The sequence below is a fragment of the Sorex fumeus genome, unplaced genomic scaffold (assembly GCF_029834395.1).
Source record: "Sorex fumeus unplaced genomic scaffold, SorFum_2.1 ptg000044l, whole genome shotgun sequence".
NCBI lineage: Eukaryota > Metazoa > Chordata > Mammalia > Eulipotyphla > Soricidae > Sorex > Sorex fumeus.
The window spans coordinates 72,531,850-72,600,000 of NW_026606101.1; the positions used below are offsets into that span (position 1 = coordinate 72,531,850).

Below are 68,151 nucleotides of genomic sequence, written 5' to 3' on the forward strand. Positions count from 1 at the left end.
TTTTGAACATCACCAGGGAACCCTCTCCAGCAAACAAGATGAGGGCCATAGAGGAGAAATAGCACTGGGCGTAGGTGCTTTCTCACCTTGTGATGGAGGTTAGAATCCCACAGCATGCACAGTTCCCCAAGCACTGCCAAGATTGATCCCTGAGTATAGAAACCAGGTACTGCTTCTGACCACCACCGAACAGAAACAATAACAAAAAGTAAAACAAAAAGTCAGTGTATGTCGGAGCTCTTCCTTTATTGAAAAGTGAAAACGACAGGCTGTCAGGGATCATCTTAGCTAAGAGGACTCCATCTCCTCCCTGTCGTCTCTCTGTTACTGAGAAAGAGGCAAGCTGTTCAGGCCAGGCTCATTGAGGAGGTTAGTGAAATAAGAAATAAGAAACAAGAAATAAGTTGGAGAAGATGTGGAGAGAAGAGAACTTTTGTACAATGTTGGAGCTAAAAACCGGGGCAACTAATACAGAAGCAGAATGAAGATTCCTCAAAAAAATTAGAATTTATGTATAACCCAGTCATTCCACTTCAGATATCACTTAATCACTTAATCACTTAACTTCCCGTTAGTCGTCGATTTGCTCGAGCGGGCGCCAGGAATGTCTCCTTTTGTCCCTGTTGCGTGCTAGTGTAGCCCAATGGCATCTGTTCGCTCTGGGAACATGAAGAGCCTCAAACCGATCATTCATGATCTTGATGAAGAAGTCTGACCATCTGGAAGGTGGGCGGCCACGCGGTCTTTTGACATCCCGTGGAATCCAGTCCGTAACAGCTCTAGTCCAACGGTCGTCTTTAAATCTCATTACGTGACCAGCCCATCTGATTTTCGACGCCTTGGCAAATGAGACAGCGTCCCTGATTCTTGATCGTCGACAGATGTCGGAACTCCGGATTCTTTCTCTCATTTGAGTGAAACGTGATATTCCAAGCATAGCTCTTTCTATTCTTCTTTGGGAGACCTGAATAGCGTTCTCATCCTGTTTGCGTAGGGCCCAGGTCTCTGAGGCATATGTTAATGCAGGAAGAACAGTGAAAAAATTTAAACAAAAATTTAAACAATGAATTCACTTGATCACTTGACATTCCATTACTCATCGATTTGCGTGAGCAGGTGCCAGTAACATCACCATTCGTCCCTGTCACATGCTAGTGTAGCCCAATGGCGTCTGCTCGTTCTAGGAACATGAAAAGCCTCAAACTGATCTATCAGGGTCTTGACGAAGAAGTCTTACCATCTCTTAGGTCCTTTGACATCCCGTGGAATCCAGTTGGTAATGGCTCTAGTCCAGCGGTCACCTCCAAATCTCATTACGTGTCCAGCCCATCTGATTTTCGATGCCTTGACAGACGAGACAGCGTCCCTGATTCTTGATCGTTGATGGAGGTTCGAACTCCGAATTCTTTCTCTCATTTGAGTGAAGCATGATACTCCAAGCATAGCTCTTTCGATTCCTCTTTGGGAGACCCGAATAGCGTTCTCATCCTGTTTGCGTAGGGCCCAGGTCTCTGAGGTGTATGTTAATGCAGGAGGAACAGTGGAATTGAAGAGATGTGACTGGAGCCAGAGGTTCTTCCTCTTAGCTTTTTCTTCAACACTCTTGAAGGTGTTTCAAGCCGCTCTCTTCCTCCTGCGCAACTCAGATGCCAGGTCATTTGTCATGTTGACTTCTCAACCTAGATACACATAATTGTTGCATTCGGAGATGCTCGTTCTGTCGAGAGCGAATGGAACGTCAGAAATGAGACCCTTTCTCATAAACGTCTTCGTGAGATTCAGCTGTAGTCCAACCTTTCCACACTTACGGTCGAAGTTGGCCAGCATTTGTACAACTTGGCTAATATTTGGTGTTATTAGAACAATGTCATCAGAGAAGCAGAGGTGGTGTAGTTGCCGACTGTCTATCTTCACTCCTATTCCTTCCCATTCCATTTGTTGCATGATGTTCTCGAGGGCGGCACTGAAGAGTTTTGGTGAAATGGTATCACCCTGCCAAATTAAAAGAAATATATATAGTTCCATATGTATTGCCACATTATTTACAATGGTCAAGAACTGGAAATAACCCAAGCGAAAAAAGAAAGAAAGAAAGAAAGAAAGAAAGAAAGAAAGAAAGAAGAGAAAGAAAGAGAGAAAGAGAAAGAAAGAAAAGGAAGGAAGGAAGGAAGGAAGGAAGAAGAAAGAATGAATGAAAGAAAGAGAAAGTGAGAAAAGAAAAAAGGAGAAAGAAAGAGAGAGAGAAAGAAAGAAAGAAAGAAAGAAAGAAAGAAAGAAAGAAAGAAAGAAAAAGCAAGCAAGCAAGCAGGCTAGCTTACAGTAGCATGTAAGCCCTTGGGATATGTGCATAAAGAGAGGGTCTAGGCAAAGGTGAGAGAGAGTGAGGCCCTTTGGTGCTGGGGTTTGGGAGAGTTTGGGGGCCGGGTGGGTGGGAGGACTTGTGTGGGAGTAATGCTGGTGCCAGTTTGGGGGCACCTCTACAAGGACAGGTACCAACCCTTCCCAAGAATAGTGCTACTCTTGCCACTCAGATTTGGGTTTGACTCTGGGTGCACAGAAATGGAAAAAGTGGCATTTCTAGGGGGCCTCCCTGGGGAATCCTGGGCAGATCTGAGAGCTGAGGGAGGGTCCTGTGGTCTCCCAAGACCCCCTGGGGTGCCCCCTGCTGTAACTGGCATCCTGAAGGCTCCTTCCCCTGGAGCTCAGTGCTGGTCGTCAACAGTGCCACTACGTGGTCGAGAGAAATCAAGACAACTCTGATCTCATAGGCACCTCCCTCCCCAGCCAGCCTCCTGGTTGACCAGATGCAGCGCCCATGGCCAGCCAGGGATGCACTTCAGGAGGGAGAGGCTGGCTCTCTTGCTCTGTGGCTGGATAGAACTGCAGTGACCTTATCCCATTGCTGGAGCATTTTCTACTGGCTAACCACGTTATCACTGTCACTGCCCTCCCATTGTTCATCGATTTGCTCGAGCAGGCCCAGTAACGTCTCCATTTTGAGACTTGTTGTTACTGTGTTTGGCATATTGAATATGTCATGGGGAGCTTGCCAGTCTTTGCCATGCAGGCGACATACTCTCGGTAGCTTGCCGGGCTCTCCGAGAGGGGTAGAAGAATCGAACCCGGCTCAGCCGGGCGCTGGCTGTGCACAAGGCAAACGCCCTACTGCTGTGCTATCACTCCAGCCCAACCACATTATAAATGTTAAAAATCGACTTGGCTTACATTTCTGGGCATCCATAATATCACTTGGACATTCACAGGTCTTCCTGAGCTCTAAACTATAAACCACTGTAAATCACTAAGTTCAAGTCCCGTTTTTTCCTCATCTGCTGCTTCCCGTGCTGGCCTGTAATTTTGTGAGGGAAGAAGAGGAGCAGGCTGCAGGGAAGATCCAGGTTTTGAAATATAAATGGAAAGACCCCAGGTTCGTTACATTTTGTCTCTAATGCACCTTTCTGCGAAATGCCTGTAATTGTACATATGAAATTGGTTGATGTTTTCAAGAATCATTCAGGCCAAAGTGTTGAGCCTCATGTAGGGCTGCTTCACTGATCTGATAATTAGACATTGGGGCATTAAGACAGGTTGGAGAGGATGATTGGGTTGAAGGTGCTTACAAAAATACAAACGAAAACAAGGGGAAAAAAAGAAAAAGAAAATCCAATCTCTTTGGAAAAGTTGTTCGTGTTACTTGATATGAATTTCTGATTGATGTTTTCTTTTCTAGGTAGATCCCACTATATCGATTTCTCAGAGCATTTATTAGTTTATCAGAAATATAACTAGATAAAATTTGAAGTGGGAGTGGTCCACACAGCCTAGCATGTAACCCAGAAAAAAAGAATGGAGTGGCAAATAGCTGAACAGTCTCTCCCTCAAGGGACCTGCTCAGTCAGAGAGACATTAAGGACATTAGAAGAACAAGAAAAAGAAGAAGCTGAGACCAACTGCCTTTGAGAAGTGTGTGTTCACAAAATGTATGTGCTGGTTGAGGGGAGGGGCACTGTGATGACTCGTGTGATCGGTGGCCCAGAGCCATCTTCCCACCTCCCCAGGCCTTCCTAGCAATGAGACCGAGAGACAGAGAGACCAGGACCACAGCCTGATGGTGAAAATGGCCCGTCTAATCAGAGCTGCTGGCATACTTATTGACCATCTGTAGAGGGGTTGAGGTAACGATATAGGTATGATCGATCACTTAGATAGGTAAGACACCTGGAAATTTACATAGATCTTTTACATAATAAAACATAAGAAATTCTCCTTTGGGGAGATTAAAGCAAGGAGACACCTTGTCTCCCAGGGACATCTACATTGTTTTTATCTTTTCTTCTAGTTCCATAAGTTATCAATACTTGTTTGGATAAACACAGTAAGAGAAAAAGATCCCAACACTTAGTTCTCTGGGCTGAGAGCAAGCAGGGCTTTTACTGTAAATTCCAGACTAAGTCCTCAGGCCAGTTCAGCCTGTCCTTCCCCATGGGGCTTCTGCCTTTTAATTCATAACAGCTTGCACCAGGATCATGTATTTATGCTTTCTAGAATGTCCCATTTTGATGCCAGGGTAGTATTGCCACTCACCCTGGGTCCATCCCAGTCCCATGGCAGGACCTCCCTTTTGGGATGTTTGAAACTATAGCAAATGAAGTAAATCAAGTAATTATGACTTAGTAATTACTAAATTACTAATCACTAATTACTGGCAGTAGATATATTTCAGAGTCAATCCCAAATATTAGGAGCTAGCATTAATGCTCTTTCCTTGTTTAACCACAAGATCACAAACATCCTGTTGATCATCGATTTTCTCTAGCAGGCACCAGTAACGTCTCCTTCTTCCTAGCCCTGAGATTTTAAAAGAGCCATTTCAATGCTCTTTCAGGATTAGGAGAATGAGACCCATCATTGTTACTGGTATTTGGCATATTGAGTATGACACGAGAAGTTTGCCCAGACTCTGCTATGCGGGCAGGATACTTTTGGTAGCCTACCAGGTTCTCCAAAGGAAAAAATAAGATAATAAGATGTCGCGCGGCCGTGCACTTCCGGGAGCTGGATTTTATAGTCTCTGCATCTTGGCCGTTGATGAGACCAACCTGGCGTTGGCAGCAGCTCGTGGGTATGACGCCTACCTACTGGAAGATGGGGGGTCTGTTTGGAGAAGGCCCAGTCCCAATCCGAGTAGGCTTGGAGACCTCAGCCCCGGGACCTGCATGCCTGGGTTCCTCTGCCAGTTCTTTCATGCATGAGGCCCGTCCGGACGTGTGGAGAGTGGTCCCAGCATGGCCGTGGCTGGTTCCGGAGGTCATCAGCTGCTGGGGCTCTAGTTGGGGGGGGGAGAGAAACTCAACCCTCCCCCCTCCAAGGGGCCCGGGTGAGGACAGCCAGGCGCGGGGGCAGGAAACTCTTGTTTAGCCAAAGAACATAAAAAGGCTGTAGGTGAAATAGAAAAGCAGGTACAAATACACAGCACTTCAAATACAAAGCAGTATAAATATGAAGTTCAGAATTACCAGAAAGTTTTGGCTTCTAAGAAATCAAGACTGACTTGGGGAGCTGTGATAATGAGAGGTAAACTACAAAGGAAGGGTTAAAGAGAAACTTTAACTATATTGGGAAGCTAGCAAGGGCATGATAAGCCTCTATGGGAGGTGGAAGAGGGAAAATTCACAGATGAAGACTAAAGCACTTAGGCTTAATATCCAACAAGAAGCACAGGCAGAAGCAAATGCCAGGGGTCTTGTAGGGAGCAGCCAGAGGGTGCCAGAACAGCTCTGGGTGAAAGGTGCATCCAGGGATGACTGACATCGGTAGTAAAATACAAATGTAGGCCCATAAGGCCACCCGACCCATCTTATTTTGATATCTGTCATGAGAATGTCCTTCCTGCATACTCCAAAGAGCAATTCTTTTTTTTTTTTAATTGAATCACCATGAGAACAGTTACAAAGCTTTCAGGTTTAAGTCTTGGTCATACAATGATCAAACACCCATCCCTTCACCAGTACTCACTTTCCACCACCAAGAACCCCAGTATATCCCCCGATCCCACCCCTTCCCCTGCCAGTGTGGCAGATGATTTCCACTTTGCTCTCTTTCTACTTTGATTACATTTCATTTTTCAACAGAAGACCTACCATTATTATTTGGAATTTCCCCAACATTCAGACCTGATGAGAAGGCATCATTAGATAATTTGTTTTCTATTACTGATAATGAAGAACATATTGGATTTTTGATATTTTAGTAATTAAGTTAGGAGGGATTTCTGCCAGAAGCCTCTGGGTTCTGAGATTGGTTTGTGTGCCTCTGGGATCATGGCCGTTCAGGAGCCGGAGGAGCTGTTCGTGGGCAGCAGCTCGGGGTCTCGTTGGGGAGGGGAGAAGGGCCAGTTCCAGCCCCCATCCCATGAGGCCCCGGGTGTCTCATCATTGCAGGCATGTACCACCACAGAGCAATTCTTGAGTTAATGAGATTCTGCTGGCAAATCCCACTTTGTCAACCGTAAAATTCTATATAGCATGAGATAAAATGCTTACTATAGAGTAGACACTGTTTGTTGAGACTAAAAGACCTGTCTTATAAATTATATATTTTATTATAAATGTATGACTTTTTTACAAATTGTAATACAGAGATAAATTTTCAATCATCACAGAGATGCCAATGAGTCTTAAATATCAAAAGGATGTTGAAACTTACTCATAATTAGATAAAGGCAAATTAAAACTACACAAAGCTTTCAGGTTTCACATCGTTTATCATCTATCAGATTGGCAATAATTTCAGAGCTTGGCAGTGCACCGTTGTCAAGGGCTTAGGGAGAGAAGCTCTGTCACACAATGCTGGTAGGAATGCAGAATGGTCCACTTCTGGGGGAGGGTGTTGGGCCATGTCTAATGCTGATAATCATCATTTACCCAGGAAATATTCCTAGAAAACTTCTTTGTAACTGAACTTCCAATACAAAAGGATGTATGTACATGCTCTTCATTATAATATTATTTACAATAGGAAAATACTAGAAACCAACCACAAGCTCCACTACTGTAGAGATCCATGACAGAGTGTTAAAACAAAAAATATGGCACTTCCAAAAACACATGATTTCCAGGGCATTTCATGAAATTCAAGAAAAAAGAGGCGTAGGTACCGTTTATCATGTAAAATCAACAGTATATCTTTGTCTCGTCTTTTTAATCTTTTTAAATTTTTTATCGGGGGCTGGGGTTAGGGATAGAAACATCCGAAATATGGGGGTGGGAAGGTGCAGTGGTGGTGGGGCTGGTGTTTGAATATTAAACGTGATCAGATATTGTGAACTACTTTCTAAAATAAAGTCGTTTCAATAAATTAAGTGAATAAATAAAGAGAAGCCAAAGAGATGGCTCAGCGTGTTACACGCATGCTTTGCATGCTGAAGGCCCATATGTAATTTGTGGCGCCTCGTGGTGATCTAACTACCACCACAAGCAAACCTGAGCACAGAGCTATGAGCACTCCCTGAGCACCCCAAACCAAAAATCGAACCAAAGCAAAGCAAAAATGCTCAAGAAAAAAATATCTTGAAAGGGCTGGACAGATAGTACAGTGAGAAAGGCAATTTGTCTTGCATGTAACCAACACAGGGTCCATCCCCAGCACTCTATATGGTCCCCCAATCTCTGCCAGGAGTGATACCTGAGCAGACCCAGGAGTAAGCATTGAACAAAGTTGTGTGTTCCCCCCAAAAAGCAAACAGAAACATTCTAGAATATGTAATATGTCTGACTTGACATTTTCAGAAGCATGTGTTTTGCTATTTAATTCTCTTCAGGAACACATTGTCCACTCCATTTTTTAAAGGATAGATTAAATTTTAGCAAGAATTTAGCATAGCAAGGACTTAGAAATCAATATTTATTTATTGTACTTATTATCTACCTGGGCTGGAGTGATAGCACAACAGGTAGGGCGTTTGTCTTGCACGCAGCCAACCCAGGTTCAATTCCTCCGTCCCTCTCAGAGAGCCTGAAAAGCTACCAAGAGTATCCTGCCCGCACAGCAGAGCCTGGCAAGCTCCTCATGGTGTATTAGGTGTGCCGGAAACAGTAAAATCTCACAATGGAGATGTTCCTGGTGCCCGCTTGAGCAAATTGATGAACAACGGGAAGACAGTGCTACACTGCAGTGCTATTATCTACCTGCTATGCAGAGTCTGTGCATGAGGAGAGAACTATCTCCTGATGGTCACATGCTCATTTGGGAATAGTGCACACAACTCAGCAAAGCCTTGTGACCCAGCTCCCACATTTGACGTCAGAAATGGGGAAGGATCCACTGAGCAGTATTTAATGACAGTCACCTGGCTCATTCTACTTCAGACCTCAGTAAAGAGTAATGATTGTGTAAGGTAATGAAGTGTGGTGTTGTACAGCACTGCACTTCTCTAACTGGATTAGAAATTATCAAGCCCAAGCACTTGCTGCTGAATCTTACTCAAGTTTCTTAATCTTTGTGTGTCTGTTTCTTTCAGTGCAAAAAGTGGGCCCTTGTAGTCAATGGTTGGGGAAAGATGAGGCAGTAAAAGGAAAGCTTTTAAAATAACAGATAATACCACTATCACCAACAGCACCACTGTGTTTATGTAGCATGATAATGCAGTTGGAGACACAGACAGAATTTATCCATGCCCCACCCTCAAATCAAGCAAGGACACTGAAAAGTATATTCTTTCTCATCGAAGTGTCATCAAACTCCTTTTCCCCCCAGAAGTCGCAACCCCAGTTACCTGCTCCGTCATTCACAATCTTCCTTCCTTTCCAATCCCAACCCCCTTTCATTTTCCCTTTAGACACCTCATTAAGGGTTTGTAGAAGATCCCACGGGAGCTCTAGGACAAAAATGGGCTCCTCTTCCTGGTTTTGGTGGGTTTTCTCTTCTTGCTGCTGCAATTCTGAGTCAAATCGAGGAAGGCAGCCTATCGGTGGATCCCACCATCCATGTCTATTGGTGCCCCTTCAGGTTTTCCAGTATTGACTCCGGAGCACCCCTGTAAGGAGCTTCCAGGCAGCTCTCCAATTCAGACGTCTGTTCAAATGGGGTCCACAGTCTCAGGGGGAGTTTTCTGGTAACTTCATCCGAGTGACATCCCCTTCACCCTCACCCTCTCCCAGCAAATAGCTTCCGTCAGGCCAGCCTCATCCCAGTGGTTCCATCATGGGATTTTGGCTAGATCTCTAGCTTGTCAGTGCTGGAGCAGCTCCAACCAGGGAATCTCCCACAGCCTGAGGAGCAATGCCTTCCCAGGACACTTTCCTGCATGCTTTTCCTCAGGTATTCTCCAGAGTTCTCCAATTCATTCTTAGTACCAATAAACGTGTTCATATTAAATGTTCCCTATGCAGTGTCTGGGTGCTTTCTGTCCCCTGAATAAACCTGGATAGAGACAACAGATTCTTGTCATCCGCTTTCTGGGATAAACTATGTTTACATTGCACTGTGTGTGTCCCAGATGTCACATAAAGCATGGATGTCACAGCTCTTTCCTTATGTAAATAGTAATATTCTGTATGATTTTTCTAACTCAGCCATCATTACCTTTGAACACATATAATTGTCACCTGGATTATACACACATAATTTAATGTCAATAATTACATAGTAGTCTATTAAAAAGATGTGCCATCATTTACTTAAACAGTTTCCTATTAATGAGAGTTAGCTATCTTTAGTCTTTTCTTTTCACAAATGCCATAGTAGTATTCTTATTAAATAGGCCCATATCAGAGAAAGCAAAAAGTAAATGAAGACATTAATCTTCTGAAAATGTTCAGGCAAAGGTTCTGTTTGGGAGGGGAATGGTTTGGGCCACACTCAGCAATTTCAGGACTTACTTCTAGATCTGTGCTCAGAGATCACTCCTGGAAGATTTGGAGGACCATAAGGAGTACTAGAATTGAACCCAGTTTGGCTTCATGCAAGTCAAGTGCCCTACCCACTGTTATATCGCTTTATCATCCCCCCAAAAGTGTGTGTGTGTGTTCATGGTATGCCCATCTCAAAGTATCTGATGGTACTATTCATGGAGATAAGTTCTTTGTAAAATGTTTTGGTGGTGGAGTGGTAGTAAGAGGTTTGAGTCATACCTGGTGGTGTTAAGATTGTACCCTGACTGTGTGCTCAGGGGTCACTTTGGGCTGTTGTTTTTCAGAAATGTTGCATGCTTTGAAACGGTTATAGTGTATGTGAATGTATTCTTAATTCTAATAGATAAAAATACAAAGAATATCTATCTACCAAATATCCATTCTTAGTAAAAATTTTATATGATAATATGGTGATTTATCAAACTGTTCATAATATAGTTCTTTCAGGCAATCAGCATTCCAACACCAATCTCCAGTGGTGCTCCAGACATTTATAGATCTTTGCAGAGGAATACACACACACACACACACACACACACACACACTCCTTCCACCCCAGTCCCATTTCCGTGTACACAGCTGTTGGGCAGCTTCCTGGTGTGTCTGAGGAAACCGCTTCTCCCAGTGGGTCGCTGGCCTGAACTCAGACCATCTCTTCCATCCAGGCCCAGCCTGGCCTTCCTCGTCCCCCATGTGGGGTCCCTGACCCTTTCAGCCTTCTAGGTTGCGGCACCCCTTTTATTTGTGGGTCCCCCTTTTCTCTTCGGTGAGCCCTCAGAAGCTTCCTGCATTTCTGCTGTCCCTTGCCTGGGCCATCATTCTAGAATCATCTATGAACTCTGACTCCATCTGACTCAGAGACTGTGATCAAGACTACTTTAGGTGGGGTGCTTCCTCCGGAGTCACCTAGTCCCCCCCGGCGGGTGGCAGGCATCCTGCGGATTTCCTCCTCAGAGGCTGTCAGGACGGGAAGCACAGACAGACCAGCCGGGGAGCCCCCACAGCGCAGGGCTGTGTCCCCGTTCTTGAAGACTAACAAGAAAATGCTGATTCCCTCGACTCCCTGCTGGAGACAAATGACTTTGGGAATATTTCTTTAAGAATGCTCCCCTCCCCCTCGCACCACACACACACACACACACACACACACACACACACACACACACACTAGATTCCCAAAGAATCGTTTTAGGATTGAAATTAAATTCCAGATTTAGTTGTCCTGTGGATTTCGTTAGATATTTTCCTTAAACAAGACAATGGCTGGCATCTTTTCACAATTTCGTTAGGTTTGTGAGGTCATCAGATCCTCTGCCATCACTTGTGAGTGACATTCTGACTCAACTTTTAAGTGATAGTTGGTCTTGTCACTTCCTGCAAAGCTTCATGACTCTCTGTAACACAATGCCTCACTTTAGTCATTTGGGGGAAAACTTGATTAAGACGGGGGACTCCTGAGTCTATGTGTGAAGCCCTCCTGCCCCATCTCCACAGCAGACAGCAAGAATCTCTCTAGGGTAGCTCTCTGGTGGCTGCATCTCCCCGCACTGAAATCTTGTGTCTTCAAACTGCCTTGCGCTTAGCCACCAGGAGTTAGCATCAAAATAGAAAACGGGTAGAGAGTGAAGAAGGAATTGTTCAGTGACCACCATGAGCCTGGTGGAAGCGTCCAAAGAAGATGCCTTCCTGGCCTATTATAACTGCTAGTTTATGGGCAAGCTTAAAATGTTTCCTTAGTATGCGAGATGCATGCTGAAAGTAGACTAGAGACCGAACACGATGGCTACTCAATACCTCTATTGCAAACTACAATACCCTACCGGAAAGAACGAGCAAAAGGGAATGCCCTGCCACGGAGGTGGGGTGGGGTCGGGGAGATGGGGTGTGTGGGTGGGAGAGCTACTAGGATCATTGGTGGTAGAGAATGGGCACTGGTGGAGGGATGGGTACTCGATCATTGTGTAACTGAAACCCAAGCACTAAAGTTTGTAAGTCTACAACCGTACCTCATGGTGTTTCACTAATTTAAAAAAAATGTTCCTTAGAGGGACTCCTTAGAGGGGCTGGAGCGATAGCACAGCGGGTAGGGCGTTCGCCTTACACGCGGCCAACATGGCCGACCCGAGTTCGATTCCTCCGCCCCTCTCGGAGAGCCCGGCAAGCTACCGAGAGTATTCGATATGCCAGACACAGTAACAACAAAGTCTCCAATGGAGACGTTACTGGGCCCGCTCGAATAAATCGACGATCAACGGGAGGGCCTTTACCTTTTACCTTTACCTTAGAGGGACTGGAGACATGGCTCAAGTGGGAGAGCGATACCTCGTGTGGTTCTGAATTAGAGTCCAAGAATTCCTGGGAATAGCCCTGGCGGAACCCAGCACTGCCCACTGAGTTCTCCTCTGTCCCCCTCAACCACTGAGCCATTAAGCAGTGCAGGACACAGCCCTAGGCATGACCCCATCTCCAGCACCCTCCAGAGGGTGTAGCCCCATAACATACTTCCTTTTTCCTTAGATCCATTTTCTTTCCCATGTAAAATGGAGTAATAATGCCTACATTAAAAAATAATAATAATTACAAAAATAATGCCTGCAATCGGTGTCATCAGATTTTTTGACTTATTTTATTTTATTTTTAATTTTTATTAGTGAAACACTATAAGTACAGTTGTAGACTTACAAATTTTGGTGCTTGGGTTTCAGTTATACAATGATCAAATACCCATCCCTCCACCAGTGCCCATTCTCCACTACCATGGGTCCCAGTATTCCTCCCACTCTCCCATCACCCCCATCCCACCCTGCCTCTGTGGCAGGGCATTCCCCTCTGTTCTCTCTCTCCTTTTGGGTCCTGTGGTTTGCAAGAGAGGCACTGAGTGGCAATCATGTTCGGTCTATAGTCTACTTTCAGCATGCATCCCCATCCTGGGAGGATCCTCCCAACACCCTTTATTTGGTGCTCCCTTCTCTATCTGATCTCCCTTATCCCCTAGCATCCCCTTGTGGCTGGCCTCCAAGCCATGGAGCAGACTTTTTTATTTTTTCAATAGAACTTTTTGGGTCCTGGGAGGTGGGGACATACATAATTTGCTCAGGGGCTACTCCTAACTCCACGCATGCACAGGTGTGTTGTTCAGGGAAGACGATGGCCCTGGGAATTGGACTGTGCCTCCCTTCATGCAGAACATGTTCTCTAGCCCGTTAAGTAGATCTCTGGTCCTCAGTTGTTTATTTCAAAGTATGTGAGGGTTCCTAGCAGAGTGCCCAGCCCAGTTCAGTTTATCATGGTGAGTTTGAGAGAAGCCCCCGTGAGGAATAAACATTTTCAGCAGTGCTGAAAATTCGCCAGCATCACCAGACTGAAGCAAGGTGGGACACGTTTAAGGATTCTACTCTCAGAGCAATGCTAACACAAGTTATTCTCAGAGGCTCCTCTCTGACACCTCAAATGTTAGTGAAAATTCGAGTGAATTTCTGCTTCTCAGAACATGACAAAGGAGTTCGGGCTTACACAAGTTGTATTTCTCTGTGTTTCAAGTGCCCTTGTCAGAAATTCTCCTGGTCTTCCTCTTTCTCCAGATTTCAACATCTGCAAGAATCCATGATAAGAAGCTGCCAGAAGAGAAAAACTGAAAGCCAGACCAAACATTTTCAGCTTCTTAAGAATTTCTGCTTTAAACTCCTGGGAATATATCCCAGAGAGGCAAAAATGTATAGTCGAAGTGACATCTGCACTTGTTTGTTCATTCCAGCACTCTTTACAATAGCCAGAAACTGGAAGAAACCTGAATGCCCAAGAACAGATGACCTGTTAAAGAAACTTTGGTACATCTACACAATGGAGTACTATGTAGCTGTTAGAAAAGATGAAGTCATGAAATTTATGTACAAGTGGTACAACATGGAAAGTATCATGCTAAGCGAAATGAGTCAGAGAGGGATAGACATAGAAAGATTGCATTCATCTGGGGGATATAAAGTAACAAAATATGAGATTAATACCCAAGAATAGCTGAGATCAGCACCAGGAGGATTACTCCATAGCCTAGAGGCCAGCCGGGCATTCTAGGAGGAAAGGGCAGCTCAGATAGAGAAGGGAGCACCAAATAAAGGGTGTTTGGAGGATCCTCCCAGGAGGGGAGATGCATGTTGAAAGTAGGCTATGGACTGAACATGTTTGCCACTCAATGCCTCTTTTGCAGACCACAACACCCAAAAGGAGAGAGAGAACAAAAGGGAATGCCCTGCCACAGAGACAGGGTGGGATGGGGGTGGGGTGGGGGTGGGAGGGATATTATCCATGGTGGTGGAAAGTGGGCACTGATGGAGGGATGGGTATTTGATCATTGTATAATCGAAACCCAAGCACAAAAATTGTAAATCTACAACTGTACTTCATGGTGTTTCACTAATAAAAAGGGGAAAAAAAGAATTTCTGCTTTAAAGTTGATGGAGCACAGAGGTGAGGGGAGACAGGAGAGAGTTGACTGGAGGGGTTGTAAATCTCAACACTGAGTGACGTTGCATCATCTCCAGATGCTGCCCATGTTACTTCTTTTAAGATATTCAGCTCTCACTCTCTTAATAAATGTTCAGTTAAGACTATTATTGCTCTCATGTCATCCCATATAGTAAAGATGATTTTAGGTTGCTTCTGTGTCCCTGAGGGGGTATAAAATATACCATAGCTCAGACTTCGTTGATGCACTTTGATTAAAAAACAACAAAACAACAACAATAGAGAAGCACAAGATGTCCAGAAACTTCTTTGGGACTCCATCATAGCAGAGGAAACAGCTACTTTTTGGATTTGTTGTTTGAATCTAAAAGTGGCTTCATATACCTCAATTTTAAAACGAAACCAGTAAAAGTGCCACTTTTTTAACATTTTATCACCTTGAGATACAGAGTTACAAAGCTGTGCATGGTAGGGTTTCAGTCAGTCATACGGTGTTCCAGTACCCATCCCTCTACCATTGGACATTTCCCAGCACCAATGTCCTCAGTTTCCCTCCTGCAACCGTCCCACCCCCATCCCGTATTATGGGAAACACATTCCTTCTCTCTCTCTCTGCCTCTCTGTCTCTGTCTCTCTGTGTCTCTATCTCCCCCACTACCCCTACCCCCACTTTTGAACACTATGATTTGCAATACAGGTACTGAAAGGTTATCCTGTTTTTCCATCATTTCTAACTAACTATCTTTGTCATGGTGGTCCCTTCTCTATGCCAACTGCCCACTCCCACAGCACCTGAGGCAGGAATGCCACTCTTTCATGTACCTTAGTAAGCTGCTATACACTTTATAAGAGGTCACATCTGAAATTTTTCTAAAACAAATTAATACAAGCTCCCAGGAGCAAACAAATAGTATAATACAATTAAAATGATCAGATATGATCAATTCTTCTCTTAATTGAAAATATGAACATATATATTATAGAGAATTAGTATGAGAAATAGTGGCACATTAATTATCAATAGTCTGGGATGAAGAATTTTTAAGAGTTTGAGCTCTGGGTTCGATCTCTACATTACTGTGATAATTACAGTCCTGTATCTTGTCTTTTTCTCTCTAACAATGCGTTGATTATTTCCTTGTATCTTTACATAACATTGGTGCGCACACGCAATCTCATTAGATCTTCACACTGTCCTTCTCTGAAGGGGACTGTTTTGCATTCCTACTTCAGAGCTGAGGAAGCTGAGACTTAGGAAGCAGGGCCCCAAGGTTGCAAGTAGAAAAAAAAGTGGGAGACGTGGTAAGAAGCACCACTAGTGGAAATCAAAAGTATCACTCGTATGCCCAGAGGATAATAGAGGGGCTTGAGATCCCAAGCTAGACAACACTGGGCTTACCAATTTTCTGATAAAAAGAGGAAAAAGAAACCCCCAAAGCCGTAAGTTAAAAAAAATCCTTATAATCAGCTTGGTAAATGTGACCTCTGTGTATCCATGCTGGGGTCACCTGAATTCCCACCTGGAGTGTCTAATGTCTTCCTTCTAACTCTTGGGGTGCTCGGATCTGGAATGGCTCACGCCTCTCTATTCTGGTATACAACTTTGCTATTTTACTTGTCACCTTCCACACCGGGGTTGCTGCATTCCAACTTCAGGCTGTGTTACTTCTTTCTTTTTCTTTCCACTACCCTCATATAGGTATGGAATTCTTTTACTTTTTTTTTTTATTAGTGAGACATCATGAGGTAGAGTTGTAGTCTTACAAATTTTTGTGCTTGGGTTTCAATTATACAATGATCAAACACCCATCCCTCCACCAGTGCCCATTTCCCACCACCACAGGTCCCAGTATCCCTCCCACCCCCCCCATCCCCCCCTGCCTCTGTGGCAGGGCATTCCCTTTTGTTCTCTCTCTCTCCTTTTGGGTGCTGTGGTTCGCAAAAGAGGCAATGGGTGACAATCATGAATTCTTTTACTTTTAATCTCCCTCTCTCTCTATCTCCCCACACTCTCCTTAGTACAGTCCTAAGGAAAAATAACTTCACATCATTGTGTGTCTGCTCCAGAAAATTTTCCCCATGACTTCAAGACCAAGAGCTTGACCCCGGATGGATCTCAGAGCTGCCTCAGAGCATCACCACACCTCAGCCCAAGAACCACAGCTCCTGCCAACTTGGGAGTAGCTCCCAGCTCCCACACTGTTGAACTTTAGTACTGGTCTTGAAACAAATGCTCCAATTTGTTCTTTTTTCCTCCCTGTGCCCCTGTATTGTCTTTTTTTTAATTTATTTATTTATTTTAGGTTTTTGGTCACACTGGGCGATACTCGGGGGTTGCTACTGCTCTGCACTCAGGAATTACTCCTGTGAAGCTGCAGAGCCACATGAAACGCCAAGGATCGAACCCCGGTTGACCACAGGCAAGGAGAACACCCCACCCACTGTGCTATCGCTCAGACTCAACATTCTCTCTATTTTAATTCTCTGCACAATATTACTTTCTAGGTCTGTTTTGTTTGAGTGCAAAAGTGCCTCCAGACTCAATTTTACAAGAAGGGGTAAGACTGGTGTTAGATAGTTGAATCAAAAGAACACACTTGGCACCTTAAATCCACACACTGTTCTATGCCAAACTGTAAGCAGAACATTGAATCAAAGATAGAGTTATGAGGCATGGTATTTGAACGGCCTCCCATATAAGTTCCTTGGGCTGTGGGGTTTTTTTTCTCTCCCTTAAATGAAATTTCCCAGACTCAATTCCACTCCCCACCCCAACTTCCTTCATAAAATACGCTCAGGGTCAAGCCTTTGGAGCTCTCCTCTGGAGGAAAGGGACTTATTTTAAAAAGCAGCGAAAACACCGCATTCCTTTGGCACGGGCTGAAGACTGGCTGGGCTCTTGGGCTGCGTATCAGAGGGTCATTGTCTATTGTTCTCCAAACAGGGATCCAGTTTTTCACACCAAGAGATTTGCACTGCATTTTCTGTCCTGGGCTCTTCCCAAATATCGAGTGAAGTGGTTGGTGATCTCACACAAAGGGAGAACAAGACAGGAGCAGGACCATTATTCTACACCCTTGCTCTTATTCTCCACCCTTGTCTCCTGTTGGGTCGGAGCTGGGTGTGATGGGGACTCGGAAATGCGGAGGCTGCCTGAGTGGGCTGCTCGTCCCTCTGGCCCTGTGGAGCATAATCGTGAATATTTTGTTGTATTTCCCCAATGGGCAAACTTCCTACGTGACCAGCAGTAAAATCACCAACTACGTGTGGTATTTTGAAGGAATCTGTTTCTCGGGCATCCTGGTAAGTGGATTTGGGGACTTGGGATCTGAGAAGGGGTGTTTTTCGTGAAGAATGGCTTTGTTCCTGGCAAAAATCATGAAGAGCAGAAAAAACAAGACTCATTCGACTCATCCTGGGTTTGGTTTCTGGATGGGAAGACTCGGTGGGCTGGGTTGGGGCAAGGCTGGGGGTGCAGGGTTCGTAGTGGTAGGATCCGGAGAACAGCTGGGTGGGGGAGACTGCTAGTTTCTGCAGCTTGAGCAACGCTCTCTGGGGTTTGTGCAACACTGACCTGGAGAAATATGTGCCCTCAAGAGCCCTGCATGTCAAGCTCGGAGATTTCGCTTCCAGCACTGTTCATCTTTCCCTGAGCAGTCTGCCCTCCACACTCATGGTTTTTCCTGAGTAGTTGTAAGACAGAGGAGCAAAGGCAGAGACTTAGAAATTCAGACACACATGCTTTGGAGGGGATGAGAAGGGGAGGGGGCTCTCCAAGCAGTTCTTAGAAGACCCAGAGACACCACCAGCGATTTTTTGTCAAACTGACGGGTGGTTTTCAGTGCAAGAGACCAAGGATGCGATTCTGCTAAGGCCCTGGGGTGCCATGGATTATTTGGTCACCTTCGTGGTGTTAGGACCCACAAGTGCTATAGCTGACAGTGCTTTGGGGGGCCGGATGGTGCTGGGGATCAAATCTAGTCTGTACCATCTAATAGTTCTTTTATCTCCTGGTCCCAGACAAACTTGCTTTAAAATAGAAGCTCTTTCCTCTCTGTCCTGTTTGATCTCAAATCACCTACTGAACGTCTTAGGGGCACCACTCCCCACCGAAACTTTGGGGTTCAAGGTCCTTGTTTGAAATAACGATCTTTACTCTCAGGGTAATCGAGGGCAGTAAATTAAATCTCGTAGATGAGGTATCCAGGACAAAGACTACTCAAATAGGTAACCAGTGTAATCATTATTATAAACATTGGCCAAAGGGCAAGGCAGAGCATCATTAAATCCTTTGGTCCTAGAGCCTGAAATTAGAGGGTGTTTTTGGAAACTAAACCCTATGATCCCCGCCAAGAATCCACAGATGTTTTCCTGACCACTTTGCGGTCTTTAAAAACAAAATGATAGTCAATCATGCTGGCAACTCAGAGGAAGAAACACTTTTCCTGATTGCATCGTTTCTAAAAATAATATTTTGCATGCTGTGTGTTTGCCGTGCCTCCAGCAATGCAGGAGAAAAGCCATGAAATCTTTATCTTGTTTTTTTGTGGGCATTTATAATATTGGACCAGTTATCAGAAGGCAACTTTCATTTAGCCCTACATGCATGCTAAACTACTAAACTTTAAAATAGTAATACGGCTATTAAAATGAGATAAGAATACAGAATGAAGTCACTTTATTTTATAAATAAAAGTAAGGTGCTTTTGCTTTATATATGTATACTATAGCCCCTAATAATTCATGGTGTTGAAGGTAGGTGTCATGTGTAGCAGTAGGATCCAGAGAACAGCTTATATTTCTGGATTTTGGGGTTTTTTTTGTTTGTTTGTTTGTTTGTTTGTTTTGCTTTTTGGGTTGACCTGGCAATGCTCAGGAGTTACTACTGACTCTACACTCAAGAATTACCTTTGGCGGTGCTCAGGGGGCCAAATGGGATTCCGGGAATCGAACCCAGGTCAGATGCATGCAAGGCAAACACCCTACCCACTCTACTATCCCTCCAGCCCCCCATGGCACATATTTCATGTAAATTTTACAACTGAGAAAAATATCTAGTCTCTATTTTTTCACACCTAAGATTTATTCAAGCTTATAGTTACTGCCTCAAGAATTTTTAGGAGAAAGTGGGAAATACTTAAAAACCAAGCAGGCAAATTCATGATGGTTGAAGGAAAGTGGAAATGGGAATTGTTGATCACAAATAGTAAAAAGTAAAAGTAAAGTAAAGTAAAGGCCCTCCCGTTGATCATCGATTTGCTCGAGCGGGCCCAGTAACGTCTCCATTGGAGACTTTGTTGTTACTGTGTCTGGCATATCGAATACTCTCGGTAGCTTGCCGGGCTCTCCGAGAGGGGCGGAGGAATCGAACTCGGGTCGGCCATGTTGGCTGTGTGCAAGGCAGACGCCCTACCCGCTGCGCTAAAAACTGAACTTGAGACATTGTGTTGCCAGAGAGAATGAAGACTAGGGAGAGGACACATTGGAAGCAATTCACGGCCCATGACTACCCAAGCCAGAAGCTAGGAAAGAGCTAGCAAAGAACTCCAGGTTCATTACAGAACATACCAGGAAAGAGAAGTAGAATTAATTAAATTCTCTCAGTTCATTAACAAACTACATTATAAATAAAATTTGGGCCAAGGAGGGTTGGACTCTTAGGGAAATGGAACTTATGTGGGAGAGAGGTGGAATGGAGAGATGCAGTTACAGATGAACTGTGCCTCGCACCAGGATACCCAGAACGCAGTGAAATGGAGGGAAGCAACAAAGGCTGCTGAAATATTTTCCTTTGTCCTTCCAACTGAGTTGGTGAAGAGTGCTGATTTACTATGATTCCTCCATATCCTCTCCATATCCTCTTCTCCACCTTCACCATCCTCTCCTGATGCCTCCTATTCATGGTAGTGTAAGATAACACTAATCAATCCCCTACCATGAATCAAGCACTATATTCAATATTTTGCAGACATTACCTCATAACCCAGTGAGTTATATTCTCAGCACATTTGATTAATTTATTGATTTTTGGTATATGTTTTCTAATACATTTTATATTGTGATTTGATTGAGATAGCATTTTTGCTAGCATGTTTGCACATATGCAAATATCTCTTTGAGTTCATGCTTTTCTATCCTTGGGGTAGATGCTGAGAAATAGAAACACACACTGGGTCACGTGGAAGCTTTATTGTTACTTTTTTTTACTCCTTTTCGAAGTTTCCATGTCGTTTTCCACTCAGGCTGAACCAGACAATCTTCTCACCAACCGTGAGTGAAGGGTTCTTTTCACCACATCCCTGCCAACTTGTTGTTTCCTGCACACTCTCAATGGTGTGATGATATTTCATTGTCATTTTGATTTGTATTTCCCTGATAATAAGTGATGATGAACACATATTTGTATGCACCTACTGGCCGTCTACATGTCTAATTCAGAGATATGCCTGCTTATCTTTACTTTCCATTTTAAAATGTGTTTTGTTAAGCTTTGTAAACATGTTATCTTTCTTGGATATTAGTCCTTTAACTGGTACATGGTGTGAAAGTTTCCAGTTCAACAAAATGTCTTTTTATTTTAGCCCATTTCTTTTGCCATGTAACAAACTTTTAAAGCTTGATGCCCCGAATAAAGTTTTTTTCTCTTCTTTGCTAATAGAGTGGAATCATGGACAACACCTCTGAGGTCTGTGTTCTGGAGAGTTTCACCTATGTTTTCCTCAATGCATTGCTTTCTGCTTGTTCATTTTTTTGTGGGGGAGACATCATCCACTAGTACTTATGGGTTGTTTCTTAGATTTGTGCTTAGAGGTCCCTTTTTCAGTGCTCAGGAGACCATGTTGGTGCCAGGAATTAAACCTGGGCATCTTGTAGACAAAGCTTATTCACTTGTCCGTTGAGCTCTGACTCCAGCTTTCCTCAATATAGTTTATGAATTCTGGTCTAATCTTGTGGTCCTGAATCCACTTCTGATTACATTTTGTGAATGGTATGGTAAAGAGAATCTTTCTTTTGCGGTCTTTCTTCCTTCCTTCCTTCCTTCCTTCCTTCCTTTCTTTCTTTCTTTCTTTCTTTCTTTCTTTCTTTCTTTCCCTTCCTTCCTTCCTTCCTTCCTTCCTTCCTTCCTTCCTTCCTTCCTTCCTTCCTTCCTTCCTTCCATTTCTTCTTTTTTTCAACACTATTTGTTGAAGAAGCTTTTCTTGTTCCATTTCATGCATTGAGCTCATTTGCCGCAGGTTAACTAACAATACCTCTGAGTGTTTAATCTGTTCTTGAATTCACAAAGCTGAAAAGTGGCAAATTGGCGTTGTAACCCAGATCTACTAGACCCCAGAGTCCAGGTTCCAAACACCTTTGCTCTGATTATGGGCACGAATGCAAATCAGTTCTCCTTTCTGATCTTCTCTTTATTCCCCACTTCAGATGCTCATTGTAGCCACAGTTCTTCTTCTACTGGAGAAAGAGAACAACTACAAATGTTGCCAGAGTGAAAACTGCAGCAAAAGATACATGGTAAGAGCAATTGGACGTTGAGGCTGTTGAGTGGGCCCAGTTTCCTTTCCTCTTGCTCAGGAACAAAACCTATTGGCACTCTGTGATCATTTTAGGTCAGAGACTAAGCATTCAACTCCAAATATTATGTTTATTTTTCTTTATAATATTCCCTCTTTGTTCTGACAATATTTTTCTGGAAATTAAGGGTATAAATATACGTGCAATAATAAATGAATACTACCTTTTCCTAACTGGGTTTCTACATATATATTTTCCCTCTTATCAACTTTATGGAGGATTCATATACATTTAATAGATGTTGTTTATAAAATATGTCTAATTCTGTGAAGTTTGACAGATGAACACAATACTGAAGTCACAATTGCACAATTGCAGCAAAGACAAATCATCTTTCTATTAACCCCCAAGATTAATCCTAGATCTGCTTGTTTTTGTTATAGATTATTTTGTATTCTTGTGGAACCATAAGGTACTTGGTTTTGCATCTAGTTTTACTTATCATAATGATTAGATTTATCTGTGTAGTGAGTGTCTGTAATGCACATTTTATAATAAAAGTAGAATTAAGAGAAAATGCAAACAATTTGGTGGAGCCTAGGTTCAACAGTTGGACTCTGTGCATCTCCATTTCTCCAGTTATTATATCTCCCCCACCATGATCGTCATCTTTAGAATAATTTGATGACACTTTGCAGTTCCTTCACACTTGTTCAGGGATTTAGATCACACTGTTACTCCCCTTTTATAGGTAAGTCATGTCCGGCTCAGGGAGAATCATGTATTAATGACAAGGAGCTTTGTCGAGTGTCCGGGCGGGGGTAGGAGGGCATTCTTTGCTGCTATGGTTCCATACGTTGTCTGCACTTTGTCATTGTCTAGTAGCCAGACATTAGCATTATCACCACCATCTCCTCAAGCCCTAGTTGGCAGCAACCAGTCGTATTTTAATGTGCTGCTAGGATCACGTGGCCAAACTTCTCCAGGAGATTCCTTTGGAAATTTAAACTGGTTGCTTATTTAGCAGCTTCCCTAATGGTAAAGCATCAAAATTTAGAACTATACTCCATGCGAATATGTGTATATTCTTATTCAGTTGTCTTAGACATCCTCCAGGAGCTGCTGATATCATACTTATGGAAAAAAAGTGTTCAAAACTGCCATGTTGAGCCAGAGAGCTAATATAGGGGTTAAGGTACTTGTCTTGTATGCAGCTAAGTCTGGTTTGGTCCTCAGCACTGTCTATGGTTCCCGCGTACCACCAGGAGTGATCCCAGAGTCAGAGACAGGAGTAAGACCCGAGCCACACCAGGTGTGGCCCCCAAAACAAAACGAAGTACCATGTTAAAGCAATGGGTTCAAGTAAATGTTTCCTGAGGATACTAAGGAAATTCTACTAGAGCAAATGCATGTGCCACGGACTGAAAATCAATGTGTTCAACTTGCCGACTCACTATTAGCATCTCCAGCATCGATGGGTGCTGAAACATGTCAGGTTTGGGCAGAGTCTCCCAAGCCAAACGCAGTAAGATGGCTGGCATCACAAAGGGAAGAGCGGGACAGAGAAAGGCTCCCTGGAGTCTCTGACTGACTCCTTAAAAGGACGCTGGAGACTAGATGTTCCAGAGCATGAGTCCTCAGGAGCCAAATGCCCAAGGATGGAAATAAGTATGGCTGGTAGTCATTAGAGGGGAATTTCTATTTCAGGGGAAAAGGGAAGTGTTCTTGGAGTGCAGCCCAATGTCGGCAGGACATACTGGGGCAAGAATTCTGTTTTCGGTGGTAACACTGCACTGCAGCAGTGTCCTCCCATTGCTCATGGGTTTGCTCAAGTGGGCACCAGTAACTTCTCCATTGTAAGATTTGTTGCTACTATTTTTGGCATATCGAATATGCCACGGGGAGCTTGCCAGGCTCTGCTGTGCAGGCGGGATACTCTCGGTAGCTTGCTGGGCTCTCTGAGAGTGATGGAGGAATCAAACCCGGGTTGGCCATGTGCAAGGCACACGCCCTACCCGCTGTGCTATCGCTCCAGCCCTGCTATCGCTCCAGGCCTCCCTTTAAGTGGTAGAAAGAAGAAATATGGAATTTTATGGAAAACTTCTCAGTCATGATTCTTGAATTCTCATTTAAACTCAGCAGAACAACAATAACACACAAACACACAAACACACACACACACACACACACATCTCTCGCAGGTCAAATTTGAATCTGCATTCATTGATAACTTCTGAAGTCCTGGAATAGACCTTAAAGTCACTCAAAAGTCACTCTCTAGAGAAGGAAAATTTCTCCCATCCTCTCAGGTTGGGCCTGAAAATCAAAAAGACCAATGCGGGGGATTGGGGGTGGGGGTGGGGGAAGGACCAACAGAGGTTAATAAGAGAAACACAGGAAGACCGTTAACATTATGCTTTGTAACTTAGGATTTAATTGGCTCTGAATATTATTACTCCCAGGCATCTGCTTCTCAACTTAAGCCTCAGTTGTCCTTAGTTCCTAACACTCCAAAAGCAGGGTCCCGGCGAGGGACTGAATGGACCCAGGGCAAGCGGTGAGCTACCCTGTCATCGAAATGGGCCAGGCCAAAGTGCCACAATTCTTAATTGTAAGTTAAGAGTTTGATCATAGACAAATGCTGTCATGATCCAAAAGTAACAACGAGACTAGGATCCTGCTAGGGGTGGGAAAGACTATCTGGCCTGAGCACTGTAGTCTGAGATCAAGATGACCCTAGGAGGGCAATTCTATAAGTTTAAGATATATCTTACTGTATCCATACGAAATGATTTATATTATATATGCTTATATGCTTGTCGGACAAGGAGAGGAGAAACACACCCATGGGATTCTGCTCTAGGGTGGGTCGTCCTGCTGAGCGAGGATCTGTCCTAGGAGCGTCTTTCCCCAAGGGAAAGAATTCTACCCCTATTGATTGTGACTGCACCTATGTGTAATTGTTACCCTAATCTCTCATCCAGAAAGATAGAATGAAACTGTAGAGTGGGCAAGGGAGGCAGAGACAGAGAAGAGAGACTGGTGTGGATGGAGAGATGATAGGAATAAACTGCGACTAAGACCAACCAGCCTGGTCCTCCTTTCCTTCCCTTGCCTACCCATCGGCATTGACCTCCCCGGGGTGGGGGAAGCGGCGTGAGACTACTGAACGTGGGCAGCGGGAGAGATAGAGCCACCGCCGCTGTGCTGTGCCCCTTTTTTGAGTTTACACAGAGGACCATGTCTATTTGAATCAGAATTCTCACGGATATGCAAGTGGGCATGTTGGATTAGAGGTAGTTCTTATTATTGTTTTACTTTTGTGGGCAAGAATTCCCTTGGAACTTTGAGAGGAATTGCACTGAATCTATGTGTTGCTGAGGTAGAATATTTTTTGGAAGCCTCTGCAGCTCGAGGGCCAGGGGACACTCCTGGCAATACTCAACCCAACCACGCGGGTCTGATGGTTTAGTCCTTGCATTTCGTGGTGTGGTGGTATATGGGGGACCCCCCTGTGCTCAGGGGCCATGTGATACAGGGCCTGCTACACACAAGGCATGCACTCCTAACCTTTGAGTCATCTCCCCGCTACCTTGGAGAAAATTCTCTAAGCTAGAAGCACAGATTATATACACATGTCTTGCACCTTCTATTTCTTTTAACACTATCTTGTTAACAATATTTTCAAAAATGCATTGTAGCTTTTAGTATGTAGGATTTTTGTTGGTTTTTGTTTGGGGGAGACACTTGGCAGTGCTTAGACTTACTCCTGGCTCTGCACTCTGCTTAGACTTACTCCTGGCTCTACACTCAGGGATCACTCCTGGAGGTGCTCAGGGAACCATTTGGGGTGCTGTGGATTGAACCCAGGTTGGCCGCATGCAAGGCAAGCATACTGCTGCTGTCCTATCTTTCTGGTCTCACAGGAATTTTTAAACCTGAATTTTTTTGTTACAATAAAAATAAAACACGTTTTTTGTCTTTAGGCATTTGTTCATTTTGTAAATGTAAGTGTAATTGTTTTCTTAAAGTTCCTTCTAGATTATTGCTTGCATATGTAAACACAAAAGATTTTAAATATATTTTTGTGACCTCTTACTTTACTTATTTTATGCTTCTTATAATTGTTAGCAGAGTATTTCCAGTTTTATGTGTGTATAATCATGTTGTTTGCAAATAGTTTTATTTCTCTTTTCTAATTTGGAGTTGTCTCATTTAATTTTTTCTTGCCTAATTTTTCTTTGCAGAACTTTTAATATTATGCTAAATAATAGTGGTAGAGTGGAAATTCTTGTCCTGAATATCACGATCACAATCATCCTGTTGTTCGTCAATTGTCTTGAGCAGGCACCAGTAACGTCTCCTTCTATCTAGCCCTGAGATTTTAAAGGAGTCATTTCAATGCTCTTTCAGGATTAGGAGAATGAGACCCATCATTGTTACTGGTATTTGGCATATTGAGTACGACACGGGAAGTTTGCCAGACTCTGCCATGCGGGCAGGATACTTTTTGTAGCCTGCCAGGTTCTCCAAAGGAAAGATAATAAGATGTTGTGCAGCCACAAATGCGGCCACGCACTTCCGGGAGCTGGGTTTTATAGTCTCTGCATCTTGGCTGTTGATGGGACCAACCTGGCACTGGTGGCAGCTGGTGGGCGTGACGCCTACCTTCTGGAAGATGGGGAGTCTGGGTGGAGAAGACCCAGTCCCAATCCGAGTAGGCTTGGAGACCTCAGCCCTGGGACCCGCATGCCTGGGTTCCTCTGCCAGTTCTTTCATGCATGAGGCCCATCCGGACGTGTGGAGAGTGGTCCCAGCATGGCCATGGCTGGCTCCGGAGGTCCTCAGCTGCTGGGGCTCTGCTCGAGGCGGGGGGGGGGGGGAGGGGAGAGAAACTCAACCCTCCCCCCTCCAAGGGGCCCCAGTGAGGACAGCCAGGAGCGGAGGCAGGAGACTCTGTTTTTCATTACTGAGTTTAATAACTCTGGGCTCATCACAGTGTCATTTATTACTTAAGTATGTTCTTTCTATTCACATTTTATCTAGTTTTTGTCATAAATGAATACTGTCACTATACTGTCCTCCCGTTGTTCATCAATTTGCTCTTGCGGGCCCAGTAACGTTTCCATTTTGAGACTTGTTGTTACTGTGTTTGGCATATCGAATACGTCACGGGGAGCTTGCCAGACTTTGCCGTGCAGGCGAGATACTCTCAGTAGCTTGCCGGGCTCTCTGAGAGGGGCAGAAGAATCGAACCTGGGTCGGCCAGGTGAGTCACGTGCAAGGCAAATGCCCTACCCGCTGTGCTATCGCTCCAGCCCTGAATAATGAATATTGTCAAATATTTTATGGCATCTGTTGTTATCATTCTTTTTCCCTTTTGTTAATGTGTCATATCGCATTAATTGATCGACCAGTGTTTATCTATCATTATATTCCTGGAATAAATTCTATTTGGTCTAGTGTATAGCCTTTTAAATATTGCATTGAATTCTTGGGATTTTATCAGGGATTTTTTTCATCTATGTTAATCTTAGAAAGCTAATGCCTATTCCCATTTGAGTCTCAGTTTGACAACTGATAGTTCCCCTTTTATTCATATATGTGAAGATATTCAAGTGCCTTGAGAGAAGTGTCATAAGAGAAAAGCAGGGACCATCACTGCTGTCGTCACTGAGCCCAGCCTACTAGGAAACACAGGAGCTCTTCTGTCTTTGTGGATGAAATAATCTTTGTGTTGAAATCAAAATTCCTGAAAGGGGAGAAGTCTAGTAAATTAACTTTCCTATGTGGTACGTGGATCAGAATGGTCATTTTAAACCTTATTGAAAGGACCAGAGCAATAGTACAGCAGGTAGGGTTCTGGCCTTGCACTTGGTTGGCCTGGATTTGTTTCCTGGCACTACATAGGGTCCCCTGAGCCTGACCAGGAGTGATCCCTGAGCACAGTGCCGGGATTAAGCCCTGAGCACTATCTGGTGTATCCCCCAAGTTTAATCATGATCACGATCATCCTGTTGTTCATTGATTACCTTGAGCAGGCACCAGTAACGTCTCCTTCGCCCTAGCACTGAGATTTTAAAAAGTGCCATATTCAAGGCTCTTTCAGGGTTAGGAGAATGAGACCCATCATTGTTACTGGTATTTGGCATATTGGGTACGCCACGGGGAGTTTGCAAGACTCTGCCTTGTGGGAAGGTTACATTTGGTAGCCTGCCAGGTTGTCCAAAGTAAGAATGAGATGGCCGCACGCTTCCAGGAGCTGAATTTTATAGTCTCTGGGTCTTGGCCGTTGATGGGATTACCTGGCACGAGGAGGTGGGAGGGGCAGTTGGTGGGAATGACCCCTGCCTACTGGAAGATGGAGGATCTGGGTGGAGGATGCTCAGCCCCGCTCCGAGCAGGCTTGGAGATCTCAGCCCCGGGACCTTTGTTCCTCTGCTGGTACCTTCATGCGTGTGCAGAGTGGTCTCAGCATGGTTGTGGCTGGTTCTGGAGGTCTTTGGCTGCCGGGACTCTGCTTGGGGTGGGGAGGGAAACTCAACCTGCCCCCCTCCAAGGTGCCCCGGTGAGGACAGCCAGGCGCGGGGGCAGGAGATTCTGCGCTGTTCTCTTTCTGGAATTCAGAAGCTTGAAGCAGGTCTCACAGGATAAAAATCAAGGTGATGACAAGGCCCAATTTCTTTCCCAAGATGCCGTGCTAGGCCTTAAAAGCCTGCAGAGACCTGGTAAGACTTCCTCTTCCAATGTCAAGCAAACACCGCCCCCCAAGCTTAATAAATAAATAAACCCGATTGAGAAAAGATCAGCTGGGTGTGGGCGAGATGCTTGCTACCAGGTAGAGGTTCAGTGTTACCTAGAGATCGGGTAGATCAGCAGGGACGGTCCCCTCTCATCATTTTATGCACAATGCTGCTTTGTTTCTCCTATTAAGCTACTTTCCTTCTCCTGTGTTCAATTTAGACGCTGCTGTCGGTTATCTTTTCTGCCCTTGGAATTGCTTTCTCTGGATACTGCCTGGTCATCTCCTCACTGGCCCTTGTTCAGGGGCCCTACTGCCGCACCCTCCGTGGCTGGGAGTATGCCTTTGAAGGTACAGCGGGACGGTAAGGACAAAGTGCCCACACCAAAAAAGGCTGGCATGACACACACACACACACACACACACACACACACACACACACACACACACCCCTGCTTCATGCTCTGCTGAGTTTCCCATGACCACCTTGAGATTTCTTTTGGGGATGTTTGTGCAGAATGTCCTGCTCGTTTCCTAACCACCAAGCCAATCAGCAATTCCACATACTTTTCTTCAGACATTTTCCCCCGCCCAGTCTTAAGCTTCCAAATGCATTCTCTAATTTTTGTTTCGTTTGGGAGGCCATACTTGATAGTGCCCAGAGCTCACTCCTGGCTCTGCATTCAGGGTCACTTCTGGGGGAATTCCGGAGACCATATGTGGTGCTAAGAACTGAATCTGGGTTGGCTGCATGCAGGACAAGCACCTTAATCCCTGCACTCTGTCTTTGGCCCCTGCATTCTATCCTGAGTCTGTTGTGGAGGCATTCCACACGAAACATGCTTTTCCCATGCTGCCAAGCAGGTTTGTGCTTATTACATCATTACAGTCTGACAACTCTTGGATCTGAGATGTGGGTGGTTCTGGCAACTTAGCCTTGTTGGTTTGGGGATATATTTTCTTTTCTTTTATTTTTGGATCACACCCGGCGACGCTCAGGGGTTACTCCTGGCTCTCCAAATGCCCTACCTGCTGTGCTATCACTCCAGCCCTGATTTGTTTACTTTTTTAAAAGCATCTTGTTATTGGTCAGATATTTATAAACTCTGCCCTGAAAATAGAAATCCATTGTTTTTGTTATGAGAATCCTTGAAGACCAGTGTTCCAAATCAATTTAGATGAGCACAAAGAAGGTCAACTTTAGCAGAAGCTCTCAAGGCCAGCCGAGAGGCGAGCAAAGTGACTCAAGTGGTCACTGTGTTTTGGCATTTGTGTGAGAAGTTGCTTAATGACCACGACCCAGGGCTAGACCAGATGATGGAATCTTTTAGATGCTTTGTGTTCCTTCTACAAAGTCTAACTCTTCCTAGCAGCTAGAAAACAGCAATTTTCCAGAGCGGAGATTTGCACACGCTGGATCCCAGACCCACAGCAGCAGTAATATTTATGGAAAATCAGCATTTTCACAAAATCCCCTACCCCCACCCCACTCACCCTACCTATTCCACTGCAGGAACCATTATTCTCAAGGATTCTAGAGCAAACCTAGGAATTCCAAGCAGCATTTATTTTTGCACTTTGGTTCCTAGTGTGATTTTATGCCCAGCAAAAGCTGAGGCTGCCTTAACAGCTCAGGCCAATTTCTGGATTCCAGGGATGAGGAATCTTTACTCCTTGGAGGACTGACATGTGCAAATGTCAAATTTCAGTGTGTGTCTGATCTCCTGACTGAATGGAAATTGTCTCCAAGGCAGCCATGTCGTATACTAGCAGCATTGCTCAGGGATGCTTATGCGTTAGACGTACTATCAACATCTGCATAACTATTGGAATGACTTTCTAAAACATATCAGTTCATGTCAAATATTATGAATTTTTTAATCTTACCATCCAAACATATAGATCTGACCCTTCTTCTTTGAATTAAGTATTTAGTCTTGACCCTAGGTCTTTCCTTTTGGGTAGGAGCAGGGATGGGGTATCTGGGGGGGGGGGGGGTGCTGAGGAGTGACCCCTGGTGGTGTGCCAGGGACCATATTGGTGCCAAGGATAGGACTGGGTTCGGCTCCATGCAAGGCAAGTGCATCAATCCCTGTAGCATCTCCCTAGCCCATTGCCCACAGATCTGTATCCACTTCCTCTCTCCCAGGTTCCTCACAGAGTCCAGCGTTTGGATGCAATGTTTGGAGCCTCCGCATGTCGTGGAATGGAACATCATCTTATTTTCCATCCTAATAGCTCTCAGCGGGCTTCAGGTGATCGTATGCCTCCTGAAGGTAGTCATGCAGTTATCCAAGATCCTGTGTGGCACCTACTCTGTCATCATCCAGGTAACAACTTCCCCCTACCCCACCCCCAGGCACGCGAGCCACTCCGTGGAAACTCTGCCCCTCTACTGCCCTGAACTCTGGTTGTTTTTCCTTTTAAATGAATCACTGTGAGGTACAGTTACAGACTTACAAACTTTCGTGATTACATTCCAGTCGTACAATGATCGTGTACCCATCCCTCCACCAGTGCCCATTCTCCACCACCAATGTTTCCAGTATCTCTCCTGCCACCACCTTCACACACACACCCCCCCCCCCCCCGCGCCTCTGTGGCAGGCACAATGTCTTTTACTCTCTCTCTCCTTTTGGGTGTTATGGTTTGCAATACAGGTACTAAGTGGCCATCATGTTCGGTCCATTGTCTACTTTCAGCATGCATCTCCCATTCTGTGCGAGCCCTCCAAACATCATTTACTTGGTGGTCCTTTCTCTATTTCAGCTGCCTTTTCCCCCAGCATGTGAGGCTGGCTTCCAAGTCATGGAGCAATCCTCCTGGCCCTTATGTCTACTATCCTTGTGTGTTGGTCTCCCATTATGTTACTTTATATTCCACAAATGAGTGCAGTCATTCTATGTTTGTCCCTCTCTCACTGACTCTTTTTACTTAGCATGATACTCTCCATGTGGATCCCTATATGTAAATTTCATGACTTTTCTAACATCACTTTCCTAACAGCTGCATAGAATTCTATGAGACTTGTTAAAAGGTTTCTAGAATTCCATCTCTTTCTTTCCATTCCTACTGCCCTCACTTTAATTTAAATGCTAATATCACTTTTTCTCCCCTCTATACCAAGGTGGCTTTTGGTTTGTCTATATCAAAAAAAAAAAGGATGGAATCACAAAAATCTGTATTCTGTGTTGGATGGTGAAAATCACACCCATGTTTTGAATGAGTAACATTTCAGTGTTCTGTGCAGAAATAAATCAAAGCACAAGGAAATCTTACTACTTTTGGAGAATTTCCTGTTCAAAAGATAATGAAAAGTCCTTATTCTGGTGAGATAATTACTGCTTTGAATGCTGCTACACTAGTGAGGTAGAAAAATGTCTTCATCATATTAAGCTGTCTACTACATTTGCTAAAATATTGATGTTTATTTATGATTCAAGTTGCTAATCTCTCAAGCAAGTCCAGAGTAAATAGAAATCCTAAATGCGTTATCTTTGGCTTATTTGCCATCAAATAACATGTGATACCCTTCCTACTTGTTTCAGATGGATATTTTTCTGTTTCATTGTGTTTTGAATATGAACCGTAAGTTTAATATGCTTTTTAGCTATGGATTGTTCATCACTCCAGATTTACCAACTTTGCTCACTTTTCCAACTTTTTGTGTTACAGCCTGGAGTCATTTGAATGAAGACAGATCTTGTTTCTTACCCGCTGGATAGACTGGAGAAGATACTCAAATATTTTCTCTGTTTGATTTTTTTTTTTTTTTGCCCATTTGTGAAATTCACAGTCCTCAATGGAAATACCAATGATGCCACTTTCCAGATTTTTTCCAAGAAATGAATGTCAGGATCTTCAAAACTGTTTATAACCTTTGATTAAACAAATATATTTTCCATAAACTCTACTGTGATAGTAATTAAGAATGCTGAAAGAAAACTTTAGGTAAATTCATATATTGCAGAATTATTTAATATTCTGGGAAATTAGAAATACCCCTCAAAGTCTCACTTTAGGAAAAGACTGGGTAAAGAGTAGTAAATTAATTGTGGTGCGGGCAGGTGTTGGGTCACACCTGATGGTGCTCAGGACTTACTCCTGGCTCTGTCCTCAAGGGTCACTTCTGGGGGTGCTCAGGTGATCTTATGTAAGCCCAGTGATGAAAACAGGATTGGCTGCTTGCAAGGCAAGCACTTAACCTGTACTATCTCTCTGGCTCAATTATGATTTTTTAAAATCATTATACATATTACATAGTCACTTCAAATGATTTTTTCGATAGAAGTACTGCCATATGAAATTACAGATTACAAATTTATGTTTACATTAGCATATGACAAACAATATATCAACTAGTCCTAATAAATTCAGGATAAAAACTAAATTGAGAAGGAGTTATCTAAAAGTGCCAACTGTGGTTGATTTGGGTCAGAGATGACCTCTCTGCTTACCTTAATCTACATTTTATGAGTTTTTTAAATTAAGTTTGTAATTAAGACACAAAAATTTATTTTGAATCTTAATTTCCCCCTATTTTTCCAGCTTTTATGTTTGCTACCTTTGGAAAATGTGAACATTCAATGAGAAAAATAGTAAGAAAAATAGTAAGAGTGGTTTTTAAAAGGTTAGATAAACGGGGCTGGAACAATAGCACAGCCGGGAGGGTGTTTACCTTGCATGCAGCCAACCCGGGCTCGATTCCCAGCATCCCATATGGTCCCCCGAGCACTGCCAGGAGTAATTCCTGAGTGTATGAGCCAGGAGGAACTCCTGTGCATCGTCGGGTGTGATGCAAAGTGAATAAATAAGTAAATAAAAGATTAGATAAGCTTAAATAATCACTCTCAATGGTAAATGTGGTAAGCTATGGGAGATAACTTTGAAATAAATGAGCAGTCCACGGTTAACCCAATGCATTATTTTTTAAGTGACCTCTGACCTGTGAATACCTGTGTCATGAGGTTACCCCTATTTATAAATTTTTTTCCAATTAACTTTTTTATTTAGGCATTGTGATCTACAAATGTGCTCATAACAGAGTTTCAGTCACACAATGCTCCAACACCAGGCCCACAGCCAGTGTCAGCGTCCATCCCCCAAATCCCAAGTTCTCTCTCATCCTGGACCCTGTCTCCTTAGAGACACGTCATTAAGTCTGATCTTGTTCGTTTGGGTCCCTTACTTGCAGTATTGGTGGCTCTGTGGTTTAGCTACACACAGAGCACACCTACCTACACTCCACTGAGAGTCCAAGGCCCCTCACCTTTGCCCCTGGACCTCCTGCCCACCTTTTCTTATTCTCCCCTCATTTCTGTCCCTTCCAAGCCTTGTGTTAAGTACAGTATTTCGGGCATTGCACCAAATTTCCCATGATTTTCCTGAGGATGGTTGTCATACCTTATACTTTCCCATCATCCTTAGGGCCCAGCACAACGTGCGTATGATCAAACCCAAGTGTTGGCCCTGCTCTGCTGCGAATCTTTTTCCATGCAAAGGCCACTTGCCCCTTGTTCTGCACCGTGGACACTCTACAATGTTCTGATGTTGCCCTGTGCCATCGCAGGGCAGGGGACGGGAGAACGTTGTGGAGAATACCTATCCCCTTGGTGATTCTTTTCTGTGTCTCCTTTGGGAGAAGCCACTCTCTGCAGCTTTTGCTGTCATGCGTCTTGAACTTGGGTAGACTTGGTAGATACCAATCCAGTGGAAGCCTGGTGGCACCCAACTGGCCTCTGATTTATTCAAGTTTAAGACGCTGTTCACCGGTGTTCAGTCTTGCTAGAATTTGAAGTAGGAAGCCAGAGGGGAACAAAAATCATTTTAAAAAAATATTAAAGGAGGAAGAATAATCCCAATATGTGGAGTACCGTTTACTCCCTCAAGTCCGTACATTTCTATCCAGTGCTCTCTTTTTGTTTAGCACTGTAGCACTGTCCTCCCATTGTTCATTGATTTGCTCTAGAGGACCAGTAACTTCTCCATTGTGAGACTTGTTGTTACTGTGTTTGGCATATCAAATACGTCAGGGGTAGCTTGCCAGGCTTTGTCGTGCGAACGAGATACTCTCGGTAGCTTGCTGGGCTCTCTGAGAGGGGCGGAGGAATCAAACCCGGGTTGGCCAGGTCAGTCGCGTGCAAGGCAAACACCCTACCCTCCTACCCAGGAGTGTGCTGTCACTCCTGCCCCTTTTTTTTTTTTAGTTCTCAAAAATACTTACCCGCCCTCCTGTGAACAGACTCACCCCACTAGTTCACGAGACTGATTCAGACTGTCTCAGTCCTAAATTCATTCTGGGACCACACATGGAATGTAGTAGAATAAATGTCAGACAAAAGGCTGGAAAAAATTCCTGAATGTTAATCATGAAGTTATTATTTGCCTGATAATGCAATTATTAATTTCATTTTTTCTTTACATTGTTTTAGATGTTCAAATTTTCCTTTGCAAATGTACTACTTGAATGACTTGAAAAAAATAAATCTCATTTTAAAAGCAAGTTTCCTCCAAAGTTTCCTGTAAAATTCGTTTTAGGAGCTTATTATAAGAAAGAATAGGTCATGGGGGCTATATGCATGAAGGCCTTTTTCTTTTCTTGTCTTAGAAGTTATTTATTTTCTAATACTTAATATCATATTAATTGGTAATTAATTATATGCTATGCAAGTATACTCATATTTAATATTTCTTTCTTTTTTGCCTTGCTTTTATCTTGTACTTTTTCTAACTTCTAAAATGAATGACTCAACCTTCTAAAATGAATGACTCAAATTCTCAACCTTCTTCTTCCATTAAAATAAATACTTAAAACTATGCATTTTAAGAACTACTATGACCTCTTTAAGATTTGGCAGTGTTGTACTTTTCTTATGATCCAATTATAAATATGGTCTATTTTTTCTATTTGCTTAATTTTTTTATGACAGTGAGTCTGCTCTAAAGTTCTCATATAGATCAGTTTTGTTGTTTCTTTCAAAATTTAATTCCAACTTATTTGTATCCATCAATGGTCTTTAGGATTCTGAGTCTACTCTATTTTTGGTATTTTGGTCATACTGATCAGTGTTCAGGCTTACTGATGGCTTTGTGTGGAGGGCTCACTTCCAGAAGTTCTCAAGGGACCACAAACCATGTTAGGGATCAAACCTGGGTCAACCGCATGCATGGTGTGAAAGAAAAGCCTAACATTCTCCCAAGAGACCCTCCATAGGCTAAAGAGCAGCCCGATATTCTAACCCCAAATTCTGAAATCTGTGACCCTGAAAGGGGCTTTGCAAGTGAAATAAAATTAAGGATCTTCAAGTGGTGGTGAGGTGCCTGGAGCGTCCAGGGAGTTCAACAAGAATCATAAGAGTTGTTGTAAGAATGAGGCAAAGGTGGAGCTGGAGTGATAGCACAGTGGGTAGGGCGTTTGCCTTGCACGCGGCCAACCCGGGTTCGGTTTCCAGCATCCCATACGGTCCCCCAAGCACTGCCAGGAGTAATTCCTGAGTGCAGAGCCAGGAGCAACCCCTGTGCATTTTCAGGTGTGACCCAAAAAGAAAGAAAAAAAGAAGGAGGCAAAGGTATCAGATTTGGAGTGAAGGTGGCAGGGTGGAATCAGGGATGGGCAAAGAGAGGAAAAGGAGGAAGGGGTTGGTCCAGGAACACAGGCTTCCCGCAGATGCTGGGGGAGTCCAGGAGATGGATCCTAGTAGCAAATCCGGAAGGATCTCAGGTGAGCTAGTGCCTGGACTTTAGGCAAGCAAAATGTGGAGTCTTGCTCCCCAGGAGAGAAAGATAATAAATTTGCGTTGATGTATACCACTGAATTGACAATAATTTGTCCTTGGAGCAATAGGAAAAGAATAAAGTGACATTCAGACTTCTTACATCAACGGTTCTACAGAGCTCAGAATCATTAAATCTGGCATATGCACACACATTCCACTTAGTGGCCCTCCATTCAGTCATGTTCAACAGGTGAAGACCCGAGATAGGGGCTGAGGACATAGTAAGTGGGTTAAAGCATTTGCCTTTCCGGCCGCACGGGAGCCTTGTGGACAGCAGGTTTGAGCCGGGGGCGGGGGGCGGCAGGGGCCTCATGGGAAGGGGGGCGTAATGGGCCGTCCTTCACGCCCGACCAAGGTCGCCAGCTGCCCCCCACGAGCGGCTCTCCGGCACGGCCACGACTCCAGAGCACAGAAACCAATCTCTTAACTATCTAACTTTTAATAGAAATACTTCCAGGGTTAATAAGTAAAACAGCAGAAATCCAAAACCGCGTGGCCGCTATTGCGGCCGCACGACATTATTTTATTCTTAAACCAAGTTGTAGAAAGCAAATCATTTAACAACGCTGTTTCAGCATATCTGATTGGGGAGGGGGTCATAAACTCTAAACAATAATTGTGCATCTTCTATCGAAACAATGTATCTAGTCAAAGTAGATAGAGTATTAACTAGAACTCATCTGCCACACAGGAATTGGGAGGGGTGGGAGGTGGGGTTCTATTGGGGTTCACGGTTAAAAATAAGTATTGGTAAAGGGAAATGTGTTTGATACTTACATGACTGAGACCTAAACCCGAAAGTTCTGTAACTTTTCCCACAGTGATTCAATAAAGAAATAAATTATTAAAAATAAAATAAAATAAAATAAATAAAGCATTTGCCTTTCATGAGGCTGACTCTGGCTTAATTCCAGGCATAGCGTATGGTTTTTAGGACCACCAGAAATGATCCCTGAGTACAGAGCCTGGCGTAAACCCTGAGCACTGCCAAATGGGGCCCAGTCCCAAAGAGACCTAAAATACCAGCCTCTTACAGGAAAAGTGGAACTTAAGATTAATTAAATGAAAATTAATATGGAGGAAACAATCTTGGAGAAATGACAAGTTGTTGTGTTGCTGTTTATTTAAAGAATAACTTTTAAACAGAATGAAAAAAATTTAACACTGCCCCAATTCCTGCTGTTGTCAGTAAATGAAGCTCATGGGAGACAGGGTGTGCTTGGAACACCTAGAGACAAAGAATTAGTCAAAAATAAAGCGATACAGGGATTATTCCCTTCTTCATCTCTTGATGGATAAAGCTTCTCATTGGAAATACAGACTATGGTATATCCTGGGATGTTATTAAAAAGCAATTGCTCTGAAGTAACTAACCATGCAAAGGACATTAAGGAGAAGAGTAAAACAATATTTACAAGTCAACAGAGTCTGATCAGGAGGCAAAGGGATGTGGCTTACTGGCAAATTGTATGCCTTGCATATATGAGATCTGGAAACAGTGAAAAGGGAAAAAAACGATTTTGGTGGACTCATCACTGGTGCACTGCTCCACTGTACACAGAATTGTTGATGAGAATCTCAAGATGGCGGCCTCCTCGGAGCTTTTTTGCAAAGCTAGGTATGAGCCGGCGGTGAGGGGGCAACTGAAACCTCTCGGGAAGGGGGGCGTTCCAGGTTCATCCTTCTCGCCCTCTGAGGTTACGAGTTGCGCCCCCACAAGCGGCTCTCCGGCACGGCCATGGCTCCAGAAGCACAAGGACTTAATGCAGAGCCCGGCAGCTTGCGGCAGAAAAGTGAATGGATTATGCGTTGATCCTTGCCACCATGCCTGCCCAGAGGGAAAAGGATGTTGCTCCCTTCCGCCTTTTTCCCTCTGGACAGCAAGATGGCGGCCTCCTGGAGCTTTTGGAAAGCCAGATATGAGCCGGTAGTGACTGGGCAACTGAAACCTCATGGGAAAGGGGGACGTTCCTGGCTCGTCCTTCACATCTGCTGAGGTCACGAGTTCCCCACGAGCGGCTCTCTGGCACGGCTATGGCTCCAGAGCCACAGATACCAATCTCGTAATTATCTGGCTCTTGGCAGAAATACCTCCAGACTTAATAAGTAAAAGATAAGAAATCCAAATTCCATATGGTTCTCATAACTAACTGTAGAAAACAAATTCTTTCACAATACCTTTTCAGCAGTTCTGATTGTTGGGTGTAAACTGTAAACAATAATGCAATCAATAGCGGTGCATCTTTTGTCGAGATAATGAACGTAATCAAAGTAGACAGAGTGTTAGATAGAATTCATCTGCCTCACAGGCATTGGGAGGGGTGGCAGGAGGGGTATATTGGGGTTCTTGGTGGTGAAAAATAAGTACTGTTGAAGGGAAATGTATTTGATCATTGCATAACTGAGACTTAAACCTGAAAGCTTTGTAACTTTTCCCACAATGATTCAATAAATAAATATAAAAAAAGAGATACAACATGGAATGATTCAATAAATAAATATTAAAAAAAGAGATGCAACATGGAAGAATTAATAACCCTATTGAAAAAAATGTTTTTCAATCTCACTCAAATAGTATGTGGATACTACTCAAAAACAAAGCGTGTCTTCACCCATCTATTCATGTTTTTAACATTCGTTTGATACTTAAGGTAAGTTTCCATGTGGTCAGTTTTACACCAAGAGATGAATGACATTTATAAAATCAAGGGAGAGGGCTTATGGGTGCAGATGCAGTTAAATATAGTCAGACAAGAGCATAAATCTCGGGTCTTATCTGTGGCCTCAAATATATTGCCTGGCTTGTTTGCTTTAGGCATTACTAAAGCCAATCCATCTTGAGTGGAAAAAATATTTTCACATAGAAAGACAATCAAAAGAATGATTGCCACAGGTTTTCCAGGCATTTCTGGAGCAGAACTAGACTAGGACTCTGACTTAAAGCATCTATGTCCCCTGCTAGGTCAGTGACTTGAAGAAACTACTTGTGCTTGGACACACATGTTCTACCATGTTTCTTATCTAAACCGTAACTCCCATTCACAACTCTGTTTTATTTTTATTTTTTTGCTTTTTGGGTCACACCCAGCGATGCACAGGGGTTACTCCTGGCTCTGCACTCAGGAATTACTCCTTGCGGTGCTCGGGGGACCATATGGGATGCTGGGAATCAATCCCGGGTTGGCCACGTGCAAGGCAAACGCCCTACCCGCTGTGCTATCACTCCAGCCCCTCACAACCATTTTTTTAATTTTAATTTTATTATATTTTTATAAATTAATTCACAATATTTGATTACATTTAATATTCAATACCAGCCCCACCACCATGACACCTTCCCACCACCATATCTGGATGTTTCCATCCCTATCCCCAACCCCTGCCCCAAAGCGAACTGAAATAATTTGTTTTGTATTATTTGTTATGAATTAACCACTAAAAATGCTCCCAAAAAACTTCCCTTAGAGGAGAGTGTGTGAAGATTGTTGTATTTCACCCACAAGCCATTAAGCCCTTCTATAAGAGATTACTAATAAGTTGTTAAGGGTTGAGCCTTGCCAGTCACAATACTTGAGGTGATCTCAGACAGAAAAAAATTGGGAGGGGGTTGATTATAAAAATGAATTTGTAATTCATCATCAGGATGACTTTTCTCCAACTAGAGCACTGTTCTCGGGGTGAGTGGATCTCACTTCTACCTTCTCCTTATAATCCCCAGAGGTCAAACAAACAATCAAAGATAACTGTTCCCCAAAATGGCCTCTGACAGCAAGATCAAGCTGAAATAGGAAGTAGAGTGTGTCATGGGAGCTTTATGCTTAGAAAGAGGAAGTCAGTGATGAAAAGAAGCTTACTTTCATTCATAACTCAGTGTTTCCCAAAAGGGGTGATGCTTACTCCAGGGGTGAGAGGGGCCAGGAGGCGGTAGTAACTTTGGGTGCAATTGGCTGGGTTACTTTCTATTTGCTTCTTAAAGAAGAGAGATTTTCAGGGAGCTTGAAAGATTTTTCTCAGAAAAGAGGATGGTAGGCCAAGGAAGTTTGGGAAAATCTGGAACTTTCAATGCGACTTTTTATTTCTAAAAATGATATTATAGTTTCAGCCTAGAGAGACACTTCAGCATGCTGGAGCACACATTTTGCCTGCCAAAACCCCAGGCTTGGTCCGTAACGCTGTATGCTTCCCCAGAGCACCACCAGAATGACCTCTGAGCCTGAGCACTGCTGGGTCTGGTCCCCGAGCAAAATTAAATAAATACATGTAAAATGTCTAAAAATGAGTTTCAGGGTTGTGATAGGTCTTGTAGTCAAGCCTAGATCTTAGAATGAACCAAACATCAAAACAATGCCATTTGGCTCTATTATGCCCATTTTTGTTGACAAGGTTTCAGTCGCATTCAGTTCTGAGCGTTCTCTGGGTTTCTCTTGACCTTTGCACAACTTTCTTCCTGAGGCCATTTTGCCTGAATGTAGAGGCCGTCCTGGGGGCAACTATTACTCTGGCATCATCAAGTCTTCCTTTGGACACAACCGGTCCTCATCTTTGTTGACTTTATTTTTGTTAAACATTTACCAGCCTAACTCTGCCAGATCCTTATTTGTCAAACTGTGGGCATAAGTTGAACACTTCATCATTCCTTTCAAGACTTTAAAAATCCCCTGGAACATTATTTGCATTTAATTGACTCTGAAAAGTGAGACAGGGCAAGGAGAAAAACTGAAAAGTGACTGACTCAATACCGAGACCCAGGCTGGCTGGGGGTCGTCTTTGAGACAGTGGGGAATAGCCCACCAGGAAACATCCTGCCTGGTGCAGGGCCCGTTGTCTATCAGGTAGAATGGAATGAAGCAAAGGGGTTCAGGAAGCAGAGGAGAGAGGAAGTTAGATCCTTTTTGCCATGTGAAGTCCCTACATGCCTGCCAAAACCCCAGGCTTGGTCCTACTTCACATGGCAAAAAGGATCTAACTTCCTCTCCCAGAGGGAAGGGTTGGACAAGAGCTGGCCACAGTAGGAAGCTCCACTAAGGTGGGAATAGGGAAGGGGGACGACGGAGAGGGGAACGTTAGGATGATGGTGGAGGGAAGGAAAGGGTCACTCTGGAGGACAGGGTGCTGCAAGGAGGAAAAGTGTGCATGAAATCCTATCAGGAACAGTACTGCAACTCAGCGCCTAGAGGAAAGGTAAAGGGGACGTGAAGGAACTGGGGCCATCGGTGGGAGAAGTGGACACTGGTGATGCAGCTGGCGTTGGAACTCTGGATGCATGATGAGCTTTGTCATTCACAGTGACTCAATAATAAAGGAGAGAGGGGAGGGAAAGAGAAAGAGAAAGAGAGACAGACAGACTGAGACAGAGACAGAGAATGGGAAAGGTTGTTTCTCAACTACAGAGGACATTTCACTGATTAGCTTAAATACACACACACACACACACACACACACACACACACACCATTTCTTCTGGGTCATTCACTTGACTTGTTCCATCTGGAGACGAGCGAAGGGAGTAAGGAAGATGCAAGGGTTTCTCCTGAGTCTACGTTGTTTTCAGCACAAAAATCTGCCTGTTAGAGTGGGGGAGCCTGGAAGACAGCCTGTGGAGAGTCTTGAGGTGGTCTAATGTATGGATGTGCACATGCATGTGTGTGTGTATATGTGCATGTGTGTCTGCATGCATGTACATGCATGTATGCATGTGTGTGCAGGTGAGTGCATGTGTGTGCAATTGTGCGCTTACATGCATTTGTGTGTGCGTGTGTGTGATTACAGGATGGAGCCCAGGCCCCATGTATGCAGGGTAAGTGCTGTGCCACTGAGCCCCTCCCCAGCAATGTGAGCTTGCTCAGCTCAGTTTGGCACTCAGAGACTCTGCCTGGTGTCCGTGGTGAAGAGACATCACTTCAGGCTGGAGAGAGGGCTCGGTAATAAAGGGCAACGCTGTGTGCAGATACCTGCGTTTGACCCTTGGCACCGAAAAAATAGATGTAATATCAACTTATAAAATTAGACACATATCTTTTCCCTTTTTCTATGAATAAATGTTTTTAAAGGTGGTACTCTATCATGCTAAGCGAAATGAGTCAGAAAGAGAGGGACAGACATAGAAAGATTGAACTCATCTGGGGAACGTAAAGTAACAAAATAGGAGACTAACACTCAAGAATAGCCGAGATAAGTACCAGGAGGTTCACTCCATGGATTGGAGGCCAGCTGCACATGCTAGGGGAGAAAGCAGGACAGATAGAGAAGGGAGCACCAAATAAAGGTGTTGGAAGGAGGATCCTCCCAGGATGGGAGATGCATGCTGAAAGTGAACTATGGACTAAACGTAATTGCCACTAAATGCAAACCACAGACCCAAAAGGAGAGAGAGAACAAAAGGGAGTGTCCTGCCACAGAGGCAGGGTGGGATGGGGGGAGGGATGTGGGGGAAGGATACTGAGATCAGTGGTGGTGGAAAATGGGCACTGGTGGAGGGATGGGTATTTGATCATTGTATAATTGAAACCCAAGAACAAAAATTTGTAAGTCTACAACTGTACCTCATGGTGGTTCACTAATAAAAAATTTTTTTAAAGGTGGTTCTCTTTTGGGTAAATATCTTATTCTACAAGTACATGTGCACTCAATTTTGGCACTATTCAATCATAACTTGTATTTGCATAAGGAGTCACTAAGATCCCTAGCCTGGAAGTGATGGAGGATGACACCAGCTGAGAACACTATTATGCTTTGCCTTTATGTAGCAGCTTAAACGGCTGTTTTCTTTGACAAATATTGATTCAAAAAATCCTTATGTGCTCTTTATTTTTATTAAATGTAGGAGTGCAGCTATTTATTCAGCCATTAATTAAGCTGATTGAATTGGGCATGAACTCCACATTACTTTTTTAAAAAAATTAATTGAATATCCATGAGATAGACCATTACAAAGCTGTTCATAATTGGGTTTCAGCCAAGATTCAGTAAAAATAAATAAAAGACGGATCTTATTTTTAAAAAAGAATTGGACATTCTGAGAAAAATGTATCAGTTATTGATAATACTGATGAATACTCAACTAAATGAGGCGATGAGGCAGCATGAAAGAACAGATATGAGTGATGTAAGCAGGGAAAGAAGCATCCTAAGAGAAAGTCAGAAGTGAAACTGAAAACGTCAGCAGAAATGAAGAATGCTTTTGGTGTTCCACTGAACGGGACCCAGAGCCAGAGAGAGGAAGGTCAGTGATCTTGGAGAGAGAAAGAAAAAAGAAGGGAAACAAAACAAAACACACAAGTCTATGGAATAATTTGAAAACATATGCAAAATTAGAATGCTAGACAAAGAAAGAAATGCGATGAAAGTCAAATACATTGCTAAATGAATGTGAAAGAGTCATTTCACCTGGATAAAATAACACAATAGAGAAAAGGAATGTCATTGTATAAGGGTGACCAAGTGACTTAAATAAAAGCAACAGGTCCTGTGACTGCCACTCGCTGACATGGTACCGACTTTGCAGGTGTGAGTCTCCACTAGCTGAGCACAGTCTCATGCTGTCCCAGGAACCTCTATAGTGGTGGTGAGCTCTGGGAAGCATCCCGGTTGTCTGGGTATGATATCAGCCCATCCGTGAGTCACTGCAACAGCTAATCCAATACTCGGGGATTAGAAGGAGGGAATTTACCAGAAAAAAATCAAATGAAAGAGACATTGTATTGCAAACCATCAATGTCCAAAAGTAGAGAGAGATTATGGGGGAAATTATCTGCCATGGAGGCAGGGAGAGGGTTGGAAATAGGGGTATACTGGGGACATTGGTGGTGGAAAATGTGCACTGGTGGAGGGGATGACTGTTCTATCCTTATATGACTGAAACTCAAACATGAAAGCTTTGTAACTGTATCTCATGGCGATTCAATAAAAAAAAGAAAGAAGGAAGGAAAGAAAGAAAGAGAGAGAAAGGAAGAAGAAAGAGAGAGAGAAAGAAAGAAAGGAAGGGAGGGAGGGAGGGAGGGAGGGAGGGAGGGAGAGAAGGAGGGAGAGAGGAAGGAAGGAAGGAAGGAAGGAAGGAAGGAAGGAAGGAAGGAAGGAAGGAAGGAAGGAAGGAAGGAAGGGAGAGACAGAGACAGAGACAGAGAGACCGGAGAAGCAAGGAGAATTAAAACCTAGTAGTCCCCAGGAGCCAGGTCTCCCAATGTTAACAGGAAGCTCAGGAAATCTGCCTCCGAGCGATCTAAATGCAGAAGCAGAAATAAGCCCATCTGAGGTGCTTCGTTCTCCCGGCCTGAGGAGCCTCTGAGCCTTCTTTGGATTTGGGCTGCTGTCCCCTGCACTCTGCCCAGAGCGGTTACTGTTGCAACGGATGTTCTGAACTCCAAATAGGAAACCTTGGTCCCCTTGGGCCCCCACCTCCTTCCAGTAATTTTTCTGTTATCTCTTGCTTTTGCAACTAGTTGGATTTTGTGCTTTTATTATTGCAGGGCGGACCTTCCCCTTGGAAGCCAATTGAAATGACGTGAGATGAGTTCTCCTAAGAGAACCCTCTCCAGCCCAGGTGAATTCAGCACTTTGGAAATGTGGAACAAAAATCAGTATTAGATGAGGGCAACAGTCCGGCTTGCCCCAGAGCCTAGCTCGACGGACAGTTCATCCTGTTTGGGCTCCCCACAGAGCCTGACCCTGACTCCGGTAAGGTTTGTAGATAAGATGCAGTGTGTCTTGGGGGTGTGGGGGTGAGGAGTGGGTACCTGCGTTTGTGGAGAATGGGATTATGGAGGGAAATAGGATACTAGCAAAGAAGGAGCAAGTGGGCCTTTACTCCACAGTTTCAATAAAAGATGCACCACTATTATTTAGAGTTTACGCCCCCCCCCCCCCCCCCCGCAAATCAGACATGCTGAAAAAGCATTGTGAAGTGATTTGCTTTCTACAGCTGGGTTCAAGAATTAAATGTTGGTTTTGGATTTCCGCTATTTTACTTATTAACCCTGGAAGTATTTCTAATGAAAGTCAGATAATTAAGAGATTGGTTTCTGTGCTCTGGAGTCGTGGCCGTGCTGGAGAGCCGCTTGTGGGGGGCAACTGGTGACCTCGGTAGGGCGTGAAGAACGGGCCGGAATGCCGCCCTTCCCATGAGGTTTTAGTCGCCCCCAGACCCCCGGCTCATACCTGCTGTCCACAAGGCTCCCATGCGGCCACCATCTTTCTTTCCAGAGAGGAGAGGGCGAATGGGGCAACACCCTTTCCCCTCCGGGCAGACTTGATGGCCTGGATTAACGCATAGTCCGTTCACTTTTCTGCTCCAAGCTGCTGGGTTCTGCATTAAGTCCTTGTGCTTCTGGGGCTGTGGCTGTGCTCCAACCTTAACTCTGATTTTCAGGGAGAAACGTTGGGTGATTTACTTGCCATTGATCACTTTGTATATACAGAGATGTCGCACGGCCGCATAAGCGGCTGCACGGTTTGAAGGAAAAGTCCTAGTTCCCGCATACTCGAGCTATGCTTGTAGAGGCTTCTGGTCACCGGGGTTCCATCTGGGGGAGGCGGGATGTGGCACCTACCCCATCTGGGACTTCCCGGTGATCTCGGCTCTTTTTGGAACCTGGTGTCTTCTCCAGGAGCTGTGGAGCCAGCCCTCCATGTGGCCCTTCTCTGCGGCTGTATAGGAAGCACTTTTTGACCTGTCCTGTGTGTCTTGATTGACGAGGTGAGTGGACGCAGTCACATGGTCTGTGGTCACGTGTCCTTCCTGTTCCGTAGGTGGTATTCAAGCGTCCATTGTGTGAAGTCCTTTCCTGTCCAAGCAATTGTTCTCTTCCACCCTTTTCTCCATGGTTCTGATGGTTTCTAGAGTGAAGCAGGAGCAAGTGACTGTGTGGACATCACAAAACTAATGGTCCTGCTTCCAATTTTCTCCTATAAATATGGATTTTTGGGGAGGGGGAGTGCGTGGGATTAGGTCCCATCCAGCCGTGCTCAGGGGTTATTCTGGGCTCTGTGCATAGGACTGACCCCCTAGTGGTGCTCAGGGGACCCTGTGCTCTGTGGGGATTGAACCGGGGTTGGCAGGATGCAGGGTGCATGCCTTGCCTCTTGTTCTAGCACTCCAGTCCCTCAGATGTATGTGTAAACACACAAAAAAGGACGGGCAAAGGGACGGCAGCAGCCTATCTCTCCCGCCGCCCACGTTTGGTCATCTCAGGCCATTTCCCCACTCCAGGGAGGTAAGTGGTGATGGTCAGGTGAAGGAAGGAAATGAGGGCCAGGCTGGTTGGTCTTAGTAGCAATTTATTCCATGGAAGAGATGTTTGTCACAGAGGCCCCAGGATCTCTCAAGCACGTGCTCACTTGTTCTCTCAGCTTCTGTCCCCATTCGCTCAGCCTGTGTTCCCCATTCTCTCAGGCACATGTTCCCCTGAGAGTACCTGAAATCTCTCTTATATAGATCATGGTACCTCTAAAGGGCGCAATACAGTGATGTCATCAAAAGGAGTTATAGAAAGGACATTGAGGCAGCAAAACACATTGTTTCTTTACATCCACAGGCCAGTAATCTTGGCCTCACCTTTCACAAGTTTCAAGCACTTGGATTTGCACACCAAAGACTAGTCGATAGAGCTTGGAATCTATATTTCAAAGACTACCCTGCCTAGAGCCAGGCATCTACATCCCAAAGATCAGGCCTGGCTAGCACCTGAGATCTGCATTAGACCAGCTAGGTTTCTGTGAGAAAAGGGAAACCGCCTATTACAATATACTGAAATTATTTACCGAAGGCAGATGAAGGAGAGAAATGTTCAGTCTCATCCAAGCTAGTCAGGACACACGGGGAAACTGCTTCTAGGACAGATTCTCATTTAGCAGACCAACCCACACTAGAACAGAATTCCCTGGGTGTGTTTCTCCTCTCTTTGTCTGACCAACATATAAGCATACATAATATAAATCATTTTGTATGGTCACAGTAAGAAATACTTTAAGCTTATAGAATTGCTCTCCTAGAGCCATCTTGATCTCAGACTGCTGTGCTCAGGCCAGATATCTTTTCTATTTCTAGCAGCAGGGTCCTAGTCTCGTTGTTACTTTTGGATCATGACAGCATTGGCCTATGATCAAACTCTTAACCTATAGTTAAGAATCATGGCACCTTGGCCTGGCCCATTTCGATGTCAGGGTAGCACGTAATTTACCGGCTTGCCCTGGTTCCATCCAGTCCCACGTTGGGAGCCTGCTTTTGAGGTGCTAGGAAGTAAGGGCAACTGAGGCTTAAGTTGAGAAAGCAGATGCTCAGGAGTGAATAATATTCAAAGCCAATCAACTCCTAAGTTATAAAGCATAATATTAATTGTCTTCCTGATGTTGGTGGACCCCACAGGTGGCTCACGCGAGTCCGGAGGAGAGAAAGACGGTCACTCTCTCTCACTCCGCCTCTGCCACCCAAGAGTCCCTGGGTAGGCTAGGACCGGTAAAGTCTGCAGTGAGCACCTGCTCGGCACAGGCCTAAGCCCCGCCAGCCCCACAGGTGGCCGTCAAGCCACACCTGAAGTCCGCTTGATCTTCTCGGCACGGGAGTTAATCCCCGCCACCCAATTGCTCGGGGAGCTATGGACTCAAGTTGGGGCGAGCATTTGCTCTTTGCAGGAAAGGAGAGACCAGTCCCAAGCCTTACCTGGGGTTTCTAGGGTTCTTCGTTCGCAGAAAAGAATTTCAGGAGTAGAGGAGCAATGAAGTAACAGACTTTATTTGGAGGCTTTTGGAGAGGGAGAGAAAAGGATAAGCAGATAAGCGGGAGAATGGAGAGTAAGGGAGAGAGAGTAACACGTCCAGAGAGAACACGGGCTTCTCTGAGGGTGGAGAGAGCCCCAAATGGGCTCTCGAACTGGCTCTTATAGATCCTTCTGACTCGGAATGTCCTGGAATCTCCTTGGGGCTGGGTCAATGGAGTTAACTGGATTGAAAGGGAGGTTCGAAGATTTTCGAAAAAGAGGAATTTCATGGGGAGGAGGCCCATATCTTCAGGGTCTGGGGATGGTCTTATCAGGTCTTTGTTTTCTGTATCCACAAGGTGGGTCAGTCTTAGAATTCTTCTTCCATGAAACTTTGTTAATTCAAGTTTCATCACCAAGGGCCTTTCCCTATCTACCTGCCTACATCATTCCTGTATCTATACAAAAAGGGCATTGCATTAAAGTAAACTACTCAAAAGACATAAGGAGAAGAGAAAGGCAATATTAAATTACAGTACAAGTTCCGTGTCCTAGAAGGATGAGACCTTTACAAATTGGTTGGGGAAGAGAGCATAGAAGTGGTCACAGACAAAGTGATGGGAGTGACTTGGGAGCGCTGTGATGGGTGCAACCTGACAAACCTAAGCTCCTTGTACTCCAACAGATGTAAATACGATGCAGTGGGGGCTAAGAAACAAATACTGACCAGCTTCATCCTACTGATCTCATTCTCCCTGTACCTTTGAAAATGAACACAGGCACAAAGGGAAAAGGAGAGAGTAAGAAGGAAAGTACCTCCCAAAGGGGAAGGTTGGGAGAGGGGGGAGGGATGTTGGGGGATGGGGGAGGGAAACGGGACATTGGTGCTGGGAAATGTACACTGGTGGAAGGAGGGGTACTGAATCCAGCCTTTTGGGGGGGTCACATGCAGCAATACCCAGGGGTTATTCCTGGCTCTGCACTCAGGGGGTGCTCGGGGGACGATATGGGGTGCTGGGAGTCGAACCCGGGTTGGCTGCGTGCAATGCAAATACCCTACCCACTGTACTATTGCTCCAGCAAAGTTTCTTTATCCAATCATTTATCCAATCTGTTTCCAGATTATGGTTATTGTGAATATTGCTGTAATGAACATAGAAGTGCAGATGACTTTTTTGCAGTGTGTGGTTTTGGGCCCCTGTGGTATATTCCCAGAAGTGGTATTTTTGTGTTGTCTGGAAGCACGATTTCTAGTGTTCTGAGGAATTCCATATAGTTTTCCAAAGGGGCTGAATCTGTCAGCATGACCACTAACAATGAACCAGTCCTTCTCTCCCTCCAACTGCACCAGCACTAGTTGTTCTTGTTCTTTTTGATGTGTCTCTGTGGTGTGAGATGATAGCTCATTGCTATTTTGATTTAAATCTCCCTGATGATTAGTGATGCAGAGCATTTTTTCATGTGCCATTTGGCCATTTGTACTTCTCCTTTGAGGAAACTTCTGTTCATTTCTTCTCCTCATTTTCTGATGGGCTTGATTTTTTTTTCTTGTAAAGTCTACCAGTTCCTTATATACCTTTGATATTAACCCTTTATCAGATGGGTATTGGGTAAATATTTTTGAGGTACAGAAGCTTCTTAGTTTAATGTAGTCCCATTTGTATATCTCTGCTTCCAATTGTATGGTCAGTGGTGTTTCATCATATATATATGATCATATATCATATATATCATATATATGCAATCATATATAATATATATCATATATCATATACATATCATATATCATATACATCATATCATATATATCATGTATATCACATCATATATTATACATGATATATGATATATATGATATACCCTATATCATATATCATATATATCATATGATATATGGGAGTCGAACATCACCTTCCCCCAGCTCCCCAGTTTTCCAATAGCTTGGCAGTCACACCCACAAACTGCCCTGGGTGCTATGTAATCTCATCAATGGCCAAGATCCAGGAAGAGAGTGACATAGAACAACCTAGAGCACAACCTCTCATACTCTAACCCACTTACTGAATATCATATGATATATATGATATATATGTGATATATATGATGGTTTCATCATATATATGATATATATCATATATATATACTTGGCTCAGCCAGCTAAGTTCTCTCTATCTCTGAAAACTCCTCATATATATATATATTTAATTTTCATAAAAGTAGTTCACAATAGTTCATTACAGATAATATTCAAACACCAATCCCACTGATGTCGGTGGGCCCCACGGGTGACTTATGTGAAGCGGGGAGGAGAAAGACGGTCACTTTTTCCCCAACCACCTCTGCCACCCAGGACCCAGGGTTACTGGGTTCTTGTCTCACCTCACAGAAAGGAATTTCAGGAGTAGACAAGCAGTGAAGGAAATAGATTTTATTTGGAGGATTTTTAGGTGCGGAGGGGCAGAGAGAGAGAGGGAGAGAGAGAGACAGACGAAAGCATGAAAGTACACATCTCAAGAGGGGAGATGTGGGCGACACATGTGCTCAGGCACCACATGTGCTCAGCCACGTGGACGTAAGCACACATGGGCTCAGGCAGCATATGCGTGCCCTTCCTCTGTTCAAGGTGGCCTTTATAGGGTTTCTCCAACCTGCCCCCTGGGAAGAACCTGGGGCTTCTTCCCAGGTAAAAGTCCATTGCTAAGGAAGTTACCAGGGAGGATGGGAGTGGTGATGGTCTTCTTTGAAATTCCTTTCCTGGCCTTTTGTTCCTGGAGGGGCTTCTTTGGGTCTGTTGCTGGAGCCAGTTGAGGGTCTTATTAAGCCTTAGTTCCTGTTTTCCTATTTTCTGCAGGGCTGACTTTTGTTATTGCCTCAGAGGGGGCCTTCCCTGTCTACCTGCCTACATCACCACCACCAAGCACCTTCCCACCACAATAAGAGGGAAGTGTGTGGTGAAGATTGTTGCATTTCATTCTGGAGCCATTTAAGCCGGAATATAAGAGAATACAAGCAAGTATGTTAAAAGCAAACAAGTGTGTGCTATTTTTGGTAAGTAAGTGGGTTAGAGTATGAGAGGTTGTGCTCTAGGTTGTTCTATGTCACTCTCTTCCTGGATCTTGGCCATTGATGAGATTACATAGCACCCAGGGCAGTTTGTGGGTGTGACTGCCAAGCTATTGGAAAACTGGGGAGCTGGGGGGAGGAAGCCCAGTCCCATTCCAAGCAAGCTTGGAGATTTCAGTCACTAGTTCCCGCATACCTGGGTTTTTCTGCTGGTCTGCTCTTGAGTGAGGTTCGCCCCCTCTTGAGTGAGGCTCGGTCCCTTTTGGGTGAGGCTCATCGAGTGTGTGGAGAGTGGCTCTGAGCACGGTGATGATGGGGTCTGGAAGTTTCCGGCTGCCAGGGTTCTGTTTGGGCAGGGAGGGAAACTCAACCTATCTCCCCTCCGAGGTGCCCCAGTGAAGACAGCCTGGCACAGGGCCAGGACATTCTGCTGGTGCTTTATCTTTGAAGATGCTTTTAGCTTCAATGTTATGCATGTTTCTGCCTACGTATTCCTCTATGCACCTTGCAGATGCATAGGTCTGACATGGATTTAATCCATTTTTATTTGACTTTATCGTGACATTAGAAAGAGATTGGAGTTCACTTTTTTGCATGTAGCTGCCCAGTTTTCCCAGCATCACTTGTTGAAGAGACTTTCCTGGCCCCATTTCATATTTCTTGCTCCTTTATCAAAGATTAAGTGATCATATATTTGAGGGTCACTGTCAGCATATTCAACTCTATGCCATTGGTCTGTGGGTCTGTCTTTATTCCAATACCATGTTGCTTTAACTACTTCCGCTTTGTAGTACAGTTTGAAATCGGGGATGTTGATGCCTTCCATCATCTTTCTCCCAAGGATGGCTTCAACGGTTCCTGGGGTTTTATTGTTCCATATGAATTTCAGGAGTACTTGGCCTATTCCTTTGAAAAATGTCATGGGTGTCCTTATAGGGACTGCATTTAATCTGCATAATGCTTTGAGGGGCATTACCATTTTGAGAATCCTGATTCTTAATCGCATTTCCCAACCAAAAAGACAGACCTGTAGTACATAGTGAAAGTGGAGACAAAACAGGGAGTCCAAAGACAGCAGGAAAAATGTCAGCCACTTGCGCATTCCTTTTTTCTCTTCTATTTCTCCTACTCATCATTACTATTTGTTGAAGGTCTTGCCCTCCTTAATCACCCTCTAAGCATTAGTTCTGAGGGTGTTAGCAAATACCCAAAAGAAAGCTAATGAAGCTCTTTTCATAGATGAGAAAACTAAAACCGATTTTTACTGTGGGGCGATATGCAAGAACAGATCTGAGTAACGTAAGCAGAGAGACAGGTAATGTAGGTAGGATTAAGCACATGCAAAATTAGCAAGTTTCCTACTGTACTACTCTCAGACCCCTCCTCGCCCCCCCCCAACGCAAATACCTTTCTTAAAGGATTATGTTTTGACAAACATACAGAGCTATTCTTATGAGGCCCTTATGCTGATTTTTATGGGCTCTGTATACTTCTTAAACTCATTTTCAGTAGTGGAATGGAGAATGACGAAAAGCAGGAAGCGATCTAAAATCTCCTTCAAGTTATTTGAGCTCACCCCTTTAGGCCAAATTCAATAGATCTTTGCGTAGCAAGTTCGTTTGTGTTTTGAGTTGACCAAGAGCGCAGTTAAACAAAGATGAGCAATTTCAAATACTGTTGAACTTAAACACTGACCTGCTGGGATCCACAGGGACAGAAAGCAAGACTGCGAAGATAATCTCCAGGGAAAGGAACATCTTCCAAGCCTGTTCTCCCAAAGGGAAGCCCATTTTTCTTAGTAATTTGTTGAAAACAAGAAGTATCTACAAACATCATTTTCCTTCTCTGGGTGATGTGAGTGGACCCCATGGATGCCTTATGTGAGATAGGGAGGAAGGAGACAGTCACTTTCTCCCAAACCACCGCTGCCACCCAGGTGCAAAAAATCTTTGAGGGTGGCCAGGGGGCCCTGACAGCTTTCTCCTAGCCACCCGCGTTTGGGGTGGGCCCAAACTGCTCCCGCAGCCAGGACTGCCCGGGCCATGGGGCAGACGGAGGAGGAGACAAGGGCCAAGCCAGTTGATTGATCAGTCTCTCTGAGCCTCCCATGCTAGTCTCCAGTGCTCCTCATTCCCGTCTCCTTCTGTCTCTACCACTCATCTCTCTGCTCCATCTCGCAGCCTGGACTCTCTCCCTCTCTCTCCACGTGCCTGCTCCTGTGTTCTTCTACATTCTTTTCTCTCTGTCCCCGTCACTAGCCACTCCACGGTCCATGATGCTGCCCTGCTCGCTCTCTCTCTCTCTCTCTCTCTCTCTCTCTCTCTCTCTCTCTCTCTCTCTCTCTCTCTCCCTCTCCGGCTCTCTTGCCTCTCCAACTCCCCCACACTCTGGTCTCACACTGCACCCAGTCAGGTAGCAAAATCAACCTAAGAAAGCCTTTCCTTGAAGGTATTCCAAAGCCCTTCCTGACTGCCCAAGGCAAAATACCTCCTAATGTGTTTTTCTCCTTTCCTCAGTTCAGTAACTATCAACATCTTAATACTAGTTATTTTTGTATGCACATAGTAAGAGATAACATTGAGGCTCTCCTGGGAACATCTTGTCACAGACTCAGACTACAGCGCTCAGGCCAGATTAATCATTCCTAACCCTAGCAGGGTCCGAATTAGTTACTACTTTTTGGATCATGACAGCATTTGTCCATGACCAAGCTCTTAAGTTATAGTTAAGCATTATGGCACTTTGGCCAGGCCCATCTCGAAACCAGGGTAGCACATAGCTTACTGCTTGTCCTTCATCCATTCCCTCATCGGGACCCGGCTTTTGGGGACACTAGGAAGTAAGGGCAGCTGAGGCTTAGGTGAGAGAACAGATGCCCAGGAGGGAAATATCACTGAAAGTCACATTACAAATGCGTGTCTTCTTGTGTCCATACAAAAAGGACATTGCTCTGAATAAACTTGCAAAGGACTTAGGGAGAAGAGAAAAACAATATTTACAAGTCAAGAGAGCACAAAGAAAGAAGTTACAAATAAACACAGAGGAATGGGAGCACCGTGATGGGAGCAACCCAATAAACCTAAACTACTTGAGGAAGGAAAAAACAGTGTTATCCTACACCCGGGACCCAGGATTACTGGCTTCTTATCTCAACTCACAAAAAAGAATTTCAGGAGTAGCAGAGCAGTGGAGTAAAAACAGATTTTATTTGGAAGTTTTAGGAGGGGATGAGGAAGAGAAAGTGGGAGAGCATGGAGAGTGACGGCACAAGAAAGAGAGCACGGGCTAGTCCAAAGGAAGAGAAGCCCTTATACATACCTCTGCATTAGAAATGGAAGCATGAAAGTACGTGTCTCAAGAGGGGAGATGCAGGTGGCATGTGTGCTTGGCACCACATATGCTTGGCCACATGGGCACAAGCAGCACGTGGGCTCGAACAGCATATGTGCGGCCTTCATTTGTTCAAGGTGGCTTTTATAGGGTTTTTCCAACTTGCCCCCACACGGGGCTTCTGCGTAGGTGAAAGGTTGTTTCTAGGGAGTTCACTAAAGGGGATAGAGTTGGGAGTCTGATGGTCTTTGAAATTCCTTTCCCGACCTTCTGTTTCTGCTGGAGTTTCTGTGGAAGCGGGAGTTCAGCCTTCTTTAGGTCTGTTGCTGGTGACAGGTAAGAATCTTATCAGACCTCAGTTCCTGTTTTCTGCAAAGTTGGCTTTTTGCAACTTCAGGACTATTGATATTATTCACTATATCACTGTCACTGCCATCCCATTGTTCATCGATTTACTCGAGGGGGCACCAGTAACATCTCCATTCGTCTCAGCCCTGAGATTTTAGCTGCCTCTCCTTACACGCCCTTCCTAACTGTGCCGTATTGGAGGCTTTTCCAGGGTCAGGGGAATGAGACCCGTTATTGTTACTCTTTTGGCATATCGAATACACCATGCCAGGCTCTGCCATGTGGGTAGCTTGCCGGGCTCTCCAAGAAAGATGGAGAATGTATATAAGAGAATACTAACAGGTATGTTAAAACCAAACACATGTGTGCTGCTTTAGGTACATCAGTGGACTAGACTATTATTGTTATTGATATTATAATAATGATGATTTTATTATTTCCCAAGAAATTCATTGCCATAGTCTTGGGAGGGGGTCTTTTCTATCTACCTGATGCCTGAATTATGGGGAGAGCCTGTGCCCTCATGGTTCCCCTCATCTTGAAGCATTATGACTCCCATTGTTAGGGCGCGGATCGAGATCTCCCTCTAACGACAAAGAGACTCCAGAGACTGCAAACAGCAAGCAGGGTTTATTGTAAGACTGGCTAGCCAGGGTCCAACTGCCTACACAGACACGCAAGTCCAGCAGATTGGGTAAAAAGACCCCGAGCTTCTTCAAAGGAGATCTTATATAGGCCCTCACCAACCGTTACAGCAGAGCCTGCGCATTTCAGAGCCAATAGATTTGTAATAACACTTTCCTAACCAATCCAATTACAGGTACATCACTTCTTAGCCTATAATTTAAAGATCAGCATTTGTGTCGGTGCTTAGGAACGTCCTGGTTTTTAGGGCAGTCCTGGGTCTTGTGAGAGACATCCGGTTATCTGGTCTGACCCCCACCCTTCTCGTGACTTGCAACTCGAGTACCTGTATCTGAATTCCTTGCTCAGGGGCAGAAAAACCAGTTATCTTGCAATGTGGGTTCAAGCTAAGCTAAATTAATTCTGGTAGTGGTCCATTTTGGGACTGTCCCTCACACCATGTTGCAGATAAAGGTACCTAGGCTTCTAATGAGTGACTGGAAAATGGGGAAGTGGAGCTTGGGGCTGAAGATCTGATTTTTTTTTTTTTTTTTTGCTTTTTGGGTCACACTCGGAGAAGCACAGGGGTTACTCCTGGCTTGTCACTCAGGAATTACTCCTCATGGTGCTCGGGGGACCATATGGGATGCTGGTAATTAAATCCAGGTTAGCAGCATGCAAGGCAAATGCCCTACCTGCTGTATTGTCTCTCCAGACCCCGCATCTATTTGATTTGAAGACATTAGACTGCATTGCACTTAAAGGAAAAAAAACAAGGGGAGGGGTCAGCCCAGTGGGTTCTCTATTAGTCACATTCCAGAGGGAATTGATGTTTCAGGGAGGAGGAGAAAGGAAGTCACAGAATCTGGGGATCAAGAGCTTACTGGAAGCCCATTTGAGGAATCTTCAGGTCACCAAAGCTGGCAAAGTCACCTTGTAGATAAAGACTACCAAGTTCCTCCATCATGAGAGCAGAAAATGCAAGATGGTGGGCTCCAAGGATTGACATAATTCTGTGTCCTCTGTAGAGCCGGGGGTGGGAGCGCATTTTTGCTCCCACCCATTCTCCCAAGACACAGCAGATCTGACCCGAGGCTTTCTCCAGCCATTCCTCTTCCTTCTCCTGCCTGAAGTTTCTCCATGGACAAGCCCAGATGCCTGTAGGACATGCTACTCTGAAGTTGTTTCAATATCTGCAAACAACTAGTTATCCAACTTCCTCCTAAGACTCCCCAAAGGTTTCAAATGTGTGAAAAATTAAAATTTACTTTTTAAAACTGAAAACAATATGTAAATGAGTTTCCTCATTTAAAATAAGTTAGGTCTGGGTTTCTGGCCCAGTGATAGAGCACATGCACCTTTGTATGAGGCCCTGGATTAAATTCCCAGATTGCACACAGTTTTTTAATATAGCAATTCTTCCTCTCAGAGCTATATTTAATTTGGTTGCAATGAGGTGTGCACACAGTGGTATAGACATTCAGGAGAAACATACTTTGATTTGATGAATTTTTAATAAATATATGTCCATTATTTTTTAAAATGAAGGAAATAGACTTCTATGCAATGATAAAGATATCTAAGGTAGGTTGTTGAGGAATAAAAATTTGTCACATGGTCTTATGATTGCATTGTCCTGGTAGTCTTAACTGAGTTTCTACATAACACTGGAGGGATTGGGTCACAGCCAGAGGTGCTCAGGCCTATTCCTGACTCTGGGCTCAGGAAAGGACCCGTGGCAGTGCTCAGGGAACTATATATGGTACAAGGGGTATAAACTGGGATTGACTGGGGCCAGAGCAATTAGTACAGCAAATAGGGCATTTGCTTTGCATACAGCCAACCTGAGTTCAATCTCCGGCATCCCCACATGAACCCCTGAGCACCGCCAAGAGTAATTCCTGAGTGCAGAGCCAGGAGTAACCCCCAGACATTGCCATGTGTTACCCAAAAAGCCAAAATAACTAAATAAATGAACAGGGGTCGACAGGATGTATGGCAAGAGCTATATTCCCTGTACTATCTTTCTTGCCCTCATCCTGGGTCTCTAAACCTCTACTACTAAACTCTAAAACTCCACTACTAAAAGTAGCCATGACTTTCAAATGGTAGTAGTAATCCCAGTAGATAGCAGCTCACAGGCAAGTAAAGTTAAGTAAAGTTTCCTGCTCCTACCTTTACAATGACAACCACCACGCCACACACACCATTTGCTCCCCCAGCTCCAAATAAAAATTAATAATTATTTCTCAAACACCCTGGGAGATAGAAGTAGTTTCAAATATTATTTTCCCTTGACATCAAGATTTGAAATCATCTTGTGGCTGGAGTGATAGCACAGCGGGTAGGGCGTCTGCCTTGCACACAGCCAACATGGCCGACTCGAGTTCGATTCCTCCGCCCCTCTCGGAGAGCCCAGCAAGCTACCGAGAGTATTCGATATGCCAGACACAGTAACAACAAACTCTCCAATGGAGACGTTACTGGGCCCGCTCGAGCAAATTGATGATCAACGGGAGGGCCTTTACTTTTACTTTACTTATTATTATAGTAAGAAAGCCACACTAAAGGCAACAAGGCCAAACCACATGTAGCTAATAACCAGACCCCAATGCCGCTGGTGGAGTCAAAAAGGGGAGGCTGACTAGAAATACAGTTGCCAATAACTCATAAGCCTATCTTAACTCACACTGCATATCAAGCAGAATAGTAACACTGAACGTGAAGGACTAAACCACACCTCTCACAATGGTAAAGCAACGCAAAAGCCCACCAAACATTCATATTGAAGAGTCTAGCCCAGATGACACCAACAGTACTGTAGTGTTAGACAACCTCTCTGACAAGGAATTCAGAAGGGAGCTACTTAGGATGCTTAGGGAATTAAAAGAAACAATGGAAACCAATGCCAATAGAAGACAAGAGGATCTGAAGGCAGAAATGAGGAAAATGCAATCAGAAATGTCAGACCTGAAAAATCTCGTAGGCGAATTGAAAAGCTCAGTGGAAGGCCTCAGCAGCAGAGTAACAGCGGCTGAGAACAGAATCAGTGAGCTCGAAGATGAAGTTCAGAGACTCTCCCGAAAAGAGCAGAAAATGGAAAAGAGACTCACAATTCGGGAACAGATGGCAAGAGAAGATCGTGATGAAGCCAAGAGGGGTAACATAAGAATTATTGGAGTCCCAGAGGGACAGGAAGAAAACCTCGATGAAGAGGAAACTGTCAAAGACATCATTGCTACAACATTTCCAGAGCTGAAGAAAACTTGTGACCACATTCAGGAGGCCCGAAGGGTACCAGCTAGAAGAAATCCGAATAAAAATACCCCAAGACACATTCTGATCAAAATGACCAAAACCTTAGACAGAGACAAAATTCTGAAAGCAGCAAGATCGAAGAAAGAAATCTCCTACAAAGGAGCATCCTTAAAATTCACAGCTGATTTTTCTGATGAAACCCTCATGGCCCGAAAACAGTGGTGGGACATAGTAAAAAAACTCAATGAAATAAATGCCTCCCCCAAAATACTTTTCCCAGCAAGACTCTCATTCATAATAGAAGGAACAACACAGAGTTTCACAGACAAACAACAGCTCAGGAACTTCATAGACTCAAAACCATGGTTACAAGAACAACTAAATGGGCTACTTTAAGGCAAGAAAGGCCCCTCAAATACACCAAATTTTAACAGAACAATGGGACAAAATCCCATAACAATAATCTCTCTCAATGTCAATGGGCTAAACGCACCAATTAAAAGACATAGAGTGGCAGGATGGATTAGAAAATTGAACCCAACATTCTGCTGCCTGCAAGAAACGCATCTCAATAGTCAAAGCAAACACAGACTCAGAGTCAAAGGCTGGAAAACAATCCTACAGGCAAACAGCGCCCATAAAAAAGCTGGGGTAGCCATCCTTATATCAGACCACATTGATTTCAGAGTGAGGAAGGTCATAAGAGACAGTGAAGGCCATTACTTATTGATCAGAGGATCTGTACAACAGGAAGAACTTACAATAATAAATGTATATGCACCTAATGAGAGACCAGCAAAGTACTTAAAACAACTACTCATAGATTTGGAAAAAGACATCAATAGCAACACAATACTAGTGGGAGACTTCAACACTGCTTTGTCACATCTTGATAGATCAACCAGACTCAAGCTTAGCAAGGACATACTTCATTTGAGGGAAACAATGGAAGAAAGGGACTTAGTAGATATATACAGGACACTTCATCCACAAAAAGCTGAATACACATTCTTCTCAAGCGTACATGGAACATTCTCCAAGATAGACCACATGCTGAGCCACAAAACATGCCTCCATAAAATTAAGAAGGTAGAGATTGTATCAACAATCTTCTCAGACCATAATGCGCTGAAATTAGAAGTAAATCACACACAAAAACAGAAAACTAAATCAAACACCTGGAAATTAAACAGTGCACTATTGAACAACGAGTGGATTAGACAGGAAATCAAAGAGGAAATCAAAAGATTCCTAGAAACGAATGAAAATGAGAACACGAGTTACCAAAACTTATGGGACACAGCAAAGGCTGTGTTAAGAGGAAAGTTTATAGCTCTACAAGCATTCCTCAGGAAGGAGGAGCGAGCACACATAAGTAACCTAACCTCACAGCTTAAGAGCTTGGAGAAGGACCAAAAAAAGGAGCACAACCCGAACAGGAGAAAGGAAATAATAAAACTCAGAGCAGAGATTAATGAGATGGAAACCCAAAAAACAATCCGAAAGATCAATGAAACCAAGAGCTGGTTCTTCGAGAAAATTAACAAGATCGATAAGCCTCTAGCAAAACTCACAAAGAAAGGGAGAGAGAAAACCCTAATAAACCGAATCAGAAAAGAAAAGGGGGTCATTACAACAGAAACCACAGAAATTCAGAGGATCCTCAGGGAGTACTTTGAGAAGCTTTATGCCACGGAACATCAAAACCTCGAGGAAATGGATAAATTCCTAGACTCCTACAGACTCCCAAGGCTGAACCAAGAAGACCTGGAATACCTGAACAGACCTATCACCATCAAGGAAATTGAAATGGTAATAAAAAGTCTCCCCAAGCACAAAAGTCCTGGCCCGGATGGATTCACTAGTGAATTCTTCCAAATCTTTAAAGAGGACTTACTCCCGATGCTCTTTAAGCTTTTCCACGAAATTGAAATATCAAAAACACTTCCGAACAGTTTCTACGAAGCAAATATCACACTGATACCAAAAGCAGACAGAGATACCACAAAGAAAGAGAATTACAGGCCGATATCCCTGATGAACACAGATGCAAAGATCCTCAACAAACTACTAGCAAATAGAATCCAACTACTCATCAAAAAGATCATACACCATGACCAAGTAGGATTCATCCCAGGGATGCAAGGATGGTTCAACATTCGGAAATCAATCAACATAATCCACCATATCAACAAAAGAAAAGATAAAAAGCATATGATCATATCAATAGATGCAGAGAAAGCATTTGATAAGATCCAGCACCCCTTTATGATGAAAACCCTAGCCAAAATGGGTATAGAGGGGACCTTCCTCAACATAATTAAAGCCATCTACCACAAGCCTACAGCAAGCATCATCCTCAATGGGGAAAAACTGAGAGCCTTCCCTCTAAGATCAGGGACGAGACAGGGATGCCCACTCTCTCCACTGCTGTTCAATATAGTACTGGAAGTACTTGCAATAGCGATTAGGCAGGAAAAAGATATTAAGGGCACTCAGGTAGGAAAGGAAGAAATCAAGCTCTCACTATTCGCAGATGATATGATACTCTACTTAGAGAACCCAATAACTTCCACCAAAAAACTCTTAGAAACAATAGACTCGTATAGTAAAGTTGCAGGTTATAAAATCAATACCCAAAAGTCCATGGCTTTCCTATACGCAAACAGTGAGAGAGAAGAAAGCAACATGAAAAAAACAATCCCATTCACAATTGTGCCCCAGAAAATCAAGTACCTAGGAATCAGCTTAACTAAGGAAGTAAAGGACCTGTACAAAGAAAACTACAAAACGCTACTTCAGGAAATAAAAGAGGACATGAGGAAATGGAAAGATATCCCCTGCTCATGGGTCGGGAGACTTAACATTGTCAAAATGGCAATACTACCGAAAGCATTGTATAAATTCAATGCAATCCCTATAAGGATACCCATGACATTCTTCAAAGAAATGGAGCAAACACTCTTGAAATTTATATGGAACAATAAGCCCCCACGAATAGCTAAAGCAATTCTTGGGAAAAAGAAAATGGGAGGAATCAACCTCCCGAACTTCAAACTGTACTACAAAGCAGTAATAATTAAAACAGCATGGTACTGGAACAAAGGCAGAACTGCAGACCAATGGAACAGGGTTGAATACACTGACATTTCTCCTCAATCATATGCTCATCTAATCTTTGATAAAGGTGCAAGTAATGTGAAGTGGAGTAAGGAAAGCCTCTTTAATAAATTGTGTTGGCATCACTGGACGGCTACATGCAAAAAAATAGGCTCAGAACTCTGCCTAACACCATGTACAAAAGTAAGATCAAAATGGATTAAAGACCTCAACATCAGACCAGAAACCATAAGGTACATTGAAGACAAAGTTGGCAAAACCCTCCATGACATTGAAGCTAATGGTATCTTCAAAGATGCCACGCCACTGGCCGAGCAAGTGAAAACAGAGATAGATAAATGGGACTATCTTAAACTAAGAAGCTTCTGCACCTCCAAAGAAACAGTGACCAAAATACAAAGACAGTCTACAGAATGGGAAAGGATATTCACCGAATACACATCTGACAAGGGGTTGATATCCAGGATATACAAAATACTGGTTAAACTCCACAAGAAGAAAACATCCAACCCCATCCAAAAATGGGGCAATGAAATGAACAGAAACTTTCTCAAAGAAGAAATCCGAATGGCAAAAAAGCACATGAGAAAATGCTCTACATCATTAATCATCAGGGAGATGCAGATCAAAACCACAATGAGATACCATCTCACACCTCAGAGACTGGCCCAAATTCAAAAGAACAAAAGCAACCGATGCTGGCGTGGATGTGGCGAGAAAGGGACACTCCTTCACTGTTGGTGGGAATGTCCACTGGTTCAGCCCTTCTGGAAAACAGTATGGACGATTCTCAAAAAATTAGAAATTGAGCTCCCATTTGACCCAGCAATACCACTCCTGGGAATATATCCCAGAGAGGCAAAAATGTATAGTCGAAGTGACATCTGTACTTGTTTGTTCATTGCAGCCCTCTTTACAATAGCCAGAAACTGGAAGAAACCTGAATGCCCAAGAACAGATGACTGGTTAAAGAAACTTTGGTACATCTACACAATGGAGTACTATGTAGCTCTTAGAAAAGATGAAGTCATGAAATTTACATACAAGTGGTACAATATGGAAAGTATCATGCTAAGCGAAATGAGTCAGAAAGAGAGGGATAGACATAGAAAGATTGCATTCATCTGGGGGATATAAAGTAACAAAGTATGAGATTAATACCCAAGAATAGCTGAGATCAGCACCAGGAGGATTACTCCATAACTTAGAGGCCAGCCGGGTATCCTAGAGGAAAGGGCTATTCAGATAGAGAAGGGAGCACCAAATAAAGGATGTTTGGAGGATCCTCCCAGGAGGGGAGATGCATGTCGAAAGTAGACTATGGACTGAACATGTTTGCCACTCAATGCCTCTTTTGCAGACCACAACACCCAAAAGGAGAGAGAGAACAAGGGGATTGCCCTGCCACAGAGACGGGGGGATGGGGGGATGGGGGTGGGAGGGATATTATCCATGGTGGTGGAAAATGGGCACTGGTGGAGGGATGGGTATCTGATCATTGTATAATTGAAACCAAAGCACAAAAAATTGTAAATCTACAACTTTAAAAAAAATAAAATAAAATAAAGGGGAAAAAAAAATTTAAAAAAAAAAAAAAAAAAAAAAAGGGGAGGCTGTCTGGAGGCTGGAAGATCGGGGAGGCTTTCCTGAGGAGGAGAAGCAGCAATGAGACTTGACGAATGGAAAACCAGGCAGAAGCCACGCAAGGGAGAAGTGGAAGGTGGAACTTCCAGGCTGGGGTGTCTCGGGGGTCTGTGATGAGGTAAGCATGGAGAGCGACTCTGTTGAGGAGGAAGGAAGAGGAACAACACTTGTTGGGTGGTGACTTGTCCCAGGCTCCCCGTAGGACCCCGCAAACACCACCCCCCCAACACACACACATACACAGCATTGCACTCTCACCAGTTCCTAACTAGGTAGGCAGAGATTATTACGATTTTGAATGAAGACACAGAGGTCCCCAGTTATGGAGCATGGTGACAGGTACTGGAGCAGATAGGACCCAATCTTGCAAAGTGGCCCAGAAGCGAAGCCTTGCAAGAGGGAATATCCGCTATACTTAGAGAACCCTATAACCTCTACCAAGAAACTCCTAGAAACAATAGACTTGTATAGTAAAGTTGCAGGCTATAAAAAAGTCTCATGGACCCAAAAGTCCATGGCTTTCCTATGCGCAAATAGTGAGAGAGAAGAACGTGACATGAAGAAAGCAATCCCCTTCACAATTGTGCCCCAGAAAATCAAGTACCTAGGAATCACCTTAACTAAGGAAGTAAAGGACCTGTACAAAGAAAACTACAAAACGCTACTTCAGGAAATAAAAGAGGACATGAGAAAATGGAAAGATATCCCCTGCTCATGGTTTGAGATAATTAACATTGTCAAAATGGCAATACTTCCAAAAGCACTATACAAATTCAATGCGATCCCTATAAGGATACCCATGACATTCTTCCAAGAAATCCATTTCTTGGAAAACACTCCTGAAATTCATATGGAACAATAAGCCCCCACGAATAGCTAAAGCAGTTCTTGGGAAAAAGAAAATGGGAGGAATCAACCTCCCCAAATTCAAACTCTACTACAAAGCAGTAATAATTAAAACAGCATGGTACTGGAACAAAGGCAGAGGTGCAGATCAATGGAACAGGATTGAATATACTGACATCCCCCCTCAAACATATGATCATCTAATCTTTGATAAGGGAGCAAAAAATGTGAAGTGGAGCAAGCAAAGCCTCTTTAACAAATGGTGCTGGCAAAACTGGACAGCTACATGCAAAAAACTAGGCTCAGATCTCTGCCTAACACCATGTACAAAAGTAAGATCAAAATGAATTAAAGACCTCAACATCAGACCGGAACCCATAAGGTACATTGAAGACAGAGTTGGCAAAACCCTCCATGACATTGAAGCTAATGGTATCTTCAAAGATGTCACAGCACTGGCCAAGCAAGTGAAAGCAGAGATAGACAAATGGGACTATCTTAAACTAAGAAGCTTCTGCACCTCCAAAGAAACAGTGACCAAAATACAAAGACAGTCTACAGAATGGGAAAGGATATTCGCTGAATACACATCCAACAAGGGGTTGATATCAAGGATATATAAAGTACTGGTTGAACTCTACAAGAAGAAAACATCCAACCCCATCCAAAAAAAAAAATATGGGGCAACGAAACGAACAGAAACTTTCTCAAAGAAGAAATCCAAATGGCAAAAAGGCACATGAGAAAATGCTCTACATCATTAATCATCAGGGAGATTCAGATCAAAACCACAATGAGATACCGTCTCACACCTCAGAGACTGGCCCACATTCAAAAGAACAAAAGCAACCGATGCTGGCGTGGATGTGGTGAGAAAGGGACACTCCTTCACTGTTGGTGGGAATGCCGACTGGTTCAGCCCTTCTGGAAAACAGTATGGACGATTCTCAAAAAATTAGAAATTGAGCTCCCATTTGACCCAGCAATACCACTCCTGGGAATATATCCCAGAGAGGCAAAAAAGTATAGTCGAAGTGACATCTGCACTTGTTTGTTCATTGCAGCACTCTTTACAATAGCCAGAATCTGGAAAAAACCTGAGTGCCCGAGAACAGATGGCTGATTAAAGAAACTTTGGTACATCTACACAATGGAGTACTATGTAGCTGTTAGAAAAGATGAAGTCATGAAATTTACATACAAGTGGTACTACATGGAAAGTATCATGTTAAGCGAAATGAGTTAGAAAGAGAGGGATAGAATAGAAAGATTGCATTCATCTGGGAAACTTAAAGTAACAAAATAGGAGACTAACACCCAAGATTAGTACCAGGAGGTTTACTCCATTGCTTGGAGGCCAGCCACACATGCTAGGGGAAAAGAGAACTCAGATAGAGAAGGGAGCACCAAATAAAGGGTGTTGGGAGGATCCTCCCAGGATGGGAGAAGCATGCTGAAAGTAGACTACAGACCGAACATGATTGGCACTCAATGCCTCTTTAGCAAACCACAAAATCTAAAAGGAGAGAGAGAACAAAAGGGAATGCCCTGCCACAGACGCAGGGTGGGATGGGGGGAATGGGGGTGTTGGAGGGATACTGGGATCTGTGGTGGTGGGAAATAGGCACTGATGGAGGGATGGGTATTTGATCATTGTATAATTGAAACCCAAGCACAAAAAAATGTAAGTCTACAATTGTACCTCATGGTGTTTCACTAATAAAAATTTAAAAAAGAAAAAAAAAGGGAGTATCTGGGCAAAGCTGACAAGAACAGAGTGTCAGCACCAGGTGTTCGGCCTTGAGCCTCATTCAACCTCTGAGTCACATGAGCCCTAGACACAGAAACTGTCACATGTGCTTAGCAGGTCATCCTAACCTCAACATCTGCCCTGATTCTTATTGGACCAAATCAAATCTTTCCAGAGCAGAGTTGGAAAGGTGATAGGCTAATACTGCTAAGCTTTCTGTGATTGGACCTTCTTGTAAGCCGAGAGCCCCTAAAAGATGTGTGTGTATTTGCAATAAATAGCAACCATCAAAAAAAAAAAGCAACCATCAGCTGCTCCCGGAGGGTGTTTCTTCACACACTTGTCATCCTTCGCTCCATGTCTGCCTGGACCCAGTGCGCAACGTGTCTGGGCACATTGGGGTAAAACTGTTCCCCAACACCGAGTGATGTTCAGGCCCCCAGCCGAGCAGACTAGAGTTAAGCTGTGTGAGCTATGGAACTGAGGAATTTTTTTTTTTTACTGACTGTCTGATTCCTGTGTCCTGTCGGGGGCCAGTAAACCAGCTTCTCAGAGAGACAGCATCTCTGTGAATTGTGGAGTCAAGTGTGGAACACTAGGTGGGGCTGGGTTATCGATACTGGAAGTTCATCAGAGAAGTGGAGATGTGAGACCCTGCCTTCAGTCCTGGCTCTCAGCTGAAAAAGGGGAGAAAGAGGAATTCAGTGAAAGAGGAATTAAAACGACCTTCTAGTAGGACAGGAGGACACTTGCCTTGCATGCAGCCAACAGGATTCCATCCTTGATACCACACGTGGCACAGTGAGTGCCACCAGGGGTCACTCCTGAGGTAATGAACCAGGAATAGCCCCTGGAACACTGCGGAGTGTGACCCAAACTCTCTCTGCCTCCACACACACACACACACACGTACACTCATGCACACACGCACACACATGCATACACATACACGCATGCATGCAAGCATGCACACACACACAGATGTACACAAAATTTTTTTAATTAAATATAATAAACGTCTGGTCATCTAGGGTAACGTTCCCCAAAGTGACCAATACCGCTCCCCCCACCTGCCCCAGGAGGGTGTTAGAATGATCAGGACAATAGTAACCTCAAGTACAGTTGAAGGAGGCACTTTCCGTTCACTGAATGGAGGTAGGATTTCAGGCTGGCACTGAGTCATTTTATTTCTTCCAAAGGGGGTGGTAAGGCCAAGTAAGTTCAGGAGCCTCTAGGGGAACAGTTTATAAGAAGCAACATGGAAAGAAGACCCAGGGAGAGGTGTGCGGAGGGCCTGGGACAGGGAGAACACAGAGGCTGGAAACAAGACAAATGTCGTAACAGAGCAAAAGATTTTCCTTGTTTGGACTTGGCAGACAGGAAGGGGCCACCTACCAGGATGTGCTCCGGCCAGAGCTTGCTGGACCCAAAGCCAGGATTCCCCCAGGCTTGTACATCCTGCCACATGGCCTGATCTGTGAAAATTCAACATGTTCGGAAGGGAAATGAGGTGCAGGTGGAGGGAGCACCTGACTGGCTCTTATGCAACAGGGATTTGGTGATGGGACATGGAGGAAGGAAACCGACTATAAAAGAGGAGAAACACCACCCCGGCCTTCCAGGCCCAGGACGTGACCATGGAGGTCCTTTTACCACTGACCTTCCTGGTTCTTCTGAGTGCTCCCAGCTGGGCCACAGAGAGGCACTACTACATAGGCATCGAGGAAACCACTTGGGATTATGCGCCCTCTGGGAAGAACATGCTCAATGGGAAGCCCTTTGCAGAAGACAGGTGAGTGGCGCCCCTTTGATGTTTGCAGATGAGTAAGCAGCCCCTGAGGCAGGAAAGGCCTGAATGGTTTCCCGTTGATGGTGATGGAGAACACTACTGAGCTTTTGCCCTGAGAATCTCTCCCTTTGTTCCTCCTGTACCATTAAGACACGGAAGATCGGGGCTGGAGCTATATATATAGTACAGTGGGTAGGGCATTTGCCTTGCATGCGGCTGACCGGGGTTCGATTCCCAGCATCCCATATGGTCCCCCAAGCACTGCCAGGAGTAATTCCTGAGTGCAGA

The 68,151-nt window shown here is 44.1% G+C and overlaps 2 protein-coding genes across 2 annotated transcripts in view; both read left to right on the forward strand.

Annotated features, from left to right (window-relative positions):
* Window positions 1–17,264: 17,264 nt before the first annotated feature.
* TM4SF18 (transmembrane 4 L six family member 18) lies at window positions 17,265–32,637 on the forward strand. Its single transcript, XM_056121944.1, has 5 exons — window positions 17,265–17,675; window positions 21,795–21,884; window positions 28,848–28,990; window positions 30,776–30,956; window positions 32,302–32,637. Exons 1-5 carry the CDS (start codon window positions 17,499–17,501, stop codon window positions 32,314–32,316), a joined length of 606 nt encoding a protein of 201 aa, XP_055977919.1. The 5' UTR covers window positions 17,265–17,498; the 3' UTR covers window positions 32,317–32,637.
* Window positions 32,638–67,711: 35,074 nt separating this feature from the next.
* LOC130030171 (ceruloplasmin-like) overlaps window positions 67,712–68,151 on the forward strand; it is a 35,294-nt gene continuing 34,854 nt past the window's right edge. Inside the window, exon 1 of the mRNA XM_056121390.1 lies at window positions 67,712–67,866. Coding sequence (XP_055977365.1) covers window positions 67,712–67,866 — 155 coding nt within the window. The remainder of the gene's footprint in view (window positions 67,867–68,151) is intronic.

Bases quoted from the DNA above. Each gene is read 5' to 3' on its own strand.
- TM4SF18 (XM_056121944.1), top strand. From the start codon at position 17,499: ATGGGGACTCGGAAATGCGGAGGCTGCCTGAGTGGGCTGCTCGTCCCT. The intron at 17,676-21,794 runs GTAAGTGGATTT...TCCCCACTTCAG, and splicing joins TCTGTTTCTCGGGCATCCTG to ATGCTCATTGTAGCCACAGT. The intron at 28,991-30,775 runs GTAAGGACAAAG...CCTCTCTCCCAG, and splicing joins TTTGAAGGTACAGCGGGACG to GTTCCTCACAGAGTCCAGCG.